The sequence below is a fragment of the Malus sylvestris genome, chromosome 14 (assembly GCF_916048215.2).
Source record: "Malus sylvestris chromosome 14, drMalSylv7.2, whole genome shotgun sequence".
NCBI lineage: Eukaryota > Viridiplantae > Streptophyta > Magnoliopsida > Rosales > Rosaceae > Malus > Malus sylvestris.
In genome coordinates this window covers 9,666,163-9,738,251 of record NC_062273.1, presented here as the reverse complement: position 1 = coordinate 9,738,251, position 72,089 = coordinate 9,666,163, and the positions used below count along the sequence as shown (strand labels likewise).

The 72,089-nt window shown below is 40.5% G+C and overlaps 3 protein-coding genes and 3 long non-coding RNA genes across 9 annotated transcripts; all 6 read right to left on the bottom strand.

Moving 5' to 3' along the window:
• Nucleotides 1-4,426: 4,426 nt before the first annotated feature.
• LOC126600300 (probable calcium-binding protein CML36) lies at nucleotides 4,427-5,452 on the bottom strand. The gene has a single exon (XM_050266882.1). The coding sequence runs from the start codon at nucleotides 5,263-5,265 to the stop codon at nucleotides 4,603-4,605; it is 663 nt and encodes a 220-aa protein (XP_050122839.1). The 5' UTR covers nucleotides 5,266-5,452; the 3' UTR covers nucleotides 4,427-4,602.
• Nucleotides 5,453-26,717: 21,265 nt separating this feature from the next.
• Nucleotides 26,718-29,421, bottom strand: LOC126598444 (uncharacterized). Its single transcript, XR_007614829.1, has 2 exons — nucleotides 29,225-29,421; nucleotides 26,718-28,659 (listed from the first exon to the last, which is right to left on the bottom strand). It is a non-coding gene; the product is annotated as an uncharacterized LOC126598444 (long non-coding RNA).
• A 3,852-nt stretch (nucleotides 29,422-33,273) lies between these two features.
• On the bottom strand, nucleotides 33,274-38,193 carry LOC126598443 (triacylglycerol lipase SDP1-like). The gene is made up of 4 exons (XM_050264809.1): nucleotides 36,213-38,193; nucleotides 35,523-35,847; nucleotides 34,816-34,959; nucleotides 33,274-34,533 (listed from the first exon to the last, which is right to left on the bottom strand). Exons 1-4 carry the CDS (start codon nucleotides 37,313-37,315, stop codon nucleotides 33,535-33,537), a joined length of 2,571 nt encoding a protein of 856 aa, XP_050120766.1. The 5' UTR covers nucleotides 37,316-38,193; the 3' UTR covers nucleotides 33,274-33,534.
• Nucleotides 38,194-42,739: 4,546 nt separating this feature from the next.
• Nucleotides 42,740-45,079, bottom strand: LOC126599505 (uncharacterized). The gene is made up of 4 exons (XR_007615169.1): nucleotides 44,894-45,079; nucleotides 44,417-44,772; nucleotides 43,455-43,586; nucleotides 42,740-43,273 (listed from the first exon to the last, which is right to left on the bottom strand). It is a non-coding gene; the product is annotated as an uncharacterized LOC126599505 (long non-coding RNA).
• Nucleotides 45,080-59,538: 14,459 nt separating this feature from the next.
• Nucleotides 59,539-60,249, bottom strand: LOC126599007 (uncharacterized). Its single transcript, XM_050265395.1, has one exon. The coding sequence runs from the start codon at nucleotides 60,247-60,249 to the stop codon at nucleotides 59,539-59,541; it is 711 nt and encodes a 236-aa protein (XP_050121352.1).
• A 9,496-nt stretch (nucleotides 60,250-69,745) lies between these two features.
• Nucleotides 69,746-71,247, bottom strand: LOC126599506 (uncharacterized). 4 transcript variants are annotated; one of them, XR_007615171.1, is made up of 5 exons: nucleotides 71,050-71,247; nucleotides 70,869-70,966; nucleotides 70,507-70,604; nucleotides 70,326-70,423; nucleotides 69,746-70,150 (listed from the first exon to the last, which is right to left on the bottom strand). It is a non-coding gene; the product is annotated as an uncharacterized LOC126599506 (long non-coding RNA). The 4 variants fall into 4 exon arrangements; XR_007615170.1 differs by lacking the exon at nucleotides 70,326-70,423 and having other exon boundaries at nucleotides 71,050-71,227; XR_007615172.1 differs by lacking the exons at nucleotides 69,746-70,150; nucleotides 70,326-70,423 and adding an exon at nucleotides 70,222-70,242 and having other exon boundaries at nucleotides 71,050-71,231.
• Nucleotides 71,248-72,089: the final 842 nt, after the last annotated feature.

Here is a 72,089-nt window from a genome sequence, read left to right as displayed (position 1 = left end):
ACCAAATATATATATACTGAAAACCAAAAGCCCATTCATTGATATATGGAAGGGTCGTAGCCCCCGAGTCTCACTTGACTGCGCTCTTCCTCTTGATAGGTCTCACCTATATGCGAAACAACTATTTACACGTTATTTTAAAGCACATAACCAATACTCGGTAATAACTTATCATACGATGCTCAATTAGGGTATTTGAATATACCATCGTGATCTACTCAACCCCACGAATAACCCCATATTTTTAGAAAACTTTTCCAATGACCCACGCGCATGCCAAGGCACGGCCACATGCGCAGACATGTGCCTGGCACACTGAAGGATTCCCTAACGCCGTTAGGGAATATTCCATTAAATATTAGAATATACCGTTATTTTTACCTGAAGTCGCTAGCAGATTCCGTCAAAATTGACGGAATATTCTTCTCCTTTTTCCTTGGCTCGCTGAAGTCTGGTGCCGGCTATCGCTGTTATCGCCGGATTCTGGAAAACTTCATACCTTAATAACTCATCCATTTCTCAACCAAAATTCATAAAATTTGCACCAATTTGAAGCTTAGGACGAGAAGAACACATCCTTACCACTTTTTGGACCTAAAACCAACAGAATCTCACTTGAAAAATCTTGATAGTTCTGACACCCCTACAATTTGACGAACTCGAGTGTCCCAACGTCCAAATCACTCCAAAATTTACCTAGAATCCTTATAAAGTTAGTTAAAGACTTCCTCTAGTCTTAAAACAGCTTAAAACACCCACGATCACGTTAAAGTAAAATAGTACCTCACCGGAGATTATGGGTTCTCGGGTTTCCTAGGTCCTCACGTCCAACCAAAGCTATAGCTTGACTCCTGAGCTTGCAAGGAACCCAAAAATAACGTCCACAACCTCGATCCGTGCTAGATGAAGGCCTGATCGTACGGGTTGTACGAAAATGGAAGAAAAATTGAGAGGGAGAGAGAGAGTCAACGGGTATGTGGGTGTGTGTGGTCCGGATTGCAGCCACACAACACCAACAAACAAACTTAAATTTCCAATTGGGTCCAAACATTTAGGAAATGGATCAAATTGGTCAATTCCTTAGCCCATTTCACACACTCACAACCAACGCCCAAGGGCAAAATCGTCATTCCACGCTATCAAATATAAAATATATTATATTTCGGGACGGGCTATCACACGCTTGCTTATACTTAAAATATATATATAATTTCACTTGGATACATAAATTGTAAAATATAATGACATAGATTATGAAGTATTAGAACATAATACAAAAAGAAAGTTATCTATTTTCTGTCTAATTTGAGGGTCATGACCTATGAGGGTCTGGGAGGATTAGGCGGTCTAGACAAGCCCCTAGGCAGTATAGGTAGGTGCTTAAGCAGGTCTAGGCAGGCGCCTAAGCATAAGTATTTATTACATATTGTATAAAAAACGCTTGCTTATACTTAAATATACATACATACATATATATATATATAATTGCACTTGGATACATAAATTTTAAAATGCAATGACATAGATTATGAAATATTAGAACATAATACAAAAAGAAAGTTATCTATTTTCTGTCTAATTTGAGGGTCATGACCTATGAGGGTTTGGGAGGATTAGGTAGGTGCCTAGGTGGTCTAGACAGGCCCCTAGGCAGTCTAGGTAGGCGCTTAAACATGTCTAGGTAGGTGAGTAAGCAGGTCTAAGCGCTATTTCTTAATTTTCAAACATCTAAAGATTAATCGGGGCAGTGGTCAGCCATTTGGATTTCCCTTCAGGGAAAACGTTTCTGAATGCTAAAAAAGTGTTTAAAATGGTCCGTTGACTTTTTTATTTTTATAAATGAAAGGTTACAAGCCAAGAGGCATAACAGAAATGAGGAGTTTCAAATCCAAGGTACGTTGGTTATACAAAAACACTTTCAATTATTCTCAACTTTTATATCAAACCTAATTAGGGCTAGTTTGATATAGGATACTGAATCCGAAGAAAACATTTTCAAAACTGAAATCCGACGATCGATTCCGAACCGAAATTTTAGTATTACCAAATTTTGAGAATCCTGAAATGTTTTTGGTGTTTCGGAATTTCCCAAAACCGAACCTGTATCAAAATCTAAATAATCTAGATTGAAATGAAAATCATCCGAACTTGCATTAAAACTCCAAATTGAAATCAGAGACAAAATGACAGTGAATCAGTGAAGATTGAAGGTTGAGAGAGAGATAGAGTGTAACATCCCACATTGCCCCAGGGAGAGGATCATGTAAGCCTTATATGTATATTCCCATCTCTACCTAGCACGAGGCCTTTTGGGAGCTCACTGGCTTCGGGTTTCATCGGAACTCCGAAGTTAAGCGAGTTCGTGCGAGAGCAATCCCATGATGGGTGACCCATTAGGAAGTTTTCGTGTGAGTTCCCAGAAACAAAACCGTTAGGATGTGGTCGGGGCCCAAAGCGAACAATATCGTGATACGGCGGAGTTGAGCTCGGGATGTGGAGGGGGTTCGGGCCGAGATGTGACAATTTGGTATCAGAGCCAATCCCTGGCAGAAAGTGTGCCGACGAGGACGTCGAGCCCCTAAGGGGGGTGGATTGTAACATTCCACATCGCCCAAGGAAATGAATCCTATAAGCCTTATATGTATATTCCCATCTCTACCTAGCACGAGGCATTTTGGGAGTTCACTAGTTTCGGGTTCAATCGGAACTCCGAAGTTAAGCGAGTTCGCACGAGAGCAATCCCATGATGGGTGATCCACTGGAAAGTTCTCGTGCGAGTTCCCAGAAACAAAACCGTGAAGGCGTGGTTGGGGCCCAAAACGAACAATATCGTGCTACGGCGGAGTCGAGCTCAGGATATGAAGGGGGCCCGGGTCGGGATGTGACACAGAGTGAAGAGATAGTCAGACCCACGTCTTCCTCCTGACTTGGAAAAAGACTCTAAAAAAAGACTTAGAGCTAATCCCTGGCATAAAGTGTGCCGACGAGAGCGTCCCCCTAAGAGGGGGTGGATTGTAACATTCCACATTGCCCGAGGGAGTGGATCCTGTAAGCCTTATATGTATATTCCCATCTCTACCTAGCATGAGGCATTTTGGGAGTTCATTGGTTTCGGGTTCAATCGGAACTCCGAAGTTAAGCGAGTTCGCGCGAGAGCAATCCCATGATGGGTGCATTGGAAAGTTCTCGTGTGAGTTCTTAGAAACAAAACTGTGAAGGCGTGGTCGGGGCCAAAAGCGAACAATATTGTGCTACGGAGGAGTCGAGCTCAGGATATGGAGGGGGCCTGGGCTGGGATGTGACACAAAGTGAAGAGATAGTCAGACCCACGTCTTCCTCTTGACTTGGAAAGAGACTCTAAAAAAAGATTTAGACTACTTGAATCTAATGAAAGACATGATACAAAACCAAGTCCAGTGATGTTTTAAGATTCATATAACTAACACCACTTGATGGGATAAAGTTTTTTTTGTTCTTGGAATTGTACTTAATCGGGTACTATTATGACAGATGTAGTACCCCTTTTGAATACCGAGTACTTGAAAAATCTCTCCCTACGCCAAATGGGTTCCTTAATGAGAAAAAAAGGAAAAGACATTACCAAATAATTTCGTAATTACAAATCCATTTGGCTTGACATTCCCAAATAATTCATTTGGAAAATTTGATTGCATAAAATAATTCCGAACCTAATTCCTTGATTTTTTTTATTTGAAGAGATTTTAATAAAATAATTCCTTTTCTAACAATTTCATAAATTCATTGAATCCCATTTGAAGCTTTGATAAATAATCCTATAAGTTGTGTTTTGAGATGGCGCTTTACTACAATTTTGTGCACAATCATTCTTACGTAACCCTAGCGTAAATTCAGATGACACTTTATCACAATTTTGTGCGCAATCATTCTCATGTACCATAGTGCAAATTGTGCACAATCATTCTCATGTACCATAGTGCAAGTTCACTCCACCGATTTTACAGATTAAACAATTAATTATTTAACTCAATAGTTATAGTAATCATTTTTATATACCCTATTGCAAATTCGCTACATCAATTTTACCGTCTAAACATCTAACTATTTAACTAAAAAACACAATCTCTCTAACATAAATAAAAATTAAAGACTTTGAATTCGAAACCCGCTGGTATAGAAGCTAAATTTGTAATAAGAAGAAAGCTGAAATGCTTTTGTAAATCTTTCCGACCCGATAAAAGAAAGTTGAAATGCTTCTTTTAAATCTTTCCGACTTTTGAATATAGTGGATAACCATGACTTATCACAAATTATCTTTTTTTTTTAAAAAGAAACATAATAATATCATTCAGTGTTCTTTGCTTTTTACTTGAAATAGGAGATTAAAAAAAAAGGAAGAACATTGAGCCAAAAAAAATTAAAAAATAAAGGAGGCAAACAAAGAAAATGAGCGTAGAACAAATGTAGTTTGAGACTGATTAAATCCAAGGCGTCAGATCCTCTGATCATTTCAATATTTTTTAGACACCCTTAAATACCATACATCCATTATCATTAAAAAAAAAGAAAAAGAAAATCACGACTTTTATGACTCGCTAAACGTCAGAAGCAACATGATCATCATCATCTCTGCAGTTCCATCATATGAACAAACTCCTCAAAGCACACGAACCCATCCCCGTCCTTATCTACGCCGTCTATCATACGCCGGCACTCCTCTAACGTGCACCGTTCGTCCCCGATAGCCGTGAAAACCCTCAAAAGTTCCTCCGCCGATATTTTGCCGTCGTTATCCGTGTCAAATACTTCAAACGCATCCCGAAGCTCCGAGTCGGCAGCTGGACCGGACACCGGTCCGACCTGGTTCAATAAAGCCTCAAGGGTTATCGAACCGTTGCCGTCTCGGTCCACCTCGCTCAGCATCAACGTCACCTCCTCTTGACTCGGCGGGTCGTTCCCGAGCCGGCTCAGAAGCGCCTCGAGTTCTTTCCTCGACACCACTCCGTCGTTGTCCCGGTCTATAAGCTTAAACGCTTGGGCCATGTCGAGATCAGCCGAAAAATCGGACCAGTCACCCGATTTTTCGGGCAAAACGCTGGTGGGCGTGGCGATACCGCCGGCTCCGGCCCCGGGCTTGTGAATTGAGTCTGAGGAAGAGGAGGAGGAAGAATCCGTTCCGGAACCGAAAGACGGCGGATCGGAGCGGGACACGGAGGACCGGTCCTTCTTGGACCGGAAGAGGCGTTTCGGACTGAGATCTTTGGAGCTAATTTTGATGAGCTTCATGGTTGAAGATGAAAACCCAGATGGGGGAAGAAGTTGTAGAGAGAGAGAAAGGATGATGATGATGATGACGACGATGATGATGACGACGATGATGATGAAGGAGGAGGAGAGAGAAAGGAAGAGATGGGAAGCAGAAAGGAAGGGATGGGGGGGTTAAATGGTGGGAGTGAAGGCACTGCCATGGCAACTTCCAGGAAGCTTCGTGGGTGAACCTTTTCAATCGGCTGATTTATATATGTAATAATTACAACATTGCACTGTTCCGTTAACTTAATATCCCGCTAATTATGCCAATTTAATAGTAATAGGAAAAAAACAAAAAATTTAATATATTCTTTTTACAACTAGTTGTGTTTGCGACAATTTTATTCTAACTCGCTAAAATCTTGCTTATCATGTGAGTCGAAATTGATACGTTGAACTAAAATAAAAAATAAAAAATTAGTGACTTATTAAAACTATTATGAAATCAAAATATGCAAACTTTCGTCAAAATTAACAAAACAATTAAGTTTTATCTCATTAAGTAGATGAGTTGTATAAATTTCAGAACATCATTGCGATCAATTTTACATCAAATCTTATGTTAATTCTAAATACACCATATCTTTTCTTATAAATCGTTTTAGAATCTTCCTCTATCTTTTTTGTTTTAAACCTAAAAGTACATGATTACATAATTGTAATTTAAATCTTAAAAGAAGCTTTATGGAGTAACATGCTACGCACGTAATTAATTTTGACAAAATTTTTCACAAATGCAAAAGGACAATGTTTCAATCGATGACCTCTTTTTTTTGGTCGAATCGATCGATGACCTTTAAAATTGTTTTGTTTTTACATTGCGTGATGTTTACATTTTACTATCTTTATATGGGCCCGGCCCCTTTTGGTATGACTTTGGTGCTTGTTTGTTTGTTTGCTGTTGAGTTGTGTGTCTTACATTTTTATTGTAAAAGTGAGTTTTCTTTTGTACGCCCCCTTCAATTTCTTTTAATGGCAGGAGATTTTTTTTTTTTTTTTTTTTAAGAAGACACATTTTGTTTTTTTTGGTAAACTGAAAATACACGAGGGCATAGCCAAAGTACCAACAAGAAAGCCCACACAGAGGACTAAAAAAACCAACAATAAAAAAGACACCAAACTACTAAGTGATACAGGGTACCGGACCGGTAAACAACCTCATGTCACCCCGTATCACTCAAAGAAAACAAAACTTAATGTGGGCATGGTAAGCCATCCTTAATCAGAATATGTACGATCGAAGAAGGAGGTCTTTCGACCCAAGTATAATTGCTCATCTCCGAGTTCTTCACAGAAGCTAATTTGTCTACCACCATATTGGCGGAACGGGGGACCCAAGACCATCTACACTGTTGGAAAGACGCCTTCAGCTGCATTGCTTTCCATAGTACTGGAAACGTTTCCCACCTGCCGTTATAAATGGAAGTACATAAGCTAGATACCACTTCTTTTGAATTTGACTCAATAATAATCTTTCTTAACTCCAAATGATTAACAAGCTTGCACCCCTCTAAAACCACCATTGCCTCAGCCTCTTCCATTCTCGAAGCCGTAATACTTTGTCTTCTGGCAGCGATAAATCTTCCATTGGAGCCTCTGATTACGATGGCAATATATCCTTTTTTCGTTATCGAATTCCAACTAGCAACAACATTTACTTTGTACCATGAGATATCAAGTGGAGACCAAACCGAGATAGTTTGAGTATCACCATTCAAACCACTTTGATTTCCTTGAGACTTTCTTGGTCCCTCTATAGCTCCATGCAATCTTTTAGTAGCCTCCAAGAACACTGCATGACCACATTTAGGGCTGGTTTGGTATTGATGTGCTTTGAAAAAAAGCTGTTGTGAGAATAAGCGGCTGTGAAATAAATCAGCAGAGTGTTTGGTAAACTTTTTTGTAAAAGTGCTTTTGGAAAAAAAAAAGCAGTCTGATAGTGGGTCTTTTCATTAAAGGAGCACTGTAGCTCCGTGTGCTTTGAAAAAAAGCCAATTTTCCAAAGCTACAAATAGCAGCTTCAGCTTTTTCCTTTGATTTCAGCTTATTCTCATAGCAGCTTCCAAAATAAACCATTTTTTTTTAGTTTACCAAACACCTAAAACCCTCACAGCTTTTTTTCATGGGTGCTTTTTTTTAAGCACCTCACTCCCCCACCCCTTAATCTTGTGGATTACCTGCAAAGGTGACACAATTTTCTAATTGAAAATAGCATTACATCTTTCTTTCCAAATATTCCAACAAGTAAAAGCTACTTGTGATAATATTCAGCTTTTCTCCTTTTTATTACCAAAATCAGCTTGAATTAAAGAAATTAACCAATTTTCAAAAGTATCAATTTCCATCCGATTCACCTTGTAATTAAGTTGGCCTCCAAACCAGACAAGTTCCACCCATGGACATCGCAATAACATATGCTCCACCAATTCATCTTCCTCTTTGCAGATGGGACAAGTTGGAGAAATAGCTACATGTCTTTTTGAAAGGTCCAATCTTGTTGCAAGAGCTCTATGGAGGATGCACCACATAAAGGATCTGACCTTCTGCAGGGCTTCCAACTTCCAAATATTTTTCCAAACTTGTTTGTTTATAGATGCAAGTAAAGAGGATCGGCTATGCCGAATAGGAACCTCTCTACTATGTAACCAATGATAGCCAGATTTAACTGAATATGTGCCCTTCTTCTCAAAAGGCCATATGAATCTATCATCACAAGAGGGATCTCCAATTTGTACTTCTTTTATCTGATCCATCTCCAATTGAGAAACGCAAGAGCTAATGGGTTAAAGATCCTATTCATGAGAGGATGGCCGAATTATAGATGCAACAATTTGATTCCAATTAATATTAAAAGGCTCCAAGGGATTATGATTCCCATTAGTCAAAGAAGGAGCCCATCGATCCACCCAAAGTCTTATATCTCTCCCATTCATTACCTGCCAATGAGCACCCCGAAGAAGAATCTCTCGCCCTTCTAGTAAACTTGCCCAAGCCCACGAGGCTATGCTCCCTTCCTAGCCTCGAGAAATGATGAATGCGGGAAGTATCTTGCTTTCATAAATCTAAACCATAGAGAATCAAGCTCCATCATCATTCTCCAACACTACTTTGCCAACAACGCCACATTAAACTCTTGCAAATTCCTAAACCCCAACCCTCCTTCTTGCTTCGGCAAACTAATAACATCCCAGCTAACCCAATGAATTTTCTTAGCTTCATTATTCTGTCCCCACCAAAAATTAGCAAACAAAGAATCCATTTCCTTGCAAAGATGTCCAGGGAATTAAAAAATGTTCATTGGGTAAACTGGAACAGCTTGTGCATCAGCTTTAATCATAACTTCTTTACATGCATGCGACAACAATTTTTGTTTCCACCCTTGAACCTTTCTCAATACTCTATCTTTAATATACCCCCAAAGCTTGATTTTTAGACCTTCCCCAAATAGTTGGCAAACCCAAATAATTACCAGGATTATCGACAATTGGCATCCCAAGTATTTCCCCCAACTCCTCCATAACCGCCCTCGGGGTATTTGCACTAAAATAAACACTTGATTTATGTAAACTCACCTTCTGTCTCGATGAAGCACAATAAGCATTTAAGATTTTAACAATATTCCTGTCATTTTGTCGATTGGCCTGAAGAAAAATCAAGGTATCATCCGCTAAGAACATATGCGAAATGCGTGGACAACTTGAGCTAATTTTAATACCACTAAGATAATTCAAATCCACAACTTTTTGAATAAGCGAAGAGAGAACATCACTTACAAACAAAAATAGATAGTGAGATAGAGGATCCTCTTGACGAAGTCTGCGGGACGGTGGGGATTTGTTTCCAGGTTTACCATTGATTATAATAGAGAAGTCTACAGTGATCACACACTTCATAATTAAACTTAGCCATCTCCAATCAAACCCCATTTTATACATAACCTCCTCTAAGAAGTCTCATTCTACACGATCATAGGCCTTAATCATATCCAGCTTAATACCCAACTCAAATTTTCTGTTGGTCCTCCTGAGTTTCATGAAGTGAAAAATCTCATGGGCAATCAATATATTATCTTGAATTTGTCGGCCTGCTACAAAAGCATTATGCATATGAGAAATTAAATTGGGTAAGAAAGGTTTAAGTCGATTAGCAAGGATTTTAGATAGTACCTTATAAGAGAAGTTACAAAGGCTGATAGGCCTAAATTGTTTCAGAGTCTCCAGATTCGGCACCTTAGGAAGTAGAACAATCTATGTGGAGTTTAACTTTTTAGGGCTAGCCTCCCCATTCATAAAGTCCTTGGCAATTTCTTTGACCTCCTGTGAAATCACATTCCAATAACTTTGATAAAATATCCCTTGGAAGCCGCCGGTCCCGGTGCCTTCAAACCATGGTCTAAAATATCCATAATATCCTGATATTTCCATCGAAATTTTCGTGTTTTTGGACTACCGATATTTTTTTGGACTACCGATATTTCCGTTACAATCGATATTTTAGACCTTGCTAAGTCACTCATGTATCTTACCATGCAATGTATAAAGTGTAAAATATTGTACTAATCATTATATATAAATGATTATGGTGTGTTTAAACTTCTTTCATTAATCACTACATATTTTCTACACTTACAATGTTTGCCAGCTCGCTATATAATCAATTTAAATCAGTTATATCTATCATGCAATGCATTTCCTTCCAATTGTTTGTGATAAACTAATAGATAATTGACTAAATAAACATCCTGCAAAGTTTCAATAAAAATTTTCAAGTTTTTCTTACAATTTCCGTGGTTTTTATTCAATTTTTATCAATATCGATAATATCTCGATATTTCTATTGAAATTTCCGTATTTTTGGACTACCGATATTTCCGATATCATCGATATTTAATACCTTGCTTCAAACTCCCCATTTGAAATACCGCATCCTCCACTTCCCTATCACAAATCGGCCGAATAAGAGAAAGATTCATCTTCGGAGTTACTTTTCTATCAACACAATCAAGGAGATTCCCCCATTCCCCTTGCACCATCAGAAGTAAAGAAGGCCTTGTAATGCTCTTCAACAGTTTTCCTAATTAAATGAACTTTTTCTACCCACTGACCATTATCATCCAGAAGCTTCACAATCTTGTTTGCCCTCCTTCGCTGCATCGTTGATTGGTGAAAGATGTATTAGCATCACCCCATTGTAGCCATTTGATCCTTGACCTTTGTTTCCAGTAACTCTCTTCTTGCTCCTAAAGTCTATCAAGCTGTAAAGAAGCATCATGAATCTGTTCAATATTCTCCTTCCAGTTGCTGTTGAAGTTGGTATAGAATCCAAGAGGGTTTCCTAGCTGAGATAGGAGTTCTAATTGTAATAGGTATGGGAAACTTGGACGCAAGTTTCAGATAGGTTTAGGATTCCAACTCAGTTTAGGATTAGGTTTGTAATTAGGATAAAAGAACCTTAACGTTAGGGTGTGTGTAGATGAGAGTATAGTGTGAGAGATTTATGTGGCAAGGAAACTATTTGTGTGAGTGTGAGTGTGAGTTTTCTTGTAATACCTTATTAAATCAATAAAGTGAGCTTCCATTGTTCATGTTTAGGTGATTGTTTTGGTTTGATCGAAGAGTAAGTTACAACAAGTGGTATCAGAGCCATAGGTTGCGTGGTCAGATCAAAACAATGTCAAAAACTGAAAGTGGAGATGATAGGGGTATTGAGGTAACCAAAACTTCGGTGCAAAGTGCTAGATTTGAGATCGAAAAATTTATTGGGACCAATAACTTCGCTATGTGGCAGTGCGAAGTTAAGGATGTACTGATTCAACAAGGTTTACTGGCTGTGCTAGGAGATATGCCTATGATGATGAAGAAGGAGGAATGGCAGCGGCTGGATGCACACGCATGTTCCACGATTAGGCTATGTCTTGGTAAAGCACAAAAATATGGTGTGATGAACATCTCATCAGCCAAAGAACTATGGAATACATTGGAGTCGAAATACTTGAAGAAGAGTGCAGAAAATTGACTTTATCTTAAGAGTAAACTGTATCGCTTCCAGTACAAGGAAGGAACCAAGATGATTGATCATCTTGAAGAGTTTAACAAGATGGTTGCTGAACTACTGAACCTGGAAGAGACGATCAAGGATGAAGATAAAGCGTTGATTCTGATGAATTCCTTACCTGAATCCTACGAGTCGTTTGTTACGACATGGATTTATGGTAGAGAAACTATTAAGTTTGATGAGATCTCAAGTGCAGTGATGAATCATGAAGTTCGAAATCTAGATAGACAAGAGAGGAACAATTCCGAAGCACAAATGGTAAGGGGAAGATCAAAGGACAGAAAGCAACGAAGAAGAAAGGCAAGTCACGCTCGAGAGGTGCCTCAAGCAACATGAGGTTTTTGGATAAAGATGAGTGCGCCTTCTGTCATGAGAAAGGGCACTGGAAAAAGGATTGTCCAAAAATCAAAGCCAAAAACAAGGAGAAAAAATATGAAGATTCAGAAGCAAATGTTGTTGAAGCTAACGATGAAGATTTCGTCTGTGCCCTAACAACATCAGAAGGTATCGACTATATGAATCAATGGGTGCTTGATACGGGATGCACGCATCATATGACCTCTCAACGTCATTGGCTTTCTTCTTTCAAAACCCTCACTGGAACGGTGTATATGGGGGATGATAACCCATGTGCAACGAAAGGAATTGGCAATGTTAGGATCAAACACCATGATGGTGTAGTCCGAGAGCTATAAGGGGTAAGATATGTCCCAGATCTTAAGAAGAATTTAATCTCGTTAGGCAATTTCTATTTGGAAAAACAGACATTGAAAGTAGCCAGATGAGCATTAGTGATAATGAAAGCACCTAGAAAGGGTTTGCTCTATTTGTTAGAAGGCATCACTATTGAATCTCAGATAGCTATGGTGGCAGCGAGTGATCAATCAGATACATCTTCTCTATGGCATATGAGGCTAGGGCATGTGGGAAACAAGGCATTGCAAGGATTGATTAAACAAGGGGTCCTAGATGGAGCCAAAAGTGGGAAAATTGATTTTTGTGAACACTGCATTCTTGGCAAACAAACAAAGGTAAGATTTGGCACTGCAATACATCAAACTGAGGGTATCCTGGATTATGTACACTCGGATGTCTGGGGACCTGCGAAGAATGAATCTCTAGGAGGAAAGAGATGGTTTGTGTCATTCATTGATGATTATTCACGTAGAGCATGGATTTATATGATGAAGCACCAACATGAGGTGCTGGATATTTTCTTAGAATGGAAAAACATAGTCGAAAGGAAGACCGGTAAAAAGTTGAAAGTCTTAAGAAGTGATAATGGGGGAGAATATACGTCTGATCCCTTCTTTGAAATCTGCAAGCAGGAAGGTATAACACGACATTTCAGTGTTAGGGAAACTCCCCAACAGAACGGAGTTGCAGAACGGTTAAATCGAACACTATTAGAAAAGGTCAGATGTATGCTGTCACAAGCAAAACTGCAAAAACGTTTTTGGGCAGAAGCATTGAGTTATGCATGTCACATTTTAAATCGTCTTCCTTCTTCAGCCTTAAACGGAAAGACTCCAATGGAAGTATGGTCAGGCAAAATAGCTCAAGACTATGAAAGACTAAGGGTATTCAGATGTGATGCTTATTACCATGTGAAAGAGAATAAACTGGACCCGAGAGCAAGGAAAGCTATCTTTTTAGGGTTTAATAGTGGCGTCAAGGGATTCAGATTGTGGAGTACAGAACTCAAGAAGGTTGTAATAAGCAGAAATGTGACGTTTAATGAAACCCATATGAAACTGAGAGAAGATAGAAAGGTTGTTCATGAGGTGGAGCTATCAAAGGAACAAACTGAACAATCAAGTATCGAAGATAAAATCGAAAATGAAGAACAAAACTGTGTCGATCAAGAAGAAGAGCAAGAAGAAGACAATATGGTTGATGATAAAGAAGAATGTATTGCCAAGAGAAAAGGAAAAAGAGAGGTTGTGCTTCCTGCTAAATTCAAAGATTGTGTTTCATGTATGGCATACGCATTGCCAGTAATCGAAACAAATATTCCTACAAATTTTACAGAAGTAGCAAGTAGTGAAGAAGCAAAGAATTGGCATGAAGCTATGGATAATGAAATGTTGTCACTGAAGAAGAACAAAACTTGGGATCTGGTGGAGCTACCTAAGGGAAGGAAGGCCATTGGATGCAAATGGGTATATGCAAAGAAAGATGGAATAAATAATGCAAGTCCAGTATGATTTAAAGCCAGATTGGTAGCTAAAGGCTACGCTCAGAATGAAGGAATAGATTATAATGAAATCTTCTCTCCTGTGGTAAAACATTCATCCATTCGAATTCTACTTGCACTAGTGGCGCAGTTTGATCTCGAGTTAGTACAAATGGACGTAAAAACTGCTTTTCTGCATGGAAATCTGTCTGAAGAAATTTACATAAGTCAACCTGAAGGATACGAAGAGAAAGGAAAGGAGAATCTAGTCTGCAAGCTCAACAAATCCCTATATGGTTTAAAGCAATCATCGAGGCAATGGTACTTGAGATTCGATAAGGTTATGAAGGATTTTGGCTACACGAGGAGCCAATACGATCACTGCGTGTATCACAAGAAAGCAAGGGGAGGTACATATGTTTATTTACTGATTTATGTGGATGATATGCTGATTTCCTCCAGTGATAAGACAGAGATCTCAAAGCTCAAAACTCAAATGCAAAATGAGTTTGAGATGAAAGATCTCGGCGAAGCAAAGAAGATTTTGGGGATGGAAATCACACGGGACAGAAAGAAAGGGCTGGTATGTTTAGTGCAGAAACAATATTTGGAAAAGTTGCTACACAAGTTTGGCATTCTTGATGAAACCAAACCTGTAAGTACACCTTTAGCCCCTCATTTTATGTTGAGCACGCAGCTATGCCCTAAGAGTGATAAAGAAAGAACTAAGATGAAGGATGTTCCTTATTCCAGTTTGGTTGGAGGGTTGATGTATGCCATGGTGTGTAATCGGCCTGATATTGCTCATGCAGTTGGATTAGTGAGTAGGTTTATGCATAATCCTGGTAAAATGCATTGGGAAGCTACTAAATGGATACTAAGATATTTGCATGGAACAAGGAACACTGGAATCTGTTTTGAGCGAAATGATAGAGGAATTGGGAAGTTCTCTACTGGATATGTGGATTCTGATTTTGCTAGTGACTTAGACAAACGAAGATCTACCACAGGGTATGTGTTTACCATGGCGAATGGTCCTATATGTTGGAGGTCAATACTACAACCAATCGTTGCTCTATCAACCATAGAAGTTGAATATATGGCAATGGCTGAAGCTATTAAGGAGGCTATTTGGACACTTGGTTTAATAGCAGATTTGGGAGTAGAGCAGCGCAAGATGGACGTGCATTGTGATAGTCAAAGTACCATTTACTTGGCAAAGTATCAAGTGTATCATGCAAGGACCAAACATATAGATGTGAGATATCATTTCGTTCGGGAGATTATAGCTGAAGGTGAAATTCTTGTAAAGAAGATTGCTTCGGCTGATAATCCTACAGACATGTTAACAAAGGTAGTTGGTGCATCAAAATTCAAACATTGTCTGGATTTGGTGCATGTGAGAAAAGTTTAATACTTGGAAGTGGTGGAGCAGTGGAAGATGAAGTCTCTAGATGGATTTCTTACCAAGGTGGAGTTTGTTGAAGTTGGTATAGAATCCGAGAGGGTTTCCTAGCTGAGATAGGAGTTCTAATTGTAATAGGTATGGGAAACTTGGACGCAAGTTTCAGATAGGTTTAGGATTCCAACTCAGTTTAGGATTAGGTTTGTAACTAGGATAAAAGAACCTTAACCTTAGGGTGTGTGTAGATGAGAGTATAGTGTGAGAGATTTATGTGGCAAGGAAACTATTTGTGTGAGTGTGAGTTTTCTTGTAATACTTTATTAAATCAATAAAGTGAGCTTCCATTGTTCATGTTTGGGTGATTGTTTTGGTTTGATCGAAGAGTAAGTTACAACAGTTGCCTTGAAGATCTCCCAAGTGTTTCATTAACACCTCAATATGCTCCTTCCTCTGTCTAAACTTTCGCTTACTCCATTCCTTCAACCTAGCTTGACATAGATTAAGTTTCTTTTGCCATCTCATTAACGAATCTCCTTCATACACTTCCTCCCAACTCTTTGTTATAATATCTTTACAGAGAAGACACGATTAAGCAGCAATACAATCACTTTGTAGCACATTACAAAAAAAAAATGGTGGTTCCTCAAAACTAATAAGAATCCCAAAAAAAAAAAAACAAAGCTATTCTATGTGACACTGGATTGGCAGAACGCCGTCAATAGAGCGGAGTTACAACTTGATGTATCTGTGATTGGATTGAGAGCGAAAGCATCAGGCTTGATAGAGAAATTCCTGGGTGTGCTTGGTTAGTTGTAAGATTTGGGTTTTAGTTGCTTAAAGGTTCGTTTGGATGTGCTTTTAAAATGACTGAAAGCGCTTTTGGTGAAAATGTTTTTTATACCAATCCTTAATAAAAATTCAAGTGAATTCTGGAAAAGTACTTTAAGTGCTTCCTGCAAGAAGCACATATATGGTGCTTCTTTCAAAAAACACTTAAGTGGCTTTGAAACCCAAAATCAATTTAACAAAAAAATGCTTTCAGATATTTTAAAAGTACATCCAAACGAGTTATAATTTGTTTGGGTTTACCATTTTGATATATGTGGCAAGTGACTCTTTACTACAATGATAGAAAGGTGTTGAGTCTTTATTGATGGTGTGGATTATAATTCTATTGGTGGCTAGTCTAACACTTAATATAACAAAATCTATAATTTGATAAGATAAATAAAATATATATATAAAAAAACCTTTTCGATATATGTGACGGTTTAAGAGATTCTTCTTTAGGGTTAAGAATGATTTGTTGAATTATTGGGGATTCTATAAGAGAATAGGAGATTTTTCAGATCCTACAATTGTAGTTGGTTAAGCACTTTTTGTAAGCCTGTGGTTGGTTAACTTAAGAATTTATTTTGATTGGTATGACGTCTTCTGCCACAGTGATTTTTACAATGTGATTGTGTTTTATTTTTCCCTTTAAAAGGGTATTAACTGGTGGATTCGACACGACAGTTTATCTATTCGATGCTCGAGAAGACTCACATAGTTATTTTAGCATTTTCCTTGCCACCATGTTTTTCTTTTCCAATGAAGGGATTTTAGTAAAAATGGTCTCTAAGATTGGCGTAACTTTTCACTTTAGTCTCTGAGATTTGAAATCAATATAAACAATCCCTGAGTTTGTCCACTATCAATTATCTTGGTCCATCTGTGAAATTTTCTATTACGTAAAAAACAAAATGACAAAAATAACCTTAATTAATAAACAATGGTCCAAAATGATTAGACAAAAATTACTGGTATTTTTGTTATTTTATCCTTATTTAACAAAAAAATTTACGTAATGACTAAAGTGATTGATGATGGACAAATTCAGGGATCACTTCTATCGATTTCAAATCTCAATGACCAAAATAAGGAGTTATATCAATGTCAAATATTAGTTTGGATAAAAAGCCCTCAATTGATGTGTGCGCTAAATCAAATTGGGTCGTCGGAGGCTAGGAGGTCAGAAGCCGAGGACAACAAGGACGGAAGACAATGTGCTAAATGAAGTCAGGAGTGTTCTCTATTCTTACAATTTCATTGCTAATAGAAATGCAGACTTGACTAATTTATGGGCAACCCCATTACATGATAAGGAGTGGGACTGTGGGTGTTTAGTAAGTTTATTATTTTTTAAAATATAGATTTTATTGCTCTGCTTTTTTTTTTCTTCTTTCAAACAAAAAAAATAAATGATAAAATAAAAATTCAATTGTCCCATCCATATGCGTGTAGCAAGATGCTACTTATATATATAAAAAAAGAGAATTTTTGCTCACCATCATAAATTATGGTGTACACTTACCACACACCAAATTATTTGACACGTGTCTTTCACTTAACCTTGATTAATTTTTTTTAAATTGAAAAAGAAATATTTAATATGAAATGACATAGAACAGATAATTAAGTGTAAAATGGGCATACTTTTTAGTTATGGTGATTAACAAAAATGCACAAAAATGCTCTATATATATAAAAATAAAAAAACAAATGTTTTTACATTGCTTTTGTTAGAAAGATCAAAGATAAGGTGTACGCATCATCGTGAGTAAGGATGAGCAACGGTTATGACGAGCAGGTAACCGCGGTTATTTACCCATAACCGTTTATGTTCATACCCGTATAACCGTTTACCCGTTGGGTAATTACATAAATGGTTATACCCATAACCATAACCGTTTATAAACGGTTATCCATACCCATAACCGTGTACCCATTTAACCATAACCATTTATCCGTTTACCCCTTTTTTCGCCCGTTTATCCTTTTTGTACCCATTTACCCTTTTTTCGCCCGTCTACATTATTTTTTTTAACAATTTGAAAATTACAAAAGAAAAATTTGTCATAATTTTCATTTTCTGACAATTAAACACCGTTATAAGTATATTTTAGCATACATTTCCTAGTTTAATCATTTAAGTCCTCATATAATTCCAATAATTGAAATAATAGTTTACGAACAATATTTTTCTGCCACACTAATAACCGAGAAATCAGGATCAAAAAGTAAAAGATTAAGAAACAAACAAAAATCACGGCCCGAAACGACAATGCATGGAAGAACATAAAAACCCAAAACGCAAAAACGATGACAATTCAATATGAGTGTCTATACACACACACACACACACACACACACACACATGTACAAAGAAGAAGAAGAAAAAAGAAACGTACCTCTCTGACCTCGGCAATAGGGTCAAAAGAGAGAACCAACTTGGCAACAGCGGGAGAAGACTGCTGCTGATCAAAAGTGGAGGCAAGCAACACATAACCGATAAGGGAAGCAACAAATAATAGTAACTTACAAGTTGTAAGTTCTCTGGGTTTTTTAATTTTTTTTTTAATTTTACATATATTAAATTAAATGGGTAAATGGATACCCATTATGACTGCAAATATTACCCATAATCGATGGATACCCGTTATAACCGTGGATAATACCCATAACCGCCCATTTAAATTTCATAGATAAACGGTTATACCCATAACCGTTTATTTGTCTAAACGGTTACCCATAACCATAACCGTCAACTTTAAATGGGCGGGTAACCGCGGTTACCCGTACCCATGGGTATTTTGCCCATCCCTAATCGTGAGTTGTTGTTCTTACTTCTTTAGGATACACGTGTTGCACATTCGAATATTCAGTTGTTTGTCAAATTCAAAATTTAATTCATTTTTCCATTTTGGTAAATTCAGGATTGGAATCGTGAGAGTACAAGTTCATTTGTTTTTTTCCTAGTTTTGATTAGAAACGAAGTTAGAAATTTAACTAAGAGAGGCACCTTAAAAAATTTAAGCTCTTTTTTTGGACAAATAAGGCTAGTTTTTTTACAAATGCTGAAAAAATTAGATACAAAATGCCTAATTTTATTACTCTATTGTCTAATTGTCTTTCATTGTTGTATTGACAATCCAATGCTTATTCATACTAATTAATCAAATACATGCAACTCAACAAGGTTTAGACATTGAGACGTGAGGAAAAAATGAAGAAAAGAAGGGCATATGAAAACTAAAAAGAGGATTTTTCACTATTTTGATATGATTAATAGAATAATTTTTAATGCATAAAAATGGGCGAGAGGAGGCATGTGCCCTCCTAGGCCTTTCCTCCCTAGGTCCATATGCTTTTGATGGTAAGCTCTGTCTACTTTTGATACTTTATTGTGTTCCTTCGTTTCGTGTAGTGTTTATAGAGTATAAATCCTCTACACCCATTTGGATACATGGCCTTTTTTATAATTTGTTTAATTTTTTGCATATGACTATTTAGTACTACAGTCTGGTGGTATTTCTGTTCACTTGGAAGTGATAAGTTTTAGGTTCGAATCTCGTGGATGACGAATTCGATTCCAAATTAGGCTATCCATTGTGTGGTTTAGCCGAACTCCCTTTTTTCTTAGTGTAAAAATATCGATCTCAAAAAAAAAAAAAAAAAAAAACAATTGCATGTGGACATTACTTAACCCTCCTTAAGAGCATTAATGCTTCAATTTGATTATGTTCTCTCTTAAATTAAAAATCAAAATCATAACACCAAACAAGTCTCTTCATCTCCTTTAAACACGATGTTCAAGAAGCAGATCAGAGTCACCATGGAAGTCTACGTCGACGACATCATGGTAAAGGGCAAGCAACGGTCAGACCACATTCACAACTTGGCAAAGACTTTTGACATTCTCCGAGAGTACAATATGAAGCTCAACCTAGCCAAGTGCACTTTTGGCGTCTCCTTAGGCTGATTCTTAGGGTACCTTGTAACCTAACGAGGAATCGAGGCTCATATGAAGCAGATTAGAGCGATCGTGGACATGAAATCACCCACGACTCTAAGGGAGATCCAAAGTCTGACCTGATGAGCAGCCGCACTCAATCGTTTCCTCTCGTGATCCACCGACCGATGCAAGCCCTTCTTCAAGGCAATAAAAAAGGTGCAGAAGGACAAATGGGACGATGAGTGTGAGAAAGCATTTTAGGACCTGAAGCCGGAAGCAGCAAAGAACCTGTACATTTATCTAGCGGTATCAGAAGTAGCAGTAAGCTCTACCCTTATACGAGAAGAGCTGGGGGCCCAACTACCTGTATTCTATACATCCAAAGCTTTCTTCAATGCAGAAACTAGACACCTGAAGATTGAAAAACTAATTTTGGCGCTGGTTGTTGCAGCTTGAAAGCTCAGACCCTACTTTTAAGGACATTCGGTCATCGTCATGACCCAATACCCACTGCGATCAGTTTTGCATAGTACGAACGCTTCTCAACGAGTGATGAAGTGGGCGTTGGAACTTGGCCAATACGACCTAGCATACCAACCCCGCACGATAATAAAAGCCTAGGCATTGGCAGACTTTATAGCAGAATTCACCCCAAGCCTGAAGGATGTAGCAACACAGCTCGAAAATCACCCAGAGGCAGCCATAGCCGTACCAACCCTACCTGAGGGAGATTTTTGGCGTTTGCAAGTCAATGGATCATCCAACCACCAAGGATTGGGAGCAGGCCTAGTTCTCATTACTCCGGACGGTTCAATGATCAAGCAAGCAATCACTCTAAGCTTCAAGGCATCAAACAACGAAGTAAAGTATGAAGCCCTACTAACAGGTTTCCAATTGGCGAAAGACCTAATGGTGAAAAAGCACGCAATCTATTCCGATTCCTAGCTGATCACCAACCAAACCTTAGGGGAGTATACAGCAAAGCATCCAAGGATGGCCCGATACCTTAAAAAAGTACGAGAGTAGCTAGCGACATTACAGGCGTACACACTCACTCAGGTTCCACAAGCAAAAAATGCCCATGTAGACGCACTAGCAAGCCTAGGCTCCGCGCTAGACCATCAGCTCAGGTGCTCCATCCCAGTCAAGTACTTGGAAAAGCTAAGCATAGATGAGGAACCAGCAGTCGAGGTGACACATATCAGCACAACCCCGAGTTGGCAAGATCTCATCGTCGACTACATAGTTAATGAAACACTCTCCGCGGACTGACTAGAGTCTGGGAAGCTCCAGATGAAGGCAGCGCACTACTACATATGGAACAACATGTTCATTCGAAGATCATTTTCAGGACCGCATCTTCGTTGCCTATCACTTCCCGACGACCTGAAGATTCTTAGCTCAATCCATAAAGACGTCTGTGGAAATCACTCTAGAGGCCGCTCCTTAACGCAAGCAGCTTTTAACGCTGGCTATTACTGGCCAACCATGCATCAAGACACCAAGGATTATGTACAAAGGTGTGACAGCTACCAACACTTCAAGCCCGTGCCCGCACTACTTGCTAACGAACGCCACCCACAGACGAGCCATTGGTTATTCATGTAGTGGGTGATTGATCTGGTATGACTAATGCCGCCTGCTACTGGGGGCAGAGGCATGATGATCGTAGCGACCAACTACTTCACAAAATAGGTCGAAGCTGAACCCATGACTACAACTACCCAGACGGACATAGAACGCTTCATATGAAAGAACATCACCTGCCATTTCGGCATCCCACACTCTATCATCACCAACAATGGTCTGCAGTTTGTGGCAAAAACTTGGAAAAGTTCTTCAGAAAATATGGCATTAAGCAGCACATGTCCACGCCCTGGAATCCGCAGGGCAACGGGCAGGCCGAGACGTCCAACAAGACCATCATTAACTGCTTCAAGAAGAGCCTCTCAGACAAGAAGGGCACGTGGCCAGACGAGTTCCCCGGTGTTCTATGGGCATATTACACCACCAAAAAATGATCAACCACCAAAATTCTATTCTCCCTAGTGTATGGTTCCGAGGTAATTATTCCTCCCAACATCATGATGCCAAGCATCAACACCATACTACCAAATTTAGAGCAAAACGAGGAGAAGATGGCCACTAACTTAGACCTGGCAAAGGAAGGAAGTGAGAAGCTTGTCACTTACATTGCAGCCTATGAGTAGCAACTCATCTCCAGCTACAATAAGAAGGTGAAAATCCGGCAGCTCCAGCCAGAAGACTTGGTCTTCATAAAAGCCTTCATCACCGCTTGACGATAAGGTTATAAAAAGATGGCTCCCATTTGGGAAGGTCCGTACAAAATCAGCCTAGTAGGCGGAAGGGGCAGCTACACCCTTACCACTATAAGCGACAAAGAAATCGACAAGCAGTGGAATGCTTACAACCTGAGAAAGTACTACATGTGACCTCCCACCATTCCTTGTACCCTATTCAAGATGAAAAAAGTTCGAAGACTCAAACAGCTTGACACATAAGACCTCGCATGCCGAAAATTATCAGTTGTTATGCCAGTACTGCCTACGAGCAAAGTTAGTAAAAGCCTCTGTTTTCAATGAAGATTGAAATAATTATTCACAAGCCTGGGCCAAATGCATAAACAAACTGACTAACCCTATGACAAGCAGAAGACGCCTTCTGCCCTGTAGACATGACGTAAACTCTCCAACACGAGAGGGTAAACCAATCCCCCGACACCCATTTAGGTAAGCTCTCCAGCGTGAAAGGGTAAACTAATTCCTCAACCATCCTTGTGACAAGTAGAAAATGCCCAGACATGGCGCGTGCTTTTCAATACGAGAGGGTAAACTAATCCGGAATATCCAGACATGGATGGGTGATACGACTACTCAGTTTCCCCTGAATACAGCGACTACTTGAGCCGGACGACTCCCAGAATTGGCCACGATAGCCCTTCCCTTGGAATAGACTTAGCCAACTGAAGGATTTGATTATGCGCGATCCCAGGTCTCTAGCCGGAAGAGATGCTAAGTGTAGGACCCCTACCCATGAAAATGTTCTCATGACAAAATGGTCCGTTTCGACGTGCAAATCTTCATGACGTGGCTTAGTTTTAAAGTGTTACAATACTAGTTATGCAACATGCGGAATCAAGTTACAACTCAGAAGGATATAGCCTCTGAGGCGTGATTTCACGTACACCTCACACTTAAAACACTTTCGAGAGCTAAGGATGACGCCTAAAGTGGTTACTCGGGTCGTCTACTTCTATAAGTAAGGTGCCTGGTCAACAACCCAATGACTGGCAGCCCAAGGTAATCCGTAAGCCGAGACTTACGGTTGCTATGACTATGCAGTCTCGCCTACTTACCTAAAGGTAGAGCTTCCGGTAAACATTCTACGATTTAAGGTTTACTGGAACAAAGCCGAGGTACGACTATAGCAGCTACGCGGACCTCTTCTGCTTCCTACGATAAGCATGAGTCCAACCAACGACTCTATAAATTAAACACTTCGTAACACGCCCCGGGATGGCCAAAGCTCCAGAAGCCACTCGAAAGCCAGAATACAACTATAGTGGCCACGCGAACTCCTCTGTTTTATACCTGAAGTACATGTTCGACCGCTAGCCCTATAGGTTAAAAATTTCACAATACACCCCTAGAAGGCTAAAGCTCACGAAGCTATCCAAAGCCGAGATTCACAACTATAATAGCTACATGAACTTACCTGCTTCCTACGGAGGTAACGAGTTCAGCTGTTGGCTCTATAAGTTAAAAATGTCCTTGGGATAAGACATTTCAGCCGAACTCGCTGACAAGACATTTCAATAGGCAAGACATTTCAGCATGCATGAAGATAAGCTTCTTGTCCTTGGCAGAACAAGCAGATCATAGCTTTGAATTGACACGTTCAAAGTCCTCGACCATCGGAGAAACACGGTTGACTTCATTCGCTGCAGCTTTCAACATCACCTGAGCCATACTAAGCCTAGCATTTAAGTGGGCGACCTCCTGATGATCAATCTCCAATTGCAAAGAAGTGGGGGCAGAGACATCAGACCCCTTTAAAATGGCAATTTCATATTCGAGCTTCTCAATCTTTTTAGTAGTCGAGCGAAGTTAAGCCACCAATGCCACTTCGGCCTCTTTAGCACACTTGATAGCATCCTGATCAATGCACATAGACTCAGCTACTAGGATCAAAGTCTTATGCATTGTAGCAATCACGGAAGACATCCTCGAGTAAGCAGGGCACTTCGCAAAGGAGTCTGAGCGGATGACAACTTTCCCAAGACTGTCAACAAACTTGGCGTATGCATCGACGTCTTCAAGCAGGTTATCCTTCAGCAGCATACAAACATCAGAAAACTCTTCAGTCTCAGACTCGGTGGATTTATCACAATTGCCCGTGCGAGGAGATTTCTCCTTCTCAGCAGACGAGTTAGTCACAGCAGAAGGAAGAACAGGCCAAGATGCCACCTTAGCAGCAGAATCCACATTCCCGCTCTTCATAGCAGCAAACCTCTCAGAAGCAGAAGCAGACTTAGCTTCCGATAGACGCTTCAATACAAACCAGAACACCGGGGGCACCATTGAATCCTTCTATTGGGCAAGTCTCTTAACAATGGATGCAGTCGCCTTTGAAGTAGTAGGTTTCACAGGCTCGGGCTCAACAGTCTTTTTCGCCCCCTTGGGGGAAGTTAGATCAATGATAAGCTTTTCGGCAACATATGAGCTTGAGGAAGATCTTTTCTTTCCACCCTCATTGGCAACAGGCTCTACAATAGTGATTAGGCAAGCTAACACCTCGTCCTTTATCCGCTTTACCTCTTCCCTCAGATGCATGCTACCTTTCTCCCGACGAAGAGGGTTAAGCAACCAGGGCCACTCACGATACTCAGCAGAGAATGCGTAAGGCAACATGCACTTTCTTCATATCTGCCGAAGTCCTTGGAGTTGAGCCAAACTCTGAATCTACATAAAGTAAGTAAGACGATCAATAAATTGAAGTCATGGAGCAGCTCAGCAAAAAATTCAAGCAGGACAAGAATGAAGCAGTTCACTTACCACTGATAAAGGTAGTCAGGACACGTAGCTCAGGAGAAGAGTCAGACTCCCACTCCCCACTTAACTCCAAGGTGTCTCTCGCCTACTCATGATCGTCTTTGCTAGAAGCATCAAGCAGCCTATGGCGAGACCTCAGCTGCCCCACACTTTCTTTGTGGCCAATCTCAAAGAAATACCAAAATTCATTTATGGTCAAGCCAAAATCAAAGAACCCGCTCAAGTTCGAGAACCCCACCATCGCACGAATTGCATTTGGGGAGCACTGAGCAGGTGCGCATTTCATGGAGCATATCACCTCTTGGAAAAGACGCGGCATAAAAGTGAATCCTAACACAAAGTAGTATGGATGGAATTTGATAACTCTCTTCCTAGCAAAGGCACCTTTGAAGCATAGTTCATGGCCGTTATCATCTTTCACCATCTTAATCCCAGACGGAATCGCATACTTGTACGCCTCAAGAAAATCTTGAAACAACTCGTTGGAATTAATCCTGACATGCGTAAAAAAAAAACTACAGACCACAAAGCCTAATGCCCCAGCGACAGGCCCCACGGCCCCAGTTCGTAAGTCCTCACTCTTTCTCCTATATGCAGCCTGCGCCACTGAGCCCAGCACAAAGGAGGGCCGCGCCTCTTTCCCTTCTTCCTCGTGCACCAAGTAGCCTAGTGAGGCCTAAGGCATCTCGACCCTCTTTCTTTTGCATGCAGGCTGACCCAATGCGGGAAGAGGCCTATGCTTCCTATCCCCTTTTCATTCTCACGCTAGGTGTCCTAAGAAACAAGGCTGGGCCACACTGCCCAGGCCACCTAAGCTCGAGAGCTGGCCTGAGTCGGACTCTGCCTCTTTCTCGCATCTCACCTACACGGGCCTTTTCCAGTAGCCCTTTCCTCTCAGCCCGAGCCAAGCAGAGTTCAGCACCCCAACGCACTGACCTTCTTGCTGCGCTACCAAGCTGTATGGTGGCATCCCTGCCATGCGTTTCTCACCTCATCGGCCCTCGCCGAACCAATTTTTCAAGTCCTAAGACTCCCAAAAAATTCAAGAAGAAGAAAATTCAAAATTTTCTTACATTGGTGCTGCACGAAGAAGAACAACAACAACGAGAGATGACTCTTTGCAAGGGTAAGAAAAGAAGAACTCTAAGGGATGCGGAATAAAAATTTCCTCTGGCTTCTCTTCCTTGTTGGAATAAAGATTGTTCCCCAAATTTATTTAATCCCCTTCTTTTAGGCAGAATTAAATAGGCATTGGGGGCAATTGGTATCCTTTTCCTAGAAGAAGTCTATCTCCAAATCAAGAAAGAATATCAAGTTCAAATTGGGAAACAATTCTACAAACCCAAGCAGCTTGGGATTTTTACATCTACTGCCTTTTTCATGCGTGCAACATAGTAGGTGTGGGGGTATTTGTGGAGCCTAAAATAATCTCAAAAATTCTAGAGGCGACACGTGAACTTTTACTCAAGAAAGACATGATTGCTCTCAATAAATGGGCAGGCTTCTCAGATGCTCTCACACGCAGCTAACATCCCTGAAGGTCTAAGTAGCTGAATACGACTGCCCACAGCTCACCTACCCTTGGCAAGGAATTAAAGATAAGGATTAATTACCCAAATCCTATCTTTAATACATTCTCATTTGAAGATTGACTCCAACAAAGTAAGTAATCCTAATTTAAATAAATTAGGGATAATTACACCATTATCTCAAGATATTATTTCCTATTAAATATCTTAGGAATATTTAGAGAATATCTCTCTATTAAACACCATGGCCAGCCCTATCCCTATAAATACCTCATATTCTACCAAATTTTGAGAGTTTTGGCAACCCTAAAAAAGCCCTAAACATTGTACTCTCTTATAGAAACTAACTTAGGCATTAGAGATCCATTGACCTAACCCTTTCCCCCCCCCCACCTCGTGGGTGCTTGAGGCTTAGGTCTTTGATCAAATATGTTGATTATTTTGCAAGTGCATTTTCATCAAGACTGAAGACGGGGGAAATTTGCATCGACAATTATTAGGATGAAAATGATGCAGATCAGCAACATTGAAAGTGCTACAAATCCCCATCGATGCCAGCAAGTCCACCACACATGCGTTGTCATTGATTTTGGAAGTATTCATCAATTTACCCTCTGAACTTGTAAGGATTGGCCAATTTCCCCCTTCAACTCTCATAATTAGTCAATTTGCACTGTACTGTTAATTTTTTATTTTTATTTTCCATCTATTCTTCCATTAAGTATGTATCCGCACGACTGCCTTTAAGGGGCAAAAAAGTCATTTTCCCTACACCTTCTATCTTCTTCCTTTTCTTCTTCCTTTTTCTCCAAGTCGAGCCCGTGACTTTTGCCAACGCCTCCCTCCTCTGCTGTTTGCAGCCCAGTCCATTGGATATGCTGCTTTTGTTGATTGCAACTGCCCACACCCTGTCGCCTCCTCCCTCGGCCTTGTCTACCTTTGGTAAGGTGTAGGAAACCTGCTTAACGGAAAATGACAGTAGGGTGCAAATTGAAAAAATGACACTAGGGTGTAGATTGACTTTTTTGCCCTTCAAAGGCAATCATGCAGGTACCTACTTAAAGGAAGAATAGAGGGAAAATTAAAAAAAATTAACCGTAGGGTGCAAATTGACTAATTATAAGAGTTGAGAGGGGAAATTGGCCAATCCTTACAAGTTCAGGGATAAATTGATGAATACCTCTTGATTTTGTGCACAATCTTGTATTAGCCAAGCTTACTGTATTGACTAAATGGAAAACACTACTTTCGCAGGAACACCATGACTTAAATCACCAACTTGAAAAACCTGTGAGCGATGGTGTTTATTAGCGATAGCCATGTTTTTGGAATTTGTTTGAGCTAGTTTTCGCAACAACCTCGTTCTTTACTGCCTGAACACTTTCAGCCATATGTTCAGCTGCAACACTCACTCCTAGGCCACGAGGAAGCTTTACATGATCCACCACATGCCGGGGAACCGAAGTATATACAATAAAAAATGGTGATTTACCCGTTGTGGTATGCACACTACTACGTCTCTTCGTTTCCTTTACTCTTCATGCTGAGTATTCCTTTCCCTCCTTTTCTCTTCACGAGGAATTCAACCGAGAAAGCTTCTTATGGCTGTGAATTATGGGATTTTCTGCTTGAAGGTCATGAAGAATCAAATGGGTCTTCAAAACTGTGTTTTCCTGTTGTGACGCAACGGAATGTATAGGTTAGGGTTCACGAACGATTCCTCTAAAAAGGTTCCTAAAACTCTAGAAATATTTGAGAGTAAGGAAATTTTATTCAATGGAAAAGCTGATGAAATACAACTATAGCCTTTGCTTATATAGTTCCACAAAACCTAACGACAAAGGAAATAAATACAAAATAAAATAAAAGTTGCAAAATTAACAAAACAACCCCAAAACTAATTAAAAAACATTGTTTTATCCCTTTAAACGACTCTGAATATTTCTATACTGCCGCATCGTCAAACAATTTCTTTATTCCTACGTCAGTCTCCTCTCCTTGTAAAGAACTCGTCATCGAGTGATCAAGATATAATGGAACATCATCAAGATGGAAATGATGCAGATCAATAACATTGAAAGTGCTACAAATTCCCATCAATGCCAGCAAATCCACCACACACTCGTTGTCATTGATTTTGTGCACAATCTTGCATGGGCCAGACTTACTGTATTGACTAATGGAAAACGCTACTTTTGCACGAACACCAAGACTGAATCACCAACTTGAAAAACATGTGAGCGACGATGTTTATTAGCAGCAACCCTGTTTTTGGAATTTGTTTGAGTTAGTTTTCGCAGCAACCTCGTTCTTTACTGCCTGAACCTTTTCAGTTATATGTTCAACTACAACACTCACTTCTGGACCATGAGGAAAGTTGAAATTAGCATACATTGGTGTTATATTTAAAGTCACATATTTAAAGTCATATGTGACTTTGGAAATAATTGAAAGTTAAAAGTATTTAAAAAAAAAAAAGTAGACGTTCACCTTTGATAGATACAAATTTTAATGCTAAAATTAACTTAATTCCTCATTTATGCATAAAAGTTAGAAAAGTTTGACTGCTTTAAATTTGAGTCCGTATAGATAGAAATGTAACTTTTATGCGTTATTTGGAGCTAAATATGACTTTATAACTTACTTTTATTTTTTGAATATAATACTTTTAGCACTATCCTATTTCTTCATCCAAACACATGATTATGTAGAATTGTAGATAGAGGAAAATGACGAAATTATCAATTTGTAAGAAGACAGCAACCAAAGGGTAATACTAGAAAGACCAAATTTTATAAATCAAATGATGTGGAACCAATAGAAAATAAGAATGTTAATCAATACTTAAGTAATAATCAAATCATCAAAACCAATACCATTTGATTTACAAATTTAATTTAAAATTTTGATTTCTCTAATATTTACCTGCAACGAAATATCAGACACACCAAATCAATAAAAAATAATAATAATTTTGAGTTTCCACAATATAGGCGAGAGGTGAAAACGATGGAATTAGCAGCTTGAGCGCCGACTGATGGTTAAATAAATTAGATGGGCCGCACGCGGAGACAACAGGAGAAACCGAGGCGCACAGCACACAACTGGATATTCAATTCTAGTTTCTCTGTGATGCGACCTTTTGGCCTTTGGGGGAGACGGCGAGTACTTTATATTTTTGACAACTGAACCCACGTCGTCCTAATTTCCCCAAACTCAGTGGGCAATGTTGGACCAACCCCCACACATGCTACACACTGACACCATCCACACGACGCATATTGTATTTTAATTGCATTTTGCATTCATTGATAAAGAAGCTGATGATGTTTGACTCTTTGCTATCCACTACTTTTCTCTGCCTTCCAAGACACGATCACGAATGGTTCCAAAAAATCTGTGTATTTTTTCCAGCTAATCCATGTATAGCTTGAGATTTTTCTAGTTCTAGCATGTTTTCTATATTGCTGTTTTGCTGAAAGTATGAATCCCACATTAAGAAAAAAAAAATTTTACATGCGCTTACTTTGGCAAAGTGGTGTAATTAGATCCTTCTTTGACACCAAGACCCTTTTAGAGAAAGGGGCAAGGCACAAGAGGATGTATTGGGCCAACCATAACCTTTTCAAGCATCTCTTTTAATTGCCGCCTAATCTCCTCACTAGCCAATGTCGACGTCCTGTAACGCCATTAGGTAAGAAAGCTCCTTGTGTGAGTTCAATCGAGTTACTATTCATATTTTCTATTAGTTTTATGGTAAAACTTTAACTTCTTCGTAGTATGAAATCCACATCCAAAGAAGAAAAGACTTTGTATTACTTCGGACGCTCGAAACACAATAAAATATTCCAAGAATGCTAAAATGTTTAATACTTTTAAGTATGTGATATATACATAATTACAAGTGGAATCCCAATTCAGGTTCTAGAACTTTCATACCTTGAAAAGGGGTGTCCCCGTTGGTATTGGATGTCATGTTTGTGCGTGTGAAAATTGGAACCCATTAGTCCCACTCTCTCCTTTTTAGGAAAAGAAGTCCTCTCTCTCCATTATGATTATGAAGCAGCAGAACCAGAAAAGAAGTCGGTCCTCTTTGGACACATTATAAAAGCAAGAAAGGAAAAGATGAGGCACCTACGACAACTCAATTAGTTTGTCAAAGATTAATATTTTAGCAGCTAAAGGATTTCATTGCTTTCTCATTGTTAACGGTTCTCGTTGGTGCTACTATTAATTTTCGTTGCTAGCAGTTGTTTTCGTTAGTGCATGATCTGTAAATTTATACTTAAATTTATATTTATGTTAGTTGACAGTTAGTTATCATGTGTAAGTCCTTCCGAATCAAAATTGTGGATATACATTATGGTGAGAGTATCTAATCTCGCTAGACTTTTTGTAACCAAAAGAAAAAGAAAGAAGGATCATTTCAAGCGTTTCCACGAGAAGAAGTAACATTACCTTCGCTCACCTTTCTTAAAATCAAAGCTTCAACCGCTAATATCAAAAGCTATGTGATTTTATTGCTTTCTTTTATATATATTATCTTGAGCGCTTCTGTTTATGAATTTATCTTGTTACAGTTTTTGTTATTTTTATATAAATTTATCTTCACCTTTGGGACAAGACAAGCCTTGGTGCCTAAATTTAGATATATAATTAAAATTAAATAAGTGTAACACATGAAATACGTTTTAGGGATGACAAAGTTGTGCAATATTTTATCACAAGTGGTGTGACAAGAAATTCCATGCGACATCATCCATCCACAATCAAGTTTCTTAACTTTTGCTCACATGAACGTTATTGGATGATATCATATAGCTTGGTATCGGCTAATTCGCGAGATAAAGATAAGCAGACTCGAACCGTTGATATCTGTCACATGGTAAATTACTGTTTCTTAGGCCTCTGACTGATTCTACCATACAGGCCAACGATAAATAATAATTCCCTCCCTAAACACAACTTACAACTTTCATCACACCGTGCTCTCCAAAGAGCAACTCTTCTCAAAATCTCAAAAGGAAACGTGTTGAGTTGGAATCTCATTCTAACTAAGGGGGTTTGACATGATTCAAGGTTACAACCATTTGATTTGATATCAAGAGTTGAGATAAATCATTAAACGCACATCAATTTGTTTCCAAATATTGATTATGCTTGGCAATTCTTGACACTACCCAATAAACCCAACACAACACGACACAAAATTAACAGGTGTTCAGGTCGACACAATAACGAATTAGGTCGTTATCGGGTAACCCGATAAACACATGTTAAGATAACGGGTTGGTTCAGGTATACACGTGGATCACACGATACACGATATGCAAAATATTAATTTTATAATTTTATAACCCTAAAAAATACTATAATAATTATATATATATATATATATATATATATATATTAATTTAACAATTTTATAGCCCTAAAAACTATATGTTAAATAAATTGGTGACCATTCGATCGGCTTAAATATACATACCATTTAATTTTTCAAGTGTTATAAACTTATACGTACAAAATAAATAAATTTAAATCTACTTAAGAAATATATGTATATACATATATATCATTGAACTTGATGAGATACGAATTCTCTAAAACTAATTTCAACGATCCAACCGTCAAACTTGTTTGTATATGCTTTGAGATCGCATACGCCAAAAATCGCAAAAATACAAACATTCAGAGATCAAGTAACGGGACAAAACTTTTCGATGGTTATAAACGAAAAATCACAATTTAACGGTTATTTTAACTCCGATTTTGATGATTTTTTTTACAGTTACACTCCTTAACCCTATATGAATACAATGAATGAATTCGATTTTCAATTTAAAATATTTACACAAGTGGATACCACAAAATCTTATGTTATACTTAATGAAAGTATAAATAAACTCCAAGTGTTAGTGAATCTATCATTTTGATGGGATATTCATTCTACAAAACTAATTTCAACGATTCAACCGTCAAACTTGTTTGTATATGCTTCGAGATCGCATACGCCAAAAATCGTAAAAAACAAGCATTCAAAGATCAAGTAACGGGACAAAACTTTTCGACGGTTATAAACCAAAAATCACAATTTAACTGTTATTTTAACTCCGATTTTGATGATTTTTTACAGCTACACTCCTTGATCCTATATGAATACAATGAATGAATTCGATCTTCAATTTAAAATATTTACACAAGTGGATATCACAAAATTTTATGTTATACTTAATGAAAGTATAAATAAACTCCAAGTGTTAGTGGATCTATCATTTTGATGGGATATTCATTCTACGAAACTAATTTCAATGATCCAACCATCAAACTTGTTTGTATATGCTTCAAGATCGCATACGCCAAAAATTGTAAAAAACAAGCATTCAAAGATCAAGTAATGAGACAAAACTTTTCAACGGTTATAAACAAAAAATTTCCCCATGATGATCAAGCGAAAGTTCCAATACAATTTCCCCATGAAGATAGATGAAAATTGAGGATTTTGTAAAAGGAATAACATGCAAACTTTGAGTTTCATTGGCAAGGTTTATACTTTTGAGAAAGGCTTCACAACCTTGAAAACAAAAACTCTTTCATTTTGCATATCCTTGCACATTTAATATTTTGTAATAAACTAGTAGTGTATGGATGTTTTTTTTATTAGGCTCTTATTTTCAAGTGTAAATGTAGTACTTAAACGACAAATGTGTTTTAATATTCTGAAGTAATATTTATGTGGCAATGTGTGGTTTGTGCAAATTTAAGGAAAAAAAAAATTTTAAACGGGTCATAACGGGTTGGGTCATTTTAACTGTTGGGTAAAGTGATCCAACCTGTTAAGATAACAGGTGTGACACAACACGACCCGTTAAGATAACATGTATTACACGAAAATGACACGAACACAACAGACACGACCCATTTGCCAGGCCTAATATTGATATTAAATCTACGGATGAGCGACCATGAGAATATTTCTAAAACTTCCTATTGCACAGAGAGTATTCCTTTTTTCATTCATTGATCCATATGAATCACAATCGTGTACAAACTTGTGTAAGCAAGTAATTTACAGAGTCATGGGCTACATGTATGCAGAGCTCAAGATCAATTTCTTTTACTAATTACTGCAGAAGCAAATGAGTGCAACGCTGAAACGTAAGCTTCAAGCAACTACATTATTTATTTTGGATCGAATTGTCGAATAAAATACGTAAGCAGAACGTACCTTCAAATTAGCCATCCACAGTGCTCTGATGATTACAATCTTCTTCCTTAGGTTGATCCGTTGACAGGCAATCGGGTTCCGTTTCATTTAAGAAGGCTGCGGAAGTGATATCGGCATCATCATCTTCATATGCAGACCTAGCGTCCATGTCATTTTCCAGAACGTCAAGTTGCACACATTCAGCTTCTTCACTCCCGTAATTTTCCCCGTCATTACTACTCCTACTTGACAATGTTTCTTTCTTCACAACATTAAATACAATCCCATTATGTATCCTTTCAGGCTGCAACAGATCACCTTCAGTCACCGTGATGCTAGAACCATTTGCTGAAACCATGCTTCCAAACTCCCTCTTACCAAATTTTATGCTTTCAGGACTTCTTTCAGGTGTTGTATCTCTCGGGCTTTGATAGTAATGATTATTGCCTCCCATCTGAAGCGTCATTGAGTTAGGATTAGTCAGCACACTTCTGTTCAATTCAGCATCAATGTCCAAATCTTGGACAAAGTCGATGAGTTTATTTGCTGATGTTGTCCTCATCAAGGGTCCACCAGATCTTGTCCAGGAATTAAAATCAATGCTCTCGCATTCACTGTCACTTCCATCATGTATATTACGGTGGGTTTGAAAGCTTTTACCAGAATGAACTCCACTGGTAGATGCGCCAACACCATGATGAAATGAGGAACCACCATCTCCAATGAGGTCTTCTTCAAGGGAACCACTTGAATTCTCTCGAGCAATGCAATTCCAAGACGGAATTCTTCTGGATGCACTGAATTTGTTTGTACTAGCTAGGCCATGAGAAGAAGAAGAAGCCGCAGCTCTTTCTGCACTCCTTTTGAGTCTACGCATGTGGTTGAGAATTACAACACACTCATCAAGAGCAAGCTCAATGCCACAGTTTGCTTTTATGGCCGAGAGCTTCTCCCAAGTGCACCTTCTACCTTGGTTGGCTGCCTTTTGAAGCTCAATATGTGTTGGGTTTTGTATAATTTTAGAGTACTGGTAAATATGTCAGAAAAACAAAACGCTAGTTAGTCTCCATCAAGGATTATTAAAAATGATCCAGATGATTAAAGAAAATAGAAAGATATCTTCAAAATAGTCCCTAACAAAATTTGGTAAAGTTGACTGTGATCAATCTTCAATGTAGTTATCAAATACTTTAACCGAAGTTTTAGAAAGAACTGTAAGTATGGTTCCATGGAAACAACGAGCACCTAATTCAGTAGTTAATGCCTAGCCGATACTCTGACCATCATAATCATTATTTTCTCCGCGTACCTGAGCAAGTGTAGCTGGCATAACAACAGTAACGTCACCCTCCCAATCTTGAGCGAACAGCTTGGCAAGTCCACCTAATGGAAAACCAAGTTCCAGGATCTGATTACATCTATGCTTCACCTCCATTTCAGCAAGATGAGCAAGCTACATAGTTAAATACTAAAATGGATTAATATTCATCTCATCAGAATGTCAACGTAACAAAATCATGTAACAGACTGAAAAGAATCCAAAGAATATATTACAACCAATGCACAAATGATAAGAAATTCTAGCTTAATGTTCCTACACTGTCAATAAGGTGCTTGCTAATTAACCAAGATGACAGACTAATTCAATTGATCAAGAATGCTTTTTGCAAAGGCATCGGACAAGTCCGTAAAGATGTGGCCTGAAGCTTAGTTCAAAACAAATAATTCTTAAGCCAGTACAAATCTAACCACATCTTGGTGACGCATCCAGGGCTTTTGCATCAGCTGTTATCCCAACTGAGGATTACCTTTTTTTTCTTTTCGGCTTGCTGCTGAGGATACCTTTAGTGCTAGATGATCGTACAACATTTCATTGCATGTTGACAAGCATAAGCCATTTCATATTCCTAATTATCAAAAAAAAAAAAAAAAAAAAAAGACAGCGAGAGAAGCAAAAAAAATTGGATAAAATCATAAATGTCAAAAGGATCTGTATTGAGGTCCATCAAACAATACCTTAGCAGCAAAGTTTCCTCCACAAGCTCTCACAAATTCCTTTAGCCTCAACAATGGTGCAATATGAGGATTTGCCTGACTGACAATAAAATGATTAACGTTGAACAGTTCTTTCAGTTGCATCATAGGTAAATCTATCTCCAAGCTACCATCCCTCCACCTACGCACTGGCATCGACCCTTCCTCTGGACCCAAATTAAAAGGAGGATGATATGGAACAATCTCTCCACTTCTATCCTTTGCCATTAGTTCCTGAGCCTCAAAAAGGCCAGGAAAAGCACAAGAAGCTGTCACTGCACTCCATATGACAACATGAGGTGAAGGGCTGGTTTGGTATAGCTGTGCTTTGAAAAAAAGTTGCTGTGAGAATAAGCGGCTGTGCTGTGAGAATAAGCGGCTGTGAAATAAATCAGCATAGTGTTTGGTAAACTTTTTTGTAAAAGTGCTTTTGGAAAAAAAAGTAGTCTAATAGTAGGTCTTTTCATTAAAGAAGCACTGTAGCTCCGTGTGCTTTGAAAAAAAACCAGTTTTCCAAAGCTACAAATAGCAGCTTAAGCTTTTTCCTTTGATTTCAGCTTATTCTCACAACAGCTTCCAAAATAAGCCCTTTTTTTTCAGTTTACCAAACACCTAAAACCCTCACAGCTTTTTTTCATGGGTGCTTTTTTTTTAAGCACCTCACTCCCAAACTAGGTCGAAGTCAAGTAATTAAGGCATCTAGGTGGCTCATGCTTCCTCGGCGAGCAAACAGTTATCCCAAGAATTCGACCTGTCATGTCATAAGCTTCTTGAAACGTCAGGTTACTCGTTAGATGCCTTAGCATCATTTGTAACTGCCTGATCTCATGAACTGCCCCACGTGTCATGACCCTCTTGACAACTGTAAAAATCCCACCCATCTGATCAAAAAACTGCAATGAGTGCCAAGAATCCTCAAAAAAGCTCTGGAGCTCAGGCCAAGACCTAGTGGCAACAACAGAACACATAATGGATCCTACACTGGAACCAGCAATTATTCTCGGCAAAAGCTTATGTTCGACCAACGTTTTAACCACACCAACATGGAAAGACCCAAGAGAAGCGCCCCCACTCAAGAGCAAGGCAGTTCTCCCAAAAGCATGTCTAGTTTCATGCATGAAAGCCAGCTTTTCTTCCAACGAGAGCTCTTCTGAATCTGAATCACAAACCATTCTCAACTGAGTTGAGACCTCATGTATGTATTCCTTGATGAGTTTGGGAACATGAAGTTTCTCCTTGTGAAGCTCAGGGTTGCACATATTACCGAGATTTCTAACAAGATCTGCTCTCATGCAGAACATGATATCTCGGAGAGAACCCTCTTCACGACGGTGGTGGAGCTCTTGAAGCTTGTTCCTAACTACTTCTTCGTCATAAAGGTCTGATTCATTCATCTTCGGTGCCTCTTTATCAAGCATCCTAGCAGCATGAGCCCACTCCTCATAGGTCAATGCCGTTCTCATCATATTTCTCCAGAATTTCCTTCGATAAGCCATTTCCGCCTTGACTTTGACATTCGTATATCGTTTCAACAGAAAAGCAATGATTGTCACCATTGCCAATATCCCTTGAGGGTTTCGGGGATGCAACCATGAGAACATGGGAGCCAAAAAGTTCTTGAATCTATAGACGAGACTTAAACAGATACGAAATATTTGATGCCTCAAATGTGACATTGACTTGCAAAATAAAACCCTGAAAGCGATCGTCCGGCCAACAATGGTTGAAGGTCCAATAGGAAATGGTTCAACACTGGCCTCATTACTTATATCCATGTTTTTGGAGTCAGGAAATGTCTGTATGTCTCTATTTCTACGGCAACAAAGCTGAAGAGCTATAAAACCTACAGCAGATTATACAACTACAATACGGTTTTCGAGCTCTCAAGGTTTTCGAAAGAACGACAAATCAATCCTAGATGTATGAAGAACTAAAAAAACAAGTCCATGAGATATGATTCCAAATGTTCAACAAATAGATTTATCTAATGCTTCAACCTTTTAGCTCAAATGAAAGGAAAAACTAGTTGCAGATGAAATATTAGTTACCAACTTTCCAAGTCTTGAAGCTTTTCCAAATTCCAGAGAAATCTCCCAAATGCAACAAAAAGAGACAGAATTTGACCCCAAATTTTCCAGCAACCCCACCAACTCAACAGCCAGGTGGGTACTTTCCAAATCCTCTCCAACCAAAAGCCCTAAGAAACCCCCAGAATTTCAAATCCTTCAACTCCACCCAGAAAAACTTGATCAACAAGCAAAACAAAAACCAACTTCGCAAATCCTTCCACCTCAAATCCTCATGGCAATCAAATTAACAGACAAAAGGGTTTATCAGATCAGAACCCAAGTTTCTCAATTACCTCCAAAAACAACCCCAAGAAATTGAAACTCCAAACAACAACAGGTCCTTCAAATGGATTGGGATTGGATTATATTTGCTTAAAGTATTATTGGGAGTTGTGAGGAGGGGGAGAGAGAGAGAGACCCCTCCGGCTAGGGCCTCCGCCACCTATCCGACACAATTTTCTGTATGATGGAAGTTTCTAATTATAGTTCTATTTCCGGAAAGTTACCAAACAAAATGGAACGCCCAAAAAACTCAGATGAAACAAAAGAGTGTTCAAATTTTGGGATCTTCCGTTGCAAAAATTCTTTAGGTGCTTCAAAGCTGTGGCATCACATTACCACGCTTGACACCTCGCAACTATCTTTGAAAAAAGACTGTTTTTGTTTTTTTGTTTTTTTTTTTTAAACCCGGAATAATAGAATTTTAGGGGGTGTATTCATTTGGAATTTTGAGGGATTTTAATTCTTTTAATGAATTTAGAGGTATTCAATTAGGATTTTAAGTGATTCTCTGAAATTCAATGTGTATTCAATCAGAATTTTAAGATAATTTATTAAAATCCTTATAAATCCGGATGTATTCAATTGTAATTTCAAAGAAGTTTATAACATTTCAGGTGTATTCAATTAAAATTTGAATTTAAAGAATTTGGAAAAGTTGAGGAATTATAGGAAATTGGAGAGATTTTGTAGTGTATTTTAAGCATCCACAAATCTCACATCTCCCTATAAGATTTTGAGAGAATTGAATTAAAATTTTACGTAGAATCTCTATAAATCAGTTAAACTCCATAAAAATTTATGAATTTATAAATCCATTAAAATCTCTCAAATTCTCAATTGAATAGCCCCCCTAAACTTGAAATACATAAGTAGAAATTTAATACCTAACTTCTGTGATATTGGATCTTATGTGAGAAAGTGGTTTTGCTTATCATCCTATTAATTAGAGTTAAAAGACTTAAGTATGTAGTCTGTAGGGGAGTTTTCTCATCTTCGTACGAGACTAATATAAACAAAGCCTTGTGTTGCTGCATTTTTAATATTAATTGATTTAATTTATTGTCATTCAGTACTACGGTCTGGTAATATTCATGTTCGCTTAGAATTGAGAGCTCTTAGGTTCGAATCTCATATATGATGAATTCAATATCAAGTTAGACTGCCCATTGTGTAGCTTAGCCGAACTCTCCCTTATTATTCGTAGTGGAGATTATGAAGGAGTCTTTTTTTTTTTTTTTTTTTTTAATTTTTTAATTTTTAATTTTATTTAAATAATAGTATCTACACAAAACGGGTGGATGAGTGGATTGCCCTATAATGGGCTTGCCATAGTAATGCGATTCAACTTCATCTTTGGCGAAAATCAAACTCAAAACCTTTCACTTATAAATGAAGAGGAATACCATTAGACTGTAGTACTAAGCAATGTTCTAAAAATCACCCTAGGAGCTCGGAGGTGGGGCCCCGCTCCGATTTTGGCCAAGACGTTTACAAAAAGCAGAGAGGATTAGGCGGTAGTCTAGGCGGGTTTTGCAATTTCGATTCGTCACCATCTGCAACCGATTCACCATCTGCAACTCACATCTACAACTCGCATTTGCAATTTCTGACTGCCTCAAACTTATTGTTATGCTTTATTGAGTGAAGATGGGTTATGCAGAAGATGGTTCTGAAGGTGGGTTCTGCACAAACCCCAGAGGACGAAGATGGGAGGGAAGGTGGTTTATGCAGAGACAGAATGAGAGAGGAGGATGAGAGTAGATTGCAAAGAGTGAGAGGAGAGAGACTTCACGATCTGCAGAGAGAATCTATTGTATTAAAGCTATTAGGCTATCTCCAACCGAGGGCTGGCCAGAGGGCTCGTTTGAGCCCTCTGGCCCTCCAAGATTCCCCAAGATATTAATATTTTAATGAACAGTACATGGCCATATTTGCCTCCGTCTCCAACCGAGGGCCAGAGGGCCAAAGGGCTCGTTTTAGCCCTGTCACAAAAAACCGTCTCCAACCGAGGGCCAAAGGGCCATAGGGCCAAACACAATTTAAATTTAAAAACTACAATTTAATGTTGTATAAATGGCCTAGGAAGTTATACGAAAAAAATAGAATTGAAAAAAAATATGAAACAAAATTTGATTCATATGAAAAGAAAAAAAAAAGGGGAAAAAAAGAAGTTTACATTCATTAAAAAAAAAAAAAAAAAGAAGTTTAAATTCATTAAAAAAAAAAGAAAAAAAAAGAGGCCTAATAATACAACGGCTACTAGCCGTTATATTAAAAAACATTTCAAACTATTAGTGTCGGTTATAACCGACACTAATAGTAGAACTATTAAAAAAAAAAAGAATATCTTTAATGCTGTCGGCTATAACCGACAGCAATAGGAAATCATTAAAAAAAAATAGCTAGCCTAGGGCTGGCTGGCTGGCCGAAAGCAGCCAGCCCTCCAGCCCTCCAGCCCTCTCCGATCCCGTGGGGCCCTCCCAGATTCCAGAGCCCTCTGGCCTAGCCCTCGGTTGGAGACGGTTTTAGAGCTATTTTCGGCCCTCTGGCCCTCTGGACCCTTCGGTTGGAGATGGCCTTAGATGGACAAGGATAAAAGAGTAAGAGGGTGAATCTCAATCTCCCATGCCAGGTAAAAGCAAAAATATTAAAAAAAAACTTATTAATTAACTATTTCTTTGGCCCAATTATCTAGAAAATTTAGCCGTTTGAGAGAAAAGTGAGGTGGGTGGGTGACGGTTATTGGTTTGTGGTTAGGATTTCTTTTATTAAAAGTCTTGTGAGGCCCAATAACAATTTAAAACTTTTGATCCTAGAAAATTTTTAAAATTTTACATAATACTCATATCTTATAATAAATATTTATTTATGTATTCTTTTATTTTTAATTTTATCTTTCTCAAATTCCCTATTAAAGTATGTTTTTTTTGTTGTAAAGATATACTTATTCATATATTATATAATAAATCCATATAAAAAATATAAATCTACCTAGCCCAGCTAGGCGCTAGACCCCAGCTCGTCGCCCGACTAGCGCCTAACGATTTTTATAACTTTGGTACTAAGTGACTTATGGATGAGTCTTTTACACCTTTTACTTTCTTATAACTTGTGTTACTCACCATTAACAAAGAGACCATTGAACTTTTGTGTTTATTACCCTATTAACAAAGAGACCATCTTAGAGCCAATAATTAGAAGCATTCTCTATCATTTGTTTCATCTATTATCTCACGAGCTATGCCTGTTGTGATATGCAATATAACCACGGATTGTACCCATGGTAAATTGAGATCTAACATCATATGCTAATGTCGTTGTCGATTACTAATTGACCACAACTAATGCCCGTTATAAATTATTGGGTTCTTTATATATAAACCCTTACAACTCTTATTTCCTAGATAAAAACCCACCTAGTTATAAATATCCAAATAAAACCCAAATTTAAAAATGACTGCCAAGTATAGAAGTAATTGACCTATAATTACAAAATATTTACAATTTGTACCACAATATTCAAAATAAAAATAAATAAATGTTATTACTCACCTTAATTACAATGAAAATATAATTATTGCACATATTATTATCCCAAACACACACATATATATGTTCCAATGTATATATTACTAGCATAAGCTCAATATATATATATATATATATATATATATATGTATGTATGTATGTATGTATGTATGTATGTATGTATAAATGTACCCATATGTAGTTTACCTATGTATATAATATTACTATACGTTCACACACACACACACACACACACACACACACATATACATATACATATACATATACATGCACATTACTACATATATGATCAAACATATTAAACTAATTAATCTACCTATATTTAAATTTATGATGAGCAAATAACATATATTTTGTAGGTAAATTAATATTGAATCAAATAACATTCTTTTATTTCGTAGGTAATTTATTTTCCATGTATTATTACATATATTTGGCACATTTTATTATTATAAGATATATGTCCAAATAATAGGTAAATTAATCTTCAATAAAAAAATAATTGCTTTATTTTGTAAGTAAATTAATTTTGAATTAAATAACATTTCTTCATTATGTAGGTATTTTATTTTGTATGTATCATTATATATATTGGGCACATTTTATTATTATATGAACAAAGAATAGGTAAACTAGTATTGAATAAAATAATAACATTTTTTATGTAGGTATATTATTTTGCATATATTTGGGGTTGCTTTATTATGTAGGTAAATTATTTTGCATGAATTTTATGTATGTCAAGCATGCTTTTTTTGTTGTTATATGTATGCGTGTGTGTGTGTGTGTGTGTGTGTGTGAAATAATTTCCCTACATTTATACGTAAAATATAATTTTATTAAATTAACTAAGCATGTATTAATACATTTATTAGGAATATTTTATTGTTATTATATATTATGCAATGAATTTATTATTTTTTTTATTTTTTTTAAATCATTAATTTTCCCTTACAATTTGTATGGAATTAATTGTGTAAATCAAACATTCAAATAGGGGTGTTTTGGGCATCAAAATTTTTTAAATGTGTAAAGTCAAATATAATTAAGGAATTTGCTGATGTGAAATCTAGTCAATGAGTTTTATTCCAGTAAAAAACTTATGTCGGGTTTTATGTGGAGAAACTTAAGTTTCAAGGACTAAAGTCATATTTTCAGTAAGTTATTTTCCAAAATTAAAAAAAAAATAAAACTATTTAACAAATATATATTAATACATATATATATATATATATTTGTATTTATTTATTTTAGTACATAATAACCAACAAAATTACATATTTACTACAATATAATAACTACATAAAAATACTTGATAATATTATAAGATAATTTAAAAATACTTGAGTTTCCAAATGAATACATAAACAATGGAAGTCATAAAGTACTATCCATGTAGTGCCAAAGTACCATTTTCTAGTCTAAGTACGAACTAAAATTACTCTCCAACTCGGACGTACTTTGATGGCCAAGCAATTGTACTAGATATAGCATCATCCAGGACACGAAATTCACTTGTAGGGCAGTACGAAGATATATTCCACACTCTGACAATAGTTACCCAAACTTTCTAGCAATCAGGACCAAGCACCATGTGATGAACTTTCGCCTCAGAATTTGTTGATTCTATTTCTCTAGTTGAAGACATCAAGACAAGTTAAACAAAATCAGTTTCATACCTGGGGAGATGATTTGGAAACTTGGTAACTGGAATTGGGAACCTGTTTTACACCATTCTTAGTTCTTTGGAGATCTATTCCGCCTCCCTGAGATCTATAAAACCCCAAAATCTGACCCACATGGCGTGCATATTGTAATTGCCTCATCAGGGACCTAAAAAATAGCAGTAACGAAATAAGAAAGAGTAGAACAAGATTATTTTATTACTTACCAAAAGAACTGCAACAGTCATATCCTATATTGAAAGGTGCACATGGAGACATATAGAGCACTACCACGTTTATATCATTCTATTGAAACGAACAAAAGTGGAAGGAAGGCAAGGTAATATTACCCAATGATCTTTCTCCACATTTCGTGGTTTTATAATGTTCATTCAATCGGTTAATCCTTTCTTTCTCTCTGTAGACCGTTTGCTTGGCCTTACCGATTCTGTTGGCCTGATTCTTCCACACATTTCCTTAAGCTGAGTAACAAGGGGTAGGAACAATACATCACTAAAAATAATCAACATTCAAAATCTTTCTGATAAGGTTAAACAGTCATGTGGACATGAACATGAACCATATTATGCATCATTCAGATCTTCAATAAAAGCATATAATTTAATAAAGACATAACCATCCAATCATAATATCAACATAAACAAACAGTAAGTGTAAGATATATTCTAAATCACAACAACAAGACATTAAGATCACGAACAAATCAATATAAAATAGAGATGAACTAAATATATTGAACTTATTTGTAGAATACGAAAGACATGGCTCTTCTCGATGACAAAAAATGAGTTCACAAGGTTGTCTTCTCCTTCCAATACTCCAAAATATCCCTCTACTGTATGAATAGGTTTTAGTATTCTGAGGAATTCAATGTATGGAAGCAAGGACTTAACCTAGTATTTATATACCATTGGGGTTCCTTATTAGCCGGCCTATTAACAGCTACAAAAATCAAACCCTAACACTGATTGAGTCATGATTCTATATCTTTGTAGAGAAACCTATTAGATTTCTTTGAGGTTAATTGCAAAGGTTAAGACTCCGTAATCCTTATTTTACTAGATGTCGTTGAGAACTCAATAAACAAGTGGCTTACAACACAAGTAATCCAATACATCATTCATCGTCATTCACAACTATACAATAAGCTCATAGTTCTATTTTCAAAATAAGAGGGCCAAACAATGTGAAAATCCAATCACAGTAAACACAATAGAAACTAACAAGTTATATGCTTCTAATTAAAGTTAAGATTTTACTTATATAGAACACAGTATCTCCTTGTTCATACCTAGCAAAGGACATTCATAGTGCTCTGCCCTCCACTTTCAGCCAACAGCTTGACCCGAAACTTCTACACCCCACTTTCGCGTCCTCTTGCGTATCGGCCTTGGGTACTGCCCGGACGATCTTGTTCGAGCTCACCGGCGTGGTTTTCCCAGATGGGACACTGATCGACCTCCTGTAATCATCGAACAAAGTCGAACTTGACGACTTGGGTGCGGTGCTGCGAGCTCCATACAGCTCCACCTTCTCAACTCTGTAAGCATAAACACCGTCGACATACCCGCATCAAGACCTGCATTATATCGCTTCCCATATGGATCCCAACCCAAATCTGATCGGCTTTAGTTGTATCCCCCACACCTATCATTAAATAAGAGCCGTCGGAGCCACCGTTGTGATCGAATTTCCGAAAATTCTCGTATGGATTTTCATATACAGAACACATACATGAGCATATTGGAACAAGCTTTGGGATTTTTACCTTGCAGAAAAAGCCATGGACTTGGGTGCGCAGTCGACGGAAGGGAGGACGAGTTCGCGAGGAACTCGCCGGGTTTGCAATTAGAGATGGTTTTGTTTCTGATTCTGAAAAGGTGGAATTGGGCTCGGGTATGCATAGGTGGAGGCGTTTGGAAATTTCTGAAGAGGAAAGGCAGAGAAGCTGCTGAGAGAGAAATGAAAAGGAGGGAGAGCTAACGTACTCTCTTAGAAAATAGGGAGTTGAGATTTTGGGCGCCAAGCCAAAATTTTGACAACCCTCCAAATTTTTAATCTCCCGCCTCTTCCAAATGCTTTCAATTATGAACGATAAAAACATCCATCACGGGCTAAAGGTGTGGTGAATTCACAAAAGATGATGTGGTAGTTCAAAGTAACCACTACAAGCATATCCCGTGGTAATTATGATATTCTATTACGGATTTAAATGTCCGTTGTAGATTATTCGTTTTTAACAATAGGTCAAAATTTGACTGTGGTAGATTAATGTTATTTACCACGAGTTAAACTTGGTTGTGATAATTGAATAGTTTTTACCACGAGCTATATATGCCCGTGATAGAATTGACATGGTAGATGAACTGTTTTGTTCTAGTTTGTGATGCATTGTGTGCGATTGTTTTATGTGTACTTAAAAGATTGTGATTAGCCTACACCAAGATGCAACAATATTACTCTTTGAATTGATCACTGAACTTAATATAGTGTCGGGTAGGAGTACAACTCCCTTGAATATATTACATACAAAAAACTATAAGATTGTATATGTAGACAGAGCCATGGAGATAACTTTTGTTGGTATGGATGAAGTCATACAACTCTCATAATTTTAAAATTCTGAAATAGTCCGTTTGCGAAAATGCCGAATTTGAGTTTATGAAATTTCGGAAATTGGAAATGACATGCATGTTAGAAACTTTTTAGACTGGAATAAGAAGCATGAATTTCCGATCCGATCCGCAGCCCTAAACGTTAGTAATGTATCTATCCAGTATTATATTTGAAGGGAAATAATTTGCACACTCTATTTTCTCCATCTGCCCTCATTTCGAAACCATTTCTGTCGTTGATCACCGAAAAACTATCAATTTTTTGCAAAATCCGTCACGTTTGAAACATTTTATTAACACCCTTTCAGACTTTAATTCCTTTTCACATAAATCCTTAAGTCAAAATTCTATTAATAAATTGCTAACTTTACCCTTACGACTAATTACTTTAACAATAAAATGTTTTTGATTGTATAGAAAAAACATTAAAATAAATAAATAAAACATTAAAAATAGCAAAACGACAACGCCATTGCGACCCCAGCCCACCCTCCTTTGGCTGTTTTCCCAGAACCACCACTCCAACTTCAACAACAAATTAAAAATGTGAAAAAAATGACGTCGACGATCCGGTTAATAAATGACCAGCCGTTGCAGGTCAGATCGATTCATTTTAGGCATCGCGTTCGCGTCATGGATTCTTGATCTGCTGTGCTCAACTTCATTTACACCCATTTGTTCGACCAATCTGCTCGAATTAAGCCAACAACAACCAAATTCCAACCCCCTTCCCAATTTTCACATCTAACACTCTTAACATCTCTAAATTTGGCTCCCTCTTCCATCTACTCCTGATCTCTGTCCTAATGGAATCTCTCTTTATCTCTCTGTCGGGATCGATGTGGGAGGGGGTCGAGGGAATGAGAGAGACGGAGGGTTGCGTTGTGGGGGAATGAGGACTGGGTTTTCTTTGGTGCGGCACCGAGTTGGTTGTTATTTTTAGAGTTTAGTTTATTTTTTAAATATTTTCTTTTTTTATATAATTATAAAGATTTTCTTTATTGTTTAAGTAATTAGTTATAAAGGTGAAGTGGTCAATGTATTAATTAGCAGAATTTTGACCTAAGGAGTTATGTAAAAGTAAATTATAACTTATGGGAATGTTAGTGTAATGTCTCAAACATGAAGGGATTTGTGAAAACTCAATAAACCTCGGATGGGTGCTAATGTAACTAACCTGATTTTTTCAATGTGTTTTCGAACTTATCCCAATAAAAAAGTTTTCAAAATATTTTGATTTTTATAGTTATTTACTCAATTTATGTATTTTGGATCAACTTTTATATTTTATTTTATTTATTTATTTATTTGAACAAATAATATTATCTATACTAAGGAGAGGGGGTTGACTTAGCCTCACAATGAGCTAGTAAGAATGTAGTTCAAACTCGCATTTGACGAGAATCGAATCAAAGACCTCTCACTTCAAAGTGAAGAGAAATACCACTACACCGTTGAACTTTGGATACTATTTATTCATTGTTTTTAAATTGACTTGAGTATTTCATTGCAAAAGATAAAGCATATTGTTTCCATGCTCCCTGTTTTTATAACAATGTATTAAGCATTCTCCATTTGCTTTTCAAGGTTTTAACAATTGGAAGAGGGTTGGTTGCTAAACGGAATGTTTTCTTCGCAAGCATGTAGGGCATTCTGCTTCTCATATCATCGAAGTTCAGATGAACATTCACTTACAAAGAGTTACATATCAAATATCAGTGCATTTAATTGTACAAGGACATCCCCCCTTGGTTCTATTCCCGATTCATAACTCGAAAGTTTTTTTGGTCCTTTGCTAATTGGGGCTAAAACTCCGAAATTAGAAATACCAAAATAGGAATAACACTTGATACTATTAGAAAAGCCCATAAAAAATCATATTCGTAAAGCAAAAACATAGACGTACTCCTATGAATGTGGAAAATATATCGTACTAGTCGATTTGAATTAGAATAAATTGTAAAATAATCCATACATGTTTAGTCAAAACAACAATTTATTTTGATCGAACCGCCTAGTTTCATTTGTTTGCTGCGGTACATGTCTTGTTTCAAGATTGATCCACTCTAATTCTATTTTATTTAGATATAATAAATATAAGTATATATTGCTCGTATACAAACAAGACTTTTCCGTTTTCACCGCACTTCAGATTACATTAAAGAAAATTATTTCGTGGATTGGGTTTCACTTGACTGTCTACGGTTCCATTGCATGTGCTCGGGGTCGAAGTTTTATAAATGTATCGCCATGCTATTAAGTTTTTGTATTTAAGTTGTTTTCTTTCTAAGAGGTAGAATAGAATAACCCGGTTGAAACATATAATGGCTATGAATACTCCATCACGGACCTATCACGGAATGATGTCCTAGAAGAACAACATGATAATATATCAAAGGAATGTAAAAGGAGTGATCATGCTAGTGCAAAAGGTAAAAGTTCGCATGAAAAAATGACACAAGAAGTTCATTTTCCTCAAGAGAGGAAATAAAATCTTTAAACAAATCAGTTCTTTTGAAGAGGAAAGGCAACGACTGATCAATTTAAAATTAATAAAGAGATAACCATGACGATGCACATACACATAAAGGAAAGATATACATTTGAATACATATCTTTGAATTATATGAGTACAAGAGAAAATTGGGATATTGTTTGGGCCCAAAATATTAGTTTGGGCCGAGTGTAGAATCATTCTCAGCCCGAAAGGCCTTGCGACATGGGTGCTGTGGATCGTTCAGTATGTGGGCCTCCAAACCTAGGACGGCTAAGTCATGACACAGGCCAAGTCGAGTCCTGGTGCAATAAGGTGTCTCGGCAGGACCAATAACCCGGAAGTGAATTCAGTTCAATAAAGGACTAGGTTCACAATCATAGTGAAAATAGGATTGGTCGAGTTAGTGTTTGATCAGGAGAAGAAGTCCTAGTCCAAATAGGGTTTTAACTCGACTTTGAGGGTATCCGTTGCTATAAATAGAAGAGGCTGTGCATAGTTCAAGCCCCGCCAATTCAACACACAACTGCCTTGCGTAAACTCTCTCAACAACTTTGAGATTTTTATTTTCTCTTTTCGCTGACACATCTTCTTTTGGCATCAACAGCACTGTGAAAACAACCGGTGATATCTTAAGTCGGCATAGATAGCTTTGTCATCGTAGAATCAGCCGGTCTCGCAGTATCTTCCGTTGGCATCAACAGCACTGCGGCGAGGATGGTTGGTTACTTATCCAAGTCTCGGTCGAGAAGGATTTCTGAATCCTTATTGATTGAGGTCATTTCATTAGCCTTCTCGGCGAAGTGAGGTGTTACAGTTTATTGAGCTCGGCGCATTGCACGCCGAGTTATTTTATGATTGGATACTCCCAAGTGGGATTTAGAGTTCGGCATTCAGACGACCGAACCACGTTCACTATTAAGACTTATATTCGCTTTGAGTATTTGTGCCCTTACACTTTGGTGTCGATTTGGCGAGAGTTTACTTTGACGAATAACATCACTGTGACCGAATCCGACGACGGCGATTTGTGAACTTCGTAAGAATAGTAACCTTGTCTTCAGGTTCGAAAGCCCAAGAGGCCGAGACGTGTTCCTTTCTCGGCTGTAATCACAAGACGCAGAAGTCAGCCACGCACCCAACGCAACATCAACCAATTTACTTCTCGGCCGAGCTCGACCAACGAGTTGGCACGCCCCGCATTTACCGAAGGACGTAGTTAACTCATAGATTACTCGGCCTGCGCGCCACGTAGGATTGGTAGTTTTTAGGGTCAACATTTTGGCACGTCCAGTGGGACCCAGTGCTAAACTACGAAGTTCATGCTAATTGAAACACGATCGGTAAAAAAGAAAACAGCTATGGGAAAATCAACAGCCGATTTACCAGCTCAGAACATAGGACACAGTGTGCCACAGGCGCAGAATCCCATCAGCGCCGTAACACTTCAGTCAACGAGCGCAACTCGCCGAGAAAGGGAAGTTAATCTCGGCGGTCAGTTTCGCAGTCTCGAAATCCCCGACAGGAACACCTGCGTCCTCAATGAAGGGATAATCGAGGATTGTGACGAAGATGGTGGCGAAGGATCTGATCCACCAACAAGGTCGTTTCTTCGAAAACGGCTCGACGAGTAATCTCGGACGGTCGAGCTGACGTTTAGTCGAGGAATCGATAAACTTCATGACGTGATACGCAATACCAGTGAGGCATAAACCAAATTACTCGAGATACTGGTTAGTAAGGTTAGCGACGGTAGGACTTTTGATATTGCTCAGCATTTTCCACCGAGAAATAATCTCTTACCAAGTGCACCGGCCGAGTCAATCCCTGCTCGGCTCAAACCAATTAACTTGGAGAGATGAGGAGGATCGAACAGTAGGTTAGACGGATCTGACCAGAGAGTGGAAGCAACACCCGTCGATATGACTGAGGTCCAACGGATGATCGATTCGGCCATAAAGAAAGGGCCGAAGTTCCCTAAATTTATACATCTGTATCCGGCTTATGTGGAACAGTTCGAATACCCTAGAGGTTTCAAAATCCCGAATTTTAGCCTTTTTGCCGGAGAATCATCCTTATCCTCATTGGAACATGTGGCTCGTTTCACCGCGCAATGCGGAGATGTCAATAACGACTTTCACAAGCTGCGACTATTTAATTTTTCGCTGACGGGTTCAGTATTTGCTTGGTATATCAACCTTCCACCGAATTCTGTCCAGAGCTGGGAGGAGTTGGTCGAGAAAGTTCATGAGCAGTTTTATCGGCCAGGAATGGAAGTATCAGTATCCTCGTTAGCAAGGATGGCTCAAGCATCCGACGAATCACCAATGGATTATCTTACCAGATTTAAATCAGCCAGGAATTGGTGCCGAGTACCTCTCCCTGAAGTCGAGTTCGTAAGGCTTGCTTTAAATGGTCTTGACGTGGAATACAAAAAGAAATTCTTGGGGGCAAATTTTCGGGATATGTATGAACTAGCCCAGCATGTTGAGTAGTATGATTATCTGCTCCGTGAAGAGAATATCTCAAAAGCTCCGTCCAGAGGGACGATTTACAAAAATCCTACTGTCAGTTATGCATCGGTCGAAGGTGAATGTGTTAGGCAGCCGAGATAATCATAGATAAGCCATATGTTTGCAAGGCACTGACTCAAATTGACTCTAAAGAGGCCAAAACCCGCTCGGCCCACGAAGAAACAATGAAAACGTCAAAGGTCTATACTTTTGATATTACAAAGGCCGATGCAATTTTTGATCAATTGTTATCAGCAAAGATCATTAAACTTCGGCCTGGACATAACATTCCCAAGGCCGAAGAGCTTAAAGGAAAGATATATTGCAAATACCATAATTCAAACAAACATACGACAAATAATTGCGTCATGTTTCGAGACAACGTCCAAAGTTGGATTGATAATGGCAAATTGAGATTTCCGGAGAAGAAGATGAGCGTTGATACTGACCCATTCCCCACGGCAACAATAAATATGGTCAATGCGTGCCTACCTAAGGACAAAGGGAAAGGGAAGGCCGAAGCTGTTGCGACGCAACGCTTTTGGAATCAGAATTCTCAGCCACGTTTCATGGCCGATTTTCGTTCAAACGAACCACCTATAGCTTTAACGGGACCCGTTATTGTCAATCCTATGATGGATTACAGCACTGATGAAGACAGTGGGAAAGCAGTTTTATGCAATAAATGTAAAGCAAAGGTCAACATTGAGCCAGAGGAAAAGTCTTCTCCGCCTATAATGGAACAACCTACAGCCGCAACCCAGCAAAAGGCGACCAACGTAGGCCAACATTAAGGGGTTTTTTATAGGCTCGGTCCTAAAGTGAGGATGGAAGAGACACCTTCAGTCAGACGGCGCCTCAATTTTGATGCTCCGTTCTATGATGAGGACTACTATATACGTAACTCTAGCAGCTCAGAATCATCGCGGAGCCAAAAAACTTTCAAACCTCCCGAACCTAGAGACCAACGTTGGTATACATATCACTCTTCGAAAGGCATCTACACCGCACTATCCAAATCCCAGAAACGCCGGCACCAAAGAATAGATTGCATGGCCCGCCGACGGGCAACCCAAGGAACTTCGGTCCCTAAATGGCGGCCGAATGACACAATTGCCACTGACGACGAACGACCACCTCCGACGATTATGACAAAGTTGGTTCAAGGGAAACGGCTGGTCAACCAAGATATCGAAACCATGTTCGAAGAGGCTGATAAACGGATCAAACTTCTTCTTCGGCTTGGAAAGATGAAGGCACTCCTCGAGCATTTCAGGCAAGAAGCTGAAAGCAAATTAGCCCCGCAGGCCACACGAGAACCTTTGATCAAAATTCGACGGAATTTGCATCCTCCATTCCTCGGGGAGGCCTTGGAATATATGCGAGAGTTTCATAAGAAACATTTGGCCAACGATCTGTACGGTTTACCGAAAGCATGTCAAGACACAATCGATCTGGTCCTCACTTGCCCTGATGCCGAGCGAATCATTCAAAAGACCTCAGACCCAGGATTGAAAGTGAGGTTCCAGCACATACGAGAAACACGTGTCCTTGGTTTTGAAGTCGACCCATACACTGATATCGATGCAGCCGACCTGCCTTTCTCAATGGAGAACCTCCAGTATTTACGATATCACTTCGAAGTATTTTCGACTGTTTCTCTCTTCGGCCTTACGGCCGATGAAATAACACGTGTCGCAAGGTTGGATGCCTATCTCGACACCAGGGATGCCCGGATACACTACCAGGAGAAAGTTCAGGTCCTGGCCCTAAGCACACTTTCGATCTTAGCCTCACCGGAGACACTTACGCAGAACCAACAGGTTGCCGAAGAAACACCGCGGGATCAAACCATTGACGAAGAAGCAGACGAGTCTCTTTGTCCAACTCTGACGGCAGCGGAGGTCGTAGTCACCAACCATGAAAGAGACGAGGCTAGCGAAGAGGATCGTAACCCGATGGGCCCGTCAGTCTGGATAACATGGAAATCAGTATGGTCCATGTTTTGCCTGCTGATTTTCAGTCAAGCACAGCTCAACCGAATTTCCTCGATGGTGATGTAGTCGCTGAGGAAGCTGGTCATATCGATTTTGTACCTATTGCTGAAGTCGAGTCAACAACAAAAGATGATAGTCTGAAAGCAGGTTTGGCCGAATTGTTTCCTCGTTCATCATCGGCCAAACTTCATCATTTGAAGCCATTGTATGTGACGACCCATATCGAGGGGTATCCAGTCTCCAAAGTTTTTGTCGACTGTGGAGCCACCGTTAATATCATGCCTGTAAACATCATGAAGGCCTTACGTCGCTCTAATGACGAACTTATTCCGTCCGGGATCACGATGAGTAGTTTCGTCGGCGATAAATCCCAAACCAAAGGAGTACTTCCGTTAGCAGTAAATATTACCGGCCGTACTCACATGACCGCTTTTTTCATTGTCGACTCCAAGACTGAGTATAATGCATTGCTCGATCGAGACTGGATTCATCAAACCAGCTGTATTCCTTCATCATTGTATCAAGTGCTCGTCTTTTGGGACGGCAAATCAGTCACTGTTCACCAGACCGATAGCCAACCCTTCGAAGCTAATATGATCCAAGCACGGTATTATGATGACCACGTCGGCTACATCACCCTACAAGGCTTCAATGATGTATGACGGCCGACTCGGATTTCTGTTCAGAAAGCTATCAAGGTTGGCGCCGAGACTGTCCACCAGGATTCGGCGAGACCCGGGTTAGCTAACTTTCTCCCCGACCCTGATGTTTGACACCGATCAGGAACAACGACAGGCCGTGGTTTCTTATACTATGGAACGACTGTTGGCCCATTGGTATACTATCTCTAAGCAGCCACATTCGGGTGTCAACCTCGTCGAGTTCCTCGCTGAAGGAGATAATGGTCCCGTCTTATCTCTTGATAAAATTCAAGATGCTCCGACCGAGCTTGAAGACAATCGACCCCAAGTTAAGGACCCCCTGGAAGAAATTAATGTTGGGACGGCCAATGACCCACGACCTTTGTTTATTAGTGCTTTACTTCCACAACCTATGAAAGACGAACTTCATGCCCTGCTTGAGGAGTTCAAATATTGTTTTGCTTGGAGCTACCATGAAATGCCTGGCTTAGATCGTACTTTCGTCGAACATGAGTTACGTATGAAGCCTGGATGTAAACCTTTCCGTCAACCACCTTGCCGATTCTCGACCGAAGTACAACTCGGTATCAAGGATGAACTGGTTCGGCTCTTGAACGCCGGGTTCATTTGGACAGCTCGGTACGTTGAATGGTTGGCCAATATCGTTCCTGTTTTAAAGAAAAATGGTGCACTGCGCATTTGCATCGACTTCAAAAATATGAATCTGGCAACTCCCAAAGATGAGTATACCATGCTGATTTCGGATTTGTTAATAGACGCTGCGGCAAATCATGCCATCTTATCTTTTATGGATGGCCATGCCGGGTACAACCAAATTTTCATTGTCGAAGCTGATGTGCACAAAACTGCTTTTCACTGCCCGGGGGCACTCGGCACTTACGAATGGATTGTTATGCCATTCGGCCTAAAAAACACCGGCGCTACATACCAACGGGCAATGAACACTATATTTCATGATTTAATTGGAACCACCGTCAAAGTCTATATCGACAATGTTGTAATTAAATCCAAACACCGGCGGACTCATCTGGATGATCTCCGACAGGCTTTCCTCCGTATGCGTCAACACAATCTTAAAATGAATCCTGCCAAATGTGTATTCGGTGTGTCGACCGGTAATTTTCTCGGTTTCCTAGTGCATCACCGTGGGATTGAAGTGGACGAAAATAAAGCACGTGTAATCATCAGTGTTCCACCCCCGACGATGAAGAAACAATTGCAGTTCTTACTCGGTAAGATAAATTTTCTCTGCCGATTTATAGCTAACTCGGCAGGTAAAATGAAAGCGTTCTCGACGCTTTTGAAACTGAAGGACTCAGATAAATTTGAGTGGACCGACGAGCATTAGGCAGCGTTTACACAAATCAAAGTCTCCCTCACGACACCACTTGTCCTTGTTCCACCCCGACGCGGTAAACCTCTCAAACTATATATCTCGGTGGCTGAAGAGTCCATCGGCTGCCTCCTCGCCCAAGATAACGATGCCGGGCGGGAGCAGGCTATTTTTTACCTCAGTCGAAATCTTAATCAACCAGAAATCAATTATTTCGCCGTTGAGAAGCTCTGTCTCGCCGTGTTCTTCGTCGCCTCCAAGCTTCGGCATTACATGCTTCTGTCGGTCACACAAGTCATTGCCCAGACCGACGTCATTCGGTACATGCTTACCCGGCCAATCGTAAAAGGCTGAATTGGGAAATGGACAATGGCGTTGTCCAAGTTTAGCTTGCAATACGTCCCCTAGAAAGCTATCAAAGGCTAGGCATTGGCAGATTTCCTTGCTTAACACCCTTCCTCATACGGTTTTGGGGACATCGATGTCGAAATTGGCATGGTTGAAACACGCGACAACTACTGGATGATGTATTTTGATGGTTCAAGTACTTCATCCTTGGCCGGCGTTGGCATTGTCATTCAATATCCTAACCACGATCGTTGGTATTTTTCACTCAAGTTGGATTTCGACTGCACCAATAATCAGGCCGAATACGAAGCCCTTATCATCGGCATTGGCCTCCTTCATGACTTGCAGGCCACCCGTGCCCTCGTCCTCGGCGAATCTGAACTTGTGATTAACCAACTTAATGGGTCTTTCCGCTGCATGAGTTGTACCCTGGCACCTTACCATATGGTTGCCAGCTATTTAGCCGAATCCTTCACCGGTATTACTTTCGAGCATATTTCCCGGACCCATAATACCGCCGCGGACGAGTTGGCTCAAATCGCCTCCGGTGCATAACTCCTGGGGGGCAAGCTAGGCCGAGAAATACCAGTGTTACGACAGCTATACCCAGCCTTGGTTAACCAGCAAATCCTCCGACTCGACGACGTGATACGCACCAGAGTCATGTCCTTACCTTCGTTGCTAGATCGATAAGACCCTATAGAGGTTTGTGCCATCGAGGCAATGCCAGATGATTGGAGAAAGCCCATTATGCAGTACCTTGACAATCCCAATGGAAAACATAGTCGCAAGACACGAGTTCACGCCACAAACTATGTCACGTACCAAAATGAGTTATACCGGAAGGGCGATGATGGTCTATTACTGCTATGCCTCGGCCCCTAGGAGAGTGCTCAGGCAATCACAGAAGTCCATGAAGGGATTTGCGGAGCTCATCAGTCCAGACGAAAAATGCGGTGGTTACTTCGATGACACGATTATTTTTTGCCACGAATATTGAAGGATTGTATCGAGTTCGCACGAGGGTGCATACAGTGTCAGATTCATGGTCCTATACAGCGAGTCCCGGCCAAATCATTACATTTGGTCACTAAACCGTGGCCGTTTAGAGGATAGGCTATGGACGTAATCGGCAAAATCACACCATCCTCCGGGGCTGCCAAGCACGCATGGATACTTGTAGCAACCGATTACTTCACTAAGTGGGTCGAAGCTAAATCGTATGCCGAGCTAACGTCTAAAGAAGTTTGCGACTTTGTGGAAGAACATATTGTGACTAGATTCGATGTACCAGAAATGATTATAACTAATAATGGCACAATCTTTACAGCCGAGAGGCTTAGAGAATATATGGCAAGTTTGAAAATTCAGCTTGAACAGTCTACACCGTATTACCCACAAGGAAATGGGCAGGCCGAGGCAAGTAACAAAGTATTGATCGGCATTCTCGAGAAAATAATAAAAGAAAGGCCTGACATGTGGCATTTAAAGTTAAACGAGGCTTTATGGGCATATTGAACATCGCTCCGATCGGCGACTAGGACAACCCCGTACGCACTAACCTACGGACACGACGCAGTGTTACCAGTCAAGCTAAGCATATATTCTTTACGAATAATTGAACAAAGTATTTTGTTTGGCATCGAATATAATCAGTCCATAAGACAGAAGTTGGAAGACTTGGAAGAAGCGCGACTCGATGCTTATAACTTGTTGGTGGCACAAAAATAGATTGCCGAGCGAGCATACAATCAAAAGGTCCGACAAAAAACATTTGGCGAAGGAGAATTAGTTTGGCAAACAGTGTTGCCCATAGGAATTAAAGACCCTAGGTTCGGCAAATGGTCGCCAACTTGGGAAGGTCTTTTCGTCGTGCACAAGGTTCTCGGCAAAGACGCGTATCATCTTAGAGACCGGACTGGTTCAGTTCACAAATTGCCAATCAATGGGAAGTTTTTAAAGAAGTACTATCCAGTCACATGGGAGATGTAGGAATAAAAAAAAAAATTTCATTAAGGCCAATGAACAAACACATATCGAGGTAATCGATCAGTGTACATTTAAGGTAAAGAAGGAAGAAGGGTGCCGAGAAGAGCCTTCAACTCCAGCCACCGCACCTCGCCCATTATGACCTCGACCTGTCGGTTCATTTTGTCCATTTTTAACTGCTCGACCCGTTTTGTGCTCGCCGCATACTCGGTTAAGCAAGCTTTGCCGCCCGACTCGAAATCCTTAGCAAGCTCGGAAGCAATAGCCGATCTTCGTTTCGCTAATTCGGCCATTTGACGGTCAAGGTCGGCCAAGACCTCTCTTTTTGCCTTTAAAGCATCAATCTTTGGACGGAGAGTGTCTCGAACGACCATGGCAGCTTGCAGGTCTTGTTCAGCCCTCAAAGCATTCTCAAAGACACTAAAGGTCTCCCGAACCCGCTCCAAGGCGGATGACGCCTGAACGATAGCCTCGTCGCTTAGTTGACCATCAGCTCCGAGATCGTTTAGACATGCACCCAACAAATCAAGACCTTGGCGCTCAAGGACTTGCGATGCCGAGAGAGATAAAACCTCTTGCAACCGAGCTAGAGCAGTTGAGTCATCGGTTTTGGTTGTGGCGGCCGAAGGACCAGCCACTCCAGTAGTGCTGGACAAAAGGGCGTTAAACTCAACCTCCCACGAAGCCTGCACACAAATGTGAAGTTAAACCCAAGAAAATCACAAAAAAGGTAGCAATGAGGTGTTATTTCTTTTAAACCTGCCGATAGGAAACTTCGGCCATGTCTTCAGGGTCATTACTCGAACCTAAAGAACTTAATGGCCGAGCCCAGTGTCTTAGACTGCTTCTCAGTTCACCCGGCCGATGGAGGTTATCTACGTTCGATGGCCACTGAGGTGGCCAAGAAATATAGATAACACCCTTCGGCGCATAGAATTTTTGATGAAAAGAGTGTGCAGGCACCTGACATTTAATATTTTCCTAGTTTAGAGTTTTATGGCAGAAAAATAACCAAGGAAAGGTGGTAGGAGGTACTTACAAAGGTCGAAGTGGCCTCCTGCGGAGGAATATTGAGATCCCGGTCCTGCAGATATACGGGCGTTTCCGTCGACGCTTCTGGCTCCCCGAGAGGTCGTTTGCCACGGTCGACCGTAGAAGGGCCAACTTGGACAGCCGCTTCAGACACGGGGTTGAGGTCCTGGTCTTGTGGAGGAACGGGCGTTTCTGTCGCCGCTGCTGACTCTCCGGCAGGTCGTTTGCCACAGTCGTCCGTGGGAGGGCCGACTTGGGCAACCACTTCGGACACAGGAGGAGGTTGATGACGGTAACGAGGGTGACTCGCCAGTGGAACCTCGTCGCTCCCCTCACTCTCTTCCAAAACGAAGATCGAGGGTTTTGGATTTGCAAGGGAAGTTCTCTCGGTCGTAAGGACTGCCTTTTCCAGGACAGGTGCAGCTTCGATCGAGGGAACAACGATAGGTTTACCAACTTCAGAAACAGGCCGTTCTTGAACTGTTTCTTCAGTCGGAATTGACCGTCTCTCAACCAAGGCTTGGGCGATGGGAGGATAAGGGGAAACACTAGGAGTCGTCACCCCCGTGGTTTGGCTGGAGATAACGTGAATCTCTCGTTCCCCTTTCTTCGCCAGCTTTTTTACTCACTTGGCGGGCCGAGGAGGTTCGATGCTCAGCTCAACCTCTTGACGAGATCGTTTGCTCGGCGGGGCCTTCACAGCGGTCTTTGTCCTCTTCGAGGTGACCGATTTTTTCTCGGTCGCAGCCGCAGCGACTACTTCCACCTTTTTCAAAGACTGACCACCTGTGGAAGTAAGAGCGAGTCAGCAAAGCCGATTCATAGTTTAAAAAGTTAAAGGAAAAAGGTAGAGATAAACCGTTACCCTGAGCTGGAGGGGCAGAAACCTTCTTAGGTTGACCACCAAAGAGTTTGTTCAGAACGGTTTCGACCGGAACACCAAAGAACCGTTGGGTATATTCTTCCCACCATTCACTGAAGGTGTCAGTGCAAAGGGATTCTGGAGTGGCCGGTCGAAGGCGAAATTTCTAGCACCGCTCCTGGATCTCTTTTTTGGCGTCGCTGCACTCTTTCTCTAAAGAACCAGTTTCGCGTCCGCGGCTTAGGACAGACCGTGAGGAGAGAAGGGGGACTGGGCAACCTTGGAGGTAGCCAAGTTGCCGAGCGAGGAAGTTGGGATGGTACACTTCCCAGCTCGCCTGATGACATTCGCAGCAGAGAGGCAGATCACGGGCAAGCACGAACGACCCCCAGGATTGACGAAGGTCAGCATCTTCGTCAGCACCCCACGCTGCTGTAGGAAGTCCGATCGACGAGAGGTATTCCCGACGACGACAGACCATGAATTCGTCATCAGAAAGGTCGTCGAGAGCGAAAAAGTATTTGAACACTTCTTCGGCTTGGTGATGAGGGATTGGCCGAAAAGCCAGCTAAGGGCCAAACGATTTCTTGGGCAAGAAATCAGCAATCGTCGACCGAAGAGGAGCAAAGTAGACCTGCAGCCAGAGTTGGAAGACCCAGAGGGGACCATTCTGCTGCGGGTCGACCTTATCCAGGGTCATGTCAGCCAAGTAGCGTAGGAGATGGGCGAGAATGGCCGGGCTGAGTGCCAGAGTGTGACCACTAGCTAGGGCTTCGGCCACTGGCATATTCTCGACCAGACACTTGTTGGATTTGGTACAACAGATAAACTTGTTGTACCAATAGAAGAGGAAGGCCTCGTGCTCTCCTTCTCGCAGCGCCTCTTCTCCTCGGCCGGCAAAATAGAGGTAGAGGGTGTTATAGTTGAAGAAGTTCTTGTGAAACTTATGAACCTCTTCTTTTGGGGGTATTTGGCCATCATCGCATAGTGTCTCAAGAGCCCGTTTGTCGAAGAGCGTTCTCAAGTTAAGATTCGACGGGTACCCAGAAAGGGCAGAGTCGACTAGGATTCCAGTCGGGGAAGTCCCTAGGATGGCAGTAAGATCGATGATGGTGGGACCAATAGGGCCGAGAGGGAGGACCATGGTGTTAGTGGCCGAACACCAGAAACATAAAGCCGCTAGGAGGAGCTCCTTGTCCAGAATGACCTCTATGGACGAAAGGTGAATGGCGTCGTAGATGCCTAGGGCTTTCCACTGCTCGTCGAAGAGTTTTTCCATACGAACAACCCAGGCTACCCAGGTTGTAGTGGTCGAGGGCCAAGAGCCCTGAGGCCTCACCACATCCCACTTTGACCAGTCGAACCCTTGTAGCAAGGGTGATAGGCAGTGCTCCTAGAGAAGTCCAGTGATGGTCGATGGCACTGCCGCCTTAAAGAGAGGACCCAAGATTTGGTGAGGGGTACTCATGTCACTCTCAAATCGGATGGTCTTGATTGAACTCCGATCTATGATTTTCTGGCATTGGTCACACTCATTGGAAAGCTTGGAGATAAAGGAGGCCATGATGAATGGTTTGAAGGAATGACAAGAAAAGAGCCTTCTGGGTTAAAGGTTGAATAACGAAGACTTGGAAGAAAGAAATGCACTGGAGAACGATATCAAGAAATTTCAGAAAATTTGAAAGCGTAAAGAACAAATGAGAGAATTTCGGTATTTATAGAGTGGCGGAAGGAAGGGCAATCGTTCGAAATTGAAAATAAAGGGTAAAATTGACCGAAGAAATTGCTAATCATTATGGACATTCGGGAAATGCAGTTGAGAAGACCGAGGCTCTCAGGTTTTAGGGGTGCACGATTGCGTGTGGCGGCGAGATTTATGGTGAAAGACGTTTTGGAGTCTGCACGATGACGAAATGCTCGCGAATTGAGGTAGCAAGGTTATGATCAGCAATAAGGCCATGATGGCATGACGGTTCAGGAAGCCGCATGCCTTAGACATCATTATTAAGGATTGGTCATGTTAAAGGATGCCACGTGTTGTGTTGGTCAGCAGGATCAAGATTATGCAATCGTGCTCAATAAATGCGCCTTGGAAATAAAGCACTCGGGTTCTGAGTAGTAGATTCGCTTCTTCAAGGTCGAAGCTTGACCAAAGAATTCAGGCCGATGACCTCAGAAGCGAGGGGGCAATGTTTGGGCCCAAAATATTAGTTTGGGTCGAGTATAGAATCATTCTCGGTCCGAAAGGCCTTGCGACATAGGTGTTGTGGATCGTTCCGTATGTGGGCCTCCAAACCTAGGACGGCTAAGTCATGACATAGGATAAGTCGAGTCCTAGTGCAATAAGGTGTCTCGGCAGGACCAATAACCCGGAAGTGAATTCAGTTCAATAAAGGACTAGGTTCACAATCATAGTGAAAATAGGATTGGTCGAGTTAGTGTTTGATCATGAGAAGAAGTCCTAGTCCAAATAGGGTTTTAACTCGACCTTGAGGGTATCCGTTGCTATAAATAGAAGAAGCTGTGCATAGTTCAAGCCCCGCCAATTCAACACACAACTGCCCTGCACAAACTCTCTCAACAACTTTGAGATTTTTATTTTCTCTTTTCGCTGACACATCTTCCGTTGGCATCAACAGCACTGTGAAAGCAACCGGTGATATCTTAAGTCGACATAGATAGCTCTGTCATCGTAGAATCAGCCGGTCTCGCAGTATCTTCCGTTGGCATCAACAGCACTGCGGCGAGGACGGTTGGTTACTTATCCAAGTCTCGGTCGAGAAGGATTTTCGAATCCTTATTGATTGAGGTCATCTCCTTAGCCTTCTCGTTGAAGTGAGGTGTTACAGTTTATTGAGCACAGCGCATTGCACGCTGAGTTATTTTATGATTGGATATTCCCAAGTGGGATTTAGAGTTCGGCATTCAGACGGCCGAACCACGTTCACTATTAAGACTTATATTCGCTTTGAGTATTTGTACCCTTACACTTTGGTGTCGATTCGGCGAGAGTTTACTTTGATGAATAACATCACTGTGACCGAATCCGACGACGGCGATTTGTGAACTTCGTAAGAATAGTAACCTTGTCTTCAGGTTCGAGAGCCCAAGAGGTCGAGATGTGTTCCTTTCTCGGCCGCAATCGCAAGACGCAGAAGTCAACCGCGCACCCAACGCAACATCAACCAATTTACTCCTCGGTCGAGCTCGGCCGACGAGTTGGCACGCCCCGCATTCACCGAATGACGTAGTTAACTCATAGATTACTCGGCCTGCGCGCCACATAGGTTTGGTAGTTTTTAGGGTCAACAGATATAAAGAAAGTTATTGTTGATGATGTTTTTGCTTGTATGGTCGATGTAGATCTGGTAACCGACAATAAGGATTTTAAACCTAAAATTGTTGAAGAATGTTAAAATATAAATGATTGGCCAAACTTGGTGTTTGTACCATACTTGACCAATCCCGAAACTACCGAGCACCGGCCAACGCTATACTGTCAAGGACCCAGAAGAGTTCCCCTCCGACCAGGAGGCCAATCACTACTCGACACGTGTCAAGATTAGAAGCCAATCAGAGCGCAGCACGTGTCGACATCAAGAACCAATCACAACATGACACATGTCAATGTGACAAAGCTACAAGTTTTTCTATAAATAGGGGTCATTCCCCCACAATATTGGCTAATGCCATTTGTGTTAAAATCATTCACAAGAACTCACTAAATTGAGAGCTTGATCCTTTGTACTTGTGTAAGCCCTTCACTACTAATAAGAACTCCTCTACTCCGTGGACGTAGCCAATCTGGGTGAACCACGTACATCCTGTGTTTGCTTCTCTGTCTCTATTCATTTACGTACTTATCCTCACTAGTGACCGAAGCAACCAAGCGAAGGTCACAAAACCTGACACTTTCTGTTGTACCAAAGTCTTCGCTGATTTTGTGCATCAACATTTGGCGCCGTCTGTGGGGACGACACTTATTCCTACTCTCTTCAGCTGTGTCAAGCTGGTTTCTATCATTCGTACACTTTCTTTTGACCAGGCATCCCTCTCCAACATGGGAAGCGAAGGAAGCCATAGCACACAGAATGACACCCCCCTTGCACATAGTGCGAAGCAACGAAAGAAGGAAGGAAAACGAGTTCTTCTTCAAGCTAAAGTCGATGAGTTGGAAGCTCAGAACAACAAGATAGCAATGAGGAATGAGGTCCTCCAGGAACAATATGAGAAGCTCTTCGAGACACTCCACGAAGCTAGGCAAGCTCAGACACGCGAGCTTGCTGCCCCCGTGGAAGTCAACCATCAACTGGGTGCCCTCCAACATGAAGGGTCACATGCATTCGACATAGATATCCTTGATAGGGAACAGATTACCCCTCGACTTGATAATCAACATGAGGCTTCTCTTAACCCAGTTGCTTCGACCCGAACCATGAGAAGTGGAGGGAGACACCTCTTTGCTGAAGGGGCAGAAGGATCGAAAGCCGTCTTTCGCGATTGTCGGGATTTCCTGAAGCAACGTCGAGAGAATTCCATCCATATAAGCTCAAAGATCAATGACCCAAGGATTTCTGAGAGACTCGGTCCCCTGCCACGGCCCGAGCCGGCCACCAATTTGGGGAAGGGGCAACAAGTCCTAGAGAGACATGAGGGTACAGGGGACTCAGAGGTGTTCCGACAGACATACCCTGGAAGCCAGTACAACGAGTCCAGGGAAAAATCACATGCCCTTGATCAAACCTTCCTAATTCCAAGAGGAGATGGAGATTTACGAAAGAAAGCTCCAGTGGCACATAACTCCGCTCAGGACCCCCTTGTCCTACAACTTCTTGAGGAAGTAAACAAGTTGAAGGCTGAACGTCAGGCTGAAATACCTGACTGGAACCAACCCAGGCCTGGCCCTCTTACAAGGAGGATCATCAACACCCCCCTTCAAGCAAAGACAAAGCAAAAGCTTGGCTTGCAACTTTATACTGGAAAAGAGGACCCGATTGAGCACCTTAACCTCTTTGAGTCCACCATGGCATACCGGATGCACACCGACGAAGAGCGATGTCTTCTCTTCCCCTCCACCCTCTCTGGCGGAGCTCTAAATTGGTATTGTCGTCTTACACCTGAGACGGTAGACTCATTTGAGGAATTGAGGAAACTATTTTTTTCCCAACACATTTTCCAAACCGATCGCTTGCACTCTGCAGATGACCTGTACACTATCCGCCAGAAGCCAGACGAGTCATTACGTATGTATGCTGGCCGCTTCAGCCATGAATACTCCCGGTGTGCCGAGGCAGACGACAAGACTGCCCTCAAAGCCTTCACGGCAGGCCTACGTGATTGTTTCTTTAAATACATGATCAATGCCAATACTTGGAAGACTTACTCTGAGGTGATGGCGCAGGCTTATAACCATGCCTCCGCCGAGGCAAAGACATATCAGGAGAAACCCCCTACAACCATCCTTTATCAACAAGTGGGAGGTGGAAGCCAGACTCACCTAAATGAGAAGACCTCGACTTTCCAAACAGCAGTGGCACCTCTCCATGCCTTGCATAATGCTTCGCCGAATCAACAGACATATCAATTTCAAGGCAAGAGGAAGGATTTCCATCCTCACCATTCTCATTTCAGTAAAAAGAGTAAGGGACACTATCCCGATAACCAAGGGTATCGCCACAATAACGCTCGCCCCCAGGCAGTCAATGCAGTGGGTCAAACCCGCGTCAAGATACCCCCTACCCCAAGGTATGAGACATACACGCCCTTGAATGCCACATGCGCGGCCATTTACCCCAGCATAGCTCACCTGATACCAAAGCCAAAGCCGAGGCACCCAGATTACACGCCCCCGAATAACGCGGGCATGTTTTGTTGCTACCATGAGCATAACGGCCATGATAGCGAGAAATGTATCATCCTCCGTGATCGTATTGAAGCTTTGGCACGAGAAGGAAAAATTGATCAATTCCTCCTTCACCCTCAAAGGGATAACCGTAACCAACGCCAGGTGAATGTCATATATTCCATAAGCGGCGGCACACCCATATCTGAATCTTCCAATAGGGCCATGAAAAACAGTGAACGAATTCTGAGGCCTGGTCACCAAGTGTTTCACGTGGAAGACATCAGGGGAGGGAAGTATCAAAAGCCTAACTGGGATCCGATATGTTTCTACCCTGAGGAAGAAAGAGGCATCATCTACCCTCATAACGACCCATTGATCGTGGAGGCTCACATAGCCAACTTTGATGTTCGACGAATCCTCGTAGACACAGGGGCTTCGGTCAATATCATGTTTGCCGAAGCTTTCAGGGCACTCAGTGTAGCTGAACACTTGCTCGATCGCTCGATTTCTCCTCTGATAAGCTTCTCCGGTGATATCGTGCAACCCTTAGGGAGCATACATTTACCCTTTACTATTGGTACAGGCCCTTACACGGCTACCATTACCACTAACTTCCTAGTGGTTGACTGCCCAACGGCATACAATGTCATCTTTGGGCGCACAGGCATCAATGATCTCAAGGCTATGGTATCCACGCATATGCTGTTGATGAAATTTCCAACCCCCCATGGCAACGGCTACATCAGAGGAGATCAGCTTAGTGCACGATCATGTTACAACACTTCAGTTAAGCAACAACACTTGCCCGGACCCAAGGAAACCCTGTCTGTACATGACCAAGTCACAAAGACCAGCCTAGATGAAGCAAACTTGGATCTTCCTGATAGCAACAATCAACCCGATGATCCTCGAGATGACTCTTTCACCCAGCAAGCCCAACCTGCTGAAGAGTTGGAGAAGGTACCTATCTCAAGAGATTATCCAGATCGCATGGTGAAGATTGGCACCACATTGTCACCACCCATTCGGTTAGCATTGATATCTTTTTTGAAAGAGAACACTGAAGTCTTCGCCTGGTCATACGAGGACATGCCAGGCATCTCTCCCGATGTCATCTGTCATCGTTTGAGTATTGACCCCAAGATCAAGCCGGTGAGACAGAAGCGAAGATCTTATGACGCTGAACGATACGAGGCAATGAAAGCAGAAGTTGAAAAACTCAAAGGCATAGGCTTTGTCCGCGAAGTCAATTACCCGACATGGGTAGCAAATGTGGTCCTTGTTAAGAAAAATCCGACCAAAGAAAGTCTTTTGCTTCAAAAGGTCTTGTGGAGAATGTGTGTTGACTACACCGACCTAAACAAAGGGTGTCCGAAAGATAGCTTCCCTCTTCCTCTTATTGACAGACTTATAGACTCTACGGCCGGGTGTGAACTCCTGAGCTTCATGGATGCTTACTCAGGATACAACCAAATCCTCATGAACCCTTCGGATCAAGAACACACAGCCTTCACTACCGACAGAGGACTATACTGCTATAAAGTCATGCCTTTCGGCCTAAAGAATGCAGGAGCGACTTATCAGAGACTAGTCAACTCAATGTTCGCCGAGCAGATTGGGAAGAGCATGGAAGTTTACGTTGATGATATGTTAGTCAAGAGCAAACATGCTGACCAACACATCACCAACCTATCTGAAACTTTCACTATTTTGAAGAGGTATCGAATGAGGTTAAACCCCAACAAATGTGCCTTCGGCGTAAGCTCTGGCAAATTCTTAGGTTTCATGATTAGCCAACGAGGCATTGAAGCTAATCCCGAGAAGATCAAAGCAATCCTCGACATGAAGGAACCGGTAACTTCAAAGGACATCCAGAGCCTTACTGGCAAGGTGGCAGCCTTAACCAGGTTCATTTCTAAGGCCACAGACAAATGTGCTCCCTTTTTTAAAGCACTTAAGGGAAGTAGGAAGTACATTACATGGACTGATGAATGTGCCGAGGCATTCAAAAACCTCAAGGAGTACATGAGTAAAGCCCATCTACTCTCCAAGCCCGAGGTAGGAGACATTCTCATTATCTACCTATCGGTATTAGCTTCAGCCGTAAGTTCCGTTCTCATTCGAAAGGATGGGAATATTGAGCGACCTGTCGACTACGCTAGCAAAGCCTTACAAGATGCGGAGACACGGTACTCTAACATTGAGAAATTGGCTCTGGCATTGGTCATGTCTGCTTGAAAACTCCGCCCTTACTTCCAAGCGCACTCCATCATCGTGCTTACCAATTATCCTCTTCGACAGATACTCCAAAGTCCTGACACTTCAGGGCGAATGATCAAATGGGCAATAGCGTTGGGTGAGTTTGACATCTCCTACCAACCAAAGCCAGCTGAGAAGGGCCAAGCAGTGGCAGACTTCATTGCCGACGTCACATATCCGGTTGACATTGCTTCTACACCTGAAGCAGTAGCTTCATTACCATCGAAAGCTCAGAAGATAGAACCAACAACCCCAGCATGGAGTCTGTATGTTGATGGCTCATCCAACCAACAGGGCTGTGGAGCGGGACTAGTCTTGACTACGCCCGACAAAGTAGCAATGGAGTATGCTCTTCGTTTCAAATTCAAGGCATCAAACAATGAGGCCGAGTATGAAGCCCTTCTAGCAGGATTACGTTTGGCCAAACACCTCGGGGTTAAACAAATTGATATTTTCAGTGACTCCCAATTGGTGGTCAACCAGGTTACCAACAACTTTGATGCTAAGGACAGCTCCATGGCAGCATATCTTGCGCAAACACAACTTTTGCTCAAGCACTTCCACTACCAGATCACCCAAGTTCCTCGAGCGGCAAACAGTCATGCAGACGCCCTGGCTCGCCTCGCCTCGGCTGTGGAAGACAAGATTGGAAGAAAAATTCATGTCGAACTGTTGGCAACACCAAGCACCATGGCCGCAGAAGTATGCAACTTACAACAGGGGGATAGTTGGATCACCCCGATCTATAATTTCCTTGCTCATGGCATCCTCCCAAATGATAAAGTCCAGGCTAAGCAAATTCGATACAAGTCTACCCGCTACCTGATCATCAATGATCAACTCTATAAGCGAGGTTTTAGCCTACCATACTTAAGGTGTCTTACGCCTGCCGAGGCGGAAATCGTCCTTCGGGAAATACATGAGGGAGTCTGTGGAGATCATGCTGGATCTCGGTCCCTAGCACACAAGACTTTTCGCCAAGGATATTACTGGCCAACACTCCACCAGGATGCCATCAAAGTATCCCGCTCATGTGACAAATGTCAACGATATGCGGCTATTCCTCATTCCCCTCCAGAGCCTCTTACTCCTATGATCAGCCCTTGGCCCTTCGCCCAGTGGGGACTTGATTTGATCGGCCCAATGCCGGCAGGGAAGGGCAAAGTCTGTTACGCAGTCGTTGCAGTGGACTACTTCACAAAGTGGGTCGAAGTAGAACCCTTGGCAACCATTACTGAGGCAAAGATAGAAGACTTCGTGTGGAAGAACACTCTTTGTAGATTCGGCATTCCCAATGCTATAGTCACTGACAATGGGCGACAGTTTGACAACAAGAGGTTCAGGTTGTTCTGCTCTAAGTTCAACATCAACTTATGCTTTGCCTCTCCAGCTCATCCCCAGTCTAATGGACAAGTTGAGGCCATCAACAAAATAATCAAGCGCACTTTGAAAACCAGCTTGGACAAAGCTAAAGGCTGTTGGCCAGAATTTGTACCCCAAGTTCTTTGGTCATATCGCACTTCATATCGGACTTCAACAGGAGAAACTCCATTCTCACTTGCCTTTGGCACAGAGGCGGTTGTCCCTGTTGAGCTCGAGCAAGCAACATTCCGAGTCCAGAACTACATTCAAAGTGAAAATGACAAACAACTCACCCTTAACTTGGATTTAGTCGAGGAACACAGAAACCAAGCTTACTTGAGGAATGTCGCCTACAAGCAGCGCATCTCCAACTATTATGACTCTAGGGTCAAGCCTCGTTCTTTCAAAATAGGAGACTGGGTCTTAAAGAAAAGATTACTCTGCGACAGAGTCCCGAGTGAAGGCACACTTAGTCCAAACTGGGATGGACCGTATGAAGTCATTGGCATCAGTCGCCCTGGCTCTTACACACTTAGAAGCTCCGATGGCAAGACCCTTGGCCATCCATGGAACGCTGATCACTTGAAGTACTACTACAAATAGACTCACGATGTACAAGTGTTGAGCTATAGCCGTTCGGCATCCTATGTAATGAAGGCCATTTGGCAATGAATTCAATAAAGAGGTAATTTAGCCAACTCAGCCCTCACTCTTTTACATTCATAGCAAGCGATGCCGGAACCCTTCTCAATCAGAAAGCAATCCGTCTTCCACAGTCACTACAAAACAAGCAAATGAAGACCGTGTCAAGCGCCAAAAAAAAAAAAAAAAAAAAAAAACAGCTTCATCCAAAAAGCTTCACCCGAAAAGCTTCACCTCCAAAGCTTCACCCACAAAGCTTCACCTAAAAAGCTTCACCCAAAAAGCTTCACCCGAAAAGCTTCACCTCCAAAGCTTCACCCACAAAGCTTCACCTAAAAAGCTTCACCCACAAAGCTTCACCCAAAAAAAAACTTCACCCGAAAAGCTTCACTTAAAAAAGCTTCACCTACAAAGCTTCACCTAAAAAAGCTTCACCTAGAAAGCTCCCTCTACATACTTTCACCATCAAAGCTTCACCCAAAAAAAAACAAAGCTTCACCATCAAAGCTTCACCTAGAAAGCTTCAACACCAAAGCTTCACCTACAAAGCTTCAACACAAAACCTTGCTCCAAATAAACAAATTTTGTTCACAAAACCCAAGATGCCCTTGAACTTGTACAAAAACACTTGGGTAAACATAAACATTTTTTGTTTTACACCCACAAGGGCCCAAAATTTTCCTTCTTATTTATTCACTTATATATGTTCCCAAACATATTATAATAGATCCAACAACAAGCCAAAGTCCCAAGTTTCATAATGGACAAAAGTACAAGCAATTCATCAATAATGAAGGTGCTACAAAAATTGGAATTTGCCCCAAAATAGAAATCCAACCCAAGAGACTTTTTCTCTCTCTCCCTCTTCCGCCTCCTTTCATCTATCAAATTTCTGCAACCTCTGCTCTTCTCCAATGGAGCTGAATTTTAGACACCCTATAGTTCTTGAGCATATGAACAACTTTCAAGAAGGAACCATTTCTGTTTGAGCGACGGAAATTACAGTGTTGAAGCTCCAAACATGATAGTCGGCTTCTTGCAGATTTCGAAGCTGTTGTGATGTTTCGAAGATCTGGAAATATTTAACCGTTAGTTCATCCTGAATTTTTGATATGTTATGAAAGAGTCGATGAGGAACAACTTCAATGAAGAAAGCATACCGATCTGAACAAGAGAAAATGGAGTTTCGAAGCTCACAAAAAATCTGACGGGTTGACAGAAAAATAATAACCAGTCATTCATCATACCTGAATTTCTGGAGTTATACTGCTCCGAGGGATCTCAAATTTGGATATGTTGTAATTCACGAGCTGAGGAACAACTTCAATGAAGAAAGCATACCGATCTGAACAAGAGAAAATGGAGTTTTGAAGCTCACAACAAATCTGACGGGTTGACAGAAAAATAATAACCAGTCATTCATCATACCTGGATTTCTGGAGTTATACTGCTCCGAGGGATCTCAAATTTGGATATGTTGTATTTCACAAGCTGAGGAACAACTTCAATGAAGAAAGCATGCTGATCTGAGCAAGAGAAAATAGAGTTTCAAAGCTCACAACAAATCTGACGGGTTGACAGAAAAATAATAACCAGTCATTCATCATACCTGAATTTCTGGAGTTATACTGCTCCGAGGGATCTCAAATTTGGATATGTTGTAATTCACGAGCTGAGGAACAACTTCAATGAAGAAAGCATACCGATCTGAACAAGATAAAATGGAGTTTCGAAGCTCACAACAAATCTGACGGGTTGACAGAAAAATAATAACCAGTCATTCATCATACCTGGATTTCTGGAGTTATACTGCTCCGAGGGATCTCAAATTTGGATATGTTGTATTTCACAAGCTGAGGAACAACTTCAATGAAGAAAGCATGCTGATCTGAGCAAGAGAAAATAGAGTTTCAAAGCTCACAACAAATCTGACGGGTTGACAGACAAATGATAAACCGTCACTCATCATACCTGGATTTCTGGAGTTATACTGCTCCGAGGGACCTCAAATTTGGATATGTTGTAGTTCACAAGTTAACGAACAACTTCGATGAAGAACGTATGTTGATCTGAACAAGAGAAAATGGAGTTTCGAAGCTCACAACAAGTCTGACGGATTAACAGAACATTGATGAACAGTTACTCATCATACTTGAATATCTGAAGTTGTACTACTCCGATGGATCTCAAATTTGGATATGTTGTAGTTCACAAGATAAGGAAAAACTTTCATGAAGACGACTTTGCAATCTGAGCTATAGAGAAAGGTGTTATCTTGCATCCACTCAGGCTGATTAGTGGAAACGAAAAGCAATTCCACCAAAGAAAAGATGAAAAAGAGAGAAAAGCTACTAATTGCACTTGATCTTGTCTAGTCAATAGCATGCAGCATCAAACACACAAAAGTTGGAAATATTTTTAGATAAAGCATACACGAATGTGTGACATCGAAACAAGGATTCGTTACTTTGACAAATTAGTAACACGCGAGACACCTCATTCGGCAACTCTCTTCGCCTGAAGACTTGGGGGACTCCCACCATATGCTACTGCACCTTGATACTCGGCAGTCTCACAACCACTCAGTGACTTGGATTTTTCAAGTCTCCAACCAAGAAGTTTTCCTCACTCGGGAAATTAAGGGAACACTACCTCAAACTACATGCTTCACTCACAAAGCTTCAACAATACAGGTTTCAACAAAAGCAAAAATTCAAAGAACTTTATGAAGAAGGCTTTGGTGTATTTAACACAATATGTTGAAATGAAGCAAAGCTTATTTATTAATATTTTCGATAAGCCACAAATATGTACATATACATGAGTCAAAATAAACAAACAAAAGGGAGCCTTCACAAAGGTTGCTTAGGGGAAGTCTCAGCAGTCGGTAGAGCCCCAGAAAGAGAAAGCACCGGAGGGTGGTTATCCGGAGCCTCAGTACTTGACAAAACCCCAGAAGGAGGAGGCATTGGAGGTTCATCATTTGAAGCTTCATTACCAGGTACAACCCT

Excerpts from the sequence above, each read along its gene's own strand:
- LOC126600300 (XM_050266882.1), bottom strand. The coding sequence starts at position 5,265 with ATGAAGCTCATCAAAATTAGCTCCAAAGATCTCAGTCCGAAACGCCTC.
- LOC126598443 (XM_050264809.1), bottom strand. The coding sequence starts at position 37,315 with ATGGATATAAGTAATGAGGCCAGTGTTGAACCATTTCCTATTGGACCT. Across the intron at positions 35,848-36,212 it reads AATTACTTGACTTCGACCTA|CCCTTCACCTCATGTTGTCA; the intron begins GTTTGGGAGTGA and ends ATACCAAACCAG. Across the intron at positions 34,960-35,522 it reads GAGGAAACTTTGCTGCTAAG|CTTGCTCATCTTGCTGAAAT; the intron begins GTATTGTTTGAT and ends TTAACTATGTAG.
- LOC126599007 (XM_050265395.1), bottom strand. The coding sequence starts at position 60,249 with ATGGAAAAACTCTTCGACGAGCAGTGGAAAGCCCTAGGCATCTACGAC.